The sequence below is a fragment of the Hibiscus syriacus genome, unplaced genomic scaffold (assembly GCF_006381635.1).
Source record: "Hibiscus syriacus cultivar Baekdansim isolate YM2019G1 unplaced genomic scaffold, ASM638163v2 tig00004004_pilon, whole genome shotgun sequence".
In the NCBI taxonomy this organism is placed as follows: Eukaryota; Viridiplantae; Streptophyta; class Magnoliopsida; order Malvales; family Malvaceae; genus Hibiscus; species Hibiscus syriacus.
Genome location: NW_024061991.1, coordinates 100,533 through 172,621, shown reverse-complemented (window position 1 = coordinate 172,621; position 72,089 = coordinate 100,533). Strand labels below are relative to the sequence as shown.

Sequence of the window (72,089 nt, the reverse complement as noted above, 5' to 3'; positions counted from 1 at the left end):
CTCAAACTCTTCTTATCAATCCTCAGCTTTACTTAAATATACAAATTCTTACTTCCTTTTCTTTACTATACCTCATTATTAGATCCAATATGCAACTATCCAGATCCATTGCAGATCTGGTTATCATATCCAGACAATATCTTATAATCTTATAATTCCAGTACATTTCCATCGCATATCTTGTTAGCTAACGCTAACTTTTCCGTCTTAACTGCAAATCCTTATCATATAAATCTGGCTTATACACAATGTTATTTCCTTCATTTCGAACTCATAAGCTCTGACATATACATCTTATACGCTTGTCTGATGCCTTATCCTTGAGTTCTTCTATACGTAATCCATCACGTCATTAGATCTTTTTAACATTCTTATGTGACACGTTCACCATATTCTATCTTATTCACATAATAGCAAAATACTCTACATCATTTTTCCGATTCTAACCGATGAAAATTTTCTTCATCATTCAGATATGATTTCAGCTTTCTGAAATCAACTTTTGATCTTACTAGGCATTTCCTGAGGTGTCTGCTCTTCATCCTGCCTGGCCAGGGCAAGTGAATAGCTATCACCATCAGGAATATCACCTTTCACTTACTTCGAAATTATCACGATCGGATTTCTACTGTATTAAACTATTCTTATTTTATTAGCAAGACAACGTATTCCTTACACTATCAGATCAGAAATTTTCAATCTATGTTGGCATGTACACCTTTTATGACCTTTGGACTTCGGTTATGCCGAGAATCGGCTAAACCATAGCTCTGATACCATTAAATGTAACACCCCCAACCCATATCCGACCGGATACGAGTCCGAAGTGTCACATTGACTTTTCAAACCTTGACTCTTAAGAAAAATCCCGGGAAATTTAAAACTTTATTTAAAACAAAATACAGACTTTATCAGAGTGCTCGTACTTAATGACTTATTACATGCCAACACTTTATACATAACCAAAAACATACTTTATCAAATATTTCTGATCTGATCTTTTGGTAAGGAAAACTGACCTGTTGCTCCGCATCACTCCTTACTCTTCTCGAAACCTAGTGTGAAACAATCACACGCTAAGTCGAAGACTTAGTGAGGCATAACCACTTTAATGCACTTTAAAACATATTGATACATGCATGTTCTGTTCTATCATGTTATAGCAATTCCAGGCATTTTTCATATCGTATAGAATCATATCAGATTAATCGTAGTAAATTCATACATACACATAATTCATCATTCACATGTTATCATATAATCACATACTTTTTCAATTAACACTATACACACAACATCATATAATTTCTATAGCATTTATCATACCACTAACTTTGTTCATATCTCTGGATTAGCCCATGTACATTGTGAGAACTATCGATATGTGAGTCTATAGAGGTTGTGCACTATGCTGTCACCACACTCGTATAAATGCACCGAAGTGCCCATAGAATTGCACCGAAGTGCCCGTAGAATTGCACCGTAGTGCCCTAGAATGATGTCCATAAGGACCACGTAGAATTCCTTAAGAATCATATACATATACTAATGGATCAAGTATGTGTCTTTCAAGACTTCACACAGGTTCCAAAGGATATACATATGTCCTAAAGAACCGAATAAACCCTCGACTTGGCATGCCAACTATACCCTAGCTCTCATGACACATAACATGGGCGGTATCATTTATTTCATTTCAAATATACACAAACTTGTAATTCACTTTCACATATCATGTATCACATAGCTTCTTTCATATGATCACATAGTCACGTAGTTCACTTACCCGTAGATCATTCCATATAATTCACATGTCACATGTCATGTTTTCATATAATTTCTATCATTTCTCACCCAATCACCTTTATTCATAAGACATACTTATCATATCTTGTTCACATAAGATCATATACTTCATATAATATATCGAAACACCTAGAACACTTTCACGTAGCTTATAGTCATAAGTTTTGTCTCGTATCATATACTTGTTTTCACATATATTTCCTATCAATTCTTGATACCATCCATATTCCTTTAACATACATAACATATCATGTACATTATAATAGAAATACTTATAAGTCATATCACTTAAAGCACATATACTTATAGTCACATTTCTTATATCTTAATCGTATGCCTTCTCTTAAACATATATATTCACATGTTCAGGTAATTCACCATTTCATCACATAATTGGGTATTCATATAACTCATTTCATTTCATTTCATATCTATCTATATATATATATATATCCTCAGATTATCCTAATATATCATATAGCACGCTTATATTTCGTATTCATCTAGGGCAGACTTATAAAACATATCTCACTTCTATTATTTCTATATAATCTAATCTGTTACTTAATTCAATTCTTATAGCTCTTATAATCTTCTCATATACTTCACTAATTTCTATCATTCAACCCATGTGTATAGTTTTATTTAACCTATGACTCTTTCCCATCTAGCTTATCTTATACGTTCATCTTATCATTTATGTTCAAATCCCCTAGTTGGTGTACTATTTTCACTTCATCCTATAGATCAATATTATCCAGCTTATTCACTTATCATATAATAATATAATTATATTTTACTATGATCACATAGTTTATATCTCATACTTTGCTTTCTCATGTTCACCTATATCATGTCATATGGCTCATATCTTTCTCATGCAGTCCATAGTTCATTTCACATATGTATATATATACATTATATAGCACATACTTCTCATAACATTACATTCAAAGCATGTCAACACATATATTCATGCATACATACAATTCATGTCATTCATATACGTATAATCATAATTCATGCATTCTAACATAGGAAATAGACTTGTCGCAAGTCTTGTTTCCATTTAGCACCATAAACTACTAATAGCACTCACCTGGCCTCACTAGCCAATTCCAATCTCTTATCTTTCCCTTGATCGATCTTACTTGCCAAACGTTCCGGAATTGCTTTATGCGTAGAATCTACATAATTGTACATTTCGAGACCATCATTAGGTACCTACACCTTGTAATTGGATACTAGCAACTTAAACTAACTTATTAACCCATATTCCCAATTTTCCTTTAGGGGGAATCGGTTCCCCCCCATGGGGGTATCGGTTCCCCTATGACATACTGGAAATTCTTGTTCGTTTGAAGGGTATCGGTTCCCCTGAATGGGTACCGATTCCCCTTGCCCAGAATCATATTTTCAACCCGAAAATTACTTCATTTCCTCTCAAATACTTCATATATCATCCCCTTTTCATCCTTAACTCTAGTACACATACTTAAACCAATCTATATTCATTTATTCATCTTAAACCTCAAAATTCTATCTTCCATATAAGATTCAAAAATCATATCAAATTTCCAATGTGTTTCTAATTCCAATTCTAACACTCCTACCTCTTAATTTAATCCTGACAAGTCAAATTCAACTTCACATCTATTAACTCCTTCCATATCAAAAATTCACTTAAAAACTCATTTTTCTTAATTTCTCATAACTTGTTAATCTTTGAGGTTTAAGCCCCCTAAAGCTTTCCTTAATCTTTCTTAATATCCCAAGAATCAAAACAAGCTTTAAAACGAAAGAATTAACCAACTAAAGACTCACTTACCTTATACCAAGCTTCACGGTGGAGAGGAGGAAGAAGAAGACTGAAGAATGCTCTGGACTCTTCTTCATACGTGCTTATTACCCTTAAAAAAAATTATAAAAAATCTTTCTGGTCAAATGACCATAATACCCTTAATTTCCTTTAATAATTACCAAATACCCTTCAATATATATTCAAATAATCATTGAATTCTTTCATTCTTCTACTTTAGTCACCAAATTCTGAAACTTTACAATTTGGTCACTAACCCGGTATTGCGGATGTTACAATTATTTTCAGTAAGCAAACAATCAAATTAAGTATATTAATTATATATACATTTTGATTAAACTAAGGTGATTACAATGTAATATATGTTCTAAATACTCTCAACCATTTGACAATTAACACCCAATCACTCTTGTAGTCGTTGGTGTTTTAACTCATAATCTCTAGGAACAACAATGATTCCTTTAACAATAAAAAATATATATTATATTTCAATACATTATTAATTGAGAATAAATTTGATGTCAACAATATTAATTAAAAAAAGTTGGACGTCTTAGGGAATCATTGGTTTATTGTTGTTTTGGATATCCAAAAGTAAGAGATTGGAAAAAGAAAATGAGAGGGTAATGTTTGGTGCTTTTGGAAGTAAGGCTTAAAGCAAACTTCCAAGCTTTGATGATCTCCTACCGATACACCTACTGAATCCTCTAACCTATTATGTCTTGGAAGTTTGTTGTGGATCACTCACAATATCTCAAATTGAGCTTGAATGAATAAAAATATTTTTGTGTTCGTTTATTTATTTTTAAAAGTATCTATGTTCGATTTATATTCCTTTAAAATTTTAATATCGTGTTCATGTTCGTTTAAATGTTCATAAATGGTAAAATTATAGCACTAGTCCTTTAGCTCCTTAGACTTCACATTTTGAACTCCAAAGTCCACCTTGTGTTCAATTTAGTTCATACATTCAACAATTTTTAAAATGTAAAAAAATTAAAAGGAAAATAAGAACCGGATAAATGAGTTAATAAACAAACTTCAAAGTCTTTGTGAACATAAACGAATCAAACACATCTTTATTCATGTTCGTTTGTTTATTAAATTAACATTAAAAAATTATTCATATTCGTTTGTTTAAGTTAATAAACATATATTATATGAATGGTTCACAAACGGTTTATTGTATACTATGTTCATTTACACCCCTAAATAGGTGAAAGAGATACGGCCTGATCAAATTCTAGTAGCTTATACTGCAATTGATCTTTGTTTTACGGGGACATAAATTTCCCTACATTTCTACTCTTTACAAGATCGTTTATTTTTCGTTAATTGGAATATGATTTAACGTGAGCGGACCAATGTGATGAAGTAAAACAATCCATGCAGATCAGTGGTGAGACATGACCATGGGAAACAAAACATTAATGTAATTCACGTTGCCTTCAAAGTGTGCAACATCATTCTTACATGGCGAAAGTTGATGATTTCAGCACCATTCGACCACGGCTAATTTCCATGTCTCTGATTTGAAAGTTGATGATTTCAGCACCATTCGACCACGGCTAATTTCCATGTCTCTGATTTTCCTCTTTGTTAATCATGGAATTTAACTGCACTTAATTATATCGGTCACCCAGTAACATCTACCAATTTTAAAAAGGTATAATGATAAAATTACTCTTAACGTTCGTATAAATAATCACTTTAATTCCTATTATTTTTTGGAGTATTTTAATTCCTATTTCAATTTTTTTTGTTAAACAGACTCTGTTGAATGACAACCGTCAGTTGACTAATAGTTAAATCATGTTGTTGACGTATCATTTTATATGTGTCCAATTATTGACGTGACATATGTCATATCATCATTTTTGATGACGTGACACATACCATAGCAACAACATAAGTTGATAATGTAACCCGCTCAGACCGATGCGGGTAACCCGATCAAATCTAGGTTGTCACATTAGGGCCACCGGAACGACTCATTGTAGAAATAGCGGAAAATTTAAAACTTTATAAAACATGTAACTTATAAATGATTTATCAGTATACAGAAATAAAACAGATTTTCAGACTCAAATACTAAACAAATACAATTACATGCCCCCTAATCACAAGTACCATACTTTGCAACCAACACCAGAAGAACTCCCTTACTGAATTCGATATCTCAGGTAGTAACAGATAATATTCAGTTCAGATGGAAATATTTCGGATGTCTAGGTTCAGGAGATCAGAATAGGTTATCTAGGTGTTCCCGTAAAACCAGTGAAAATATACATATCTTTTAAAACATTAGCAGTTTAAAACATTTACCCGTGCACAAAGCAGAGGAGCATGCAAAATGATAAGTCTTATCCTTGCACATAGCAAAGAGTCTGGGAAACTGTAGGCTTACCCTTGCACACGCAAAGGGACCTGGGAAACTGTAAGGCTTACCTTGCACACAACAAAGGGACCTGGGAAACTGTAAGGCTTACCCTTGCACAAAGCAAAGGGACCTGGGAACTGTAAGGCTTCCCTTGCACACAACAAAGGGACCTGGGAAACTGTAAGGGTAAGCAAAGGGACCTGGGAAACTGTAAGGCTTACCCTTGCACACAGCAAAGGAACCTGCTGTAACGGTAATTAATCCATTAAAAATATTAAAATTTTCCATATTTAGAATCATGTACAAAAATACCTTAACCAGAAACCATATCAAAATATGTGGTAAATCAGATAAAAAATAAATTGTATTCAAACATCGGGTATTGTCTCATAAAAATTCAGTACGTGATTATCAAGATCATATTTTCCAACGAAAATAGGAAACCTGATAACATATTTCAAGTAAACATATTCATAAAACCAATAGATTCCATGATGTCATAAATCATGAATAATTCATATTTTTCGGTAAAACCCGTAATCGGAAAAACATATAACACGTTGCCATGGGTTCATAAACCAGTAAATCATCATTCGGTGAAACTCGTTTAAAAACATATAAAAATCGTCATGTGTACATGTGGAACATACTAAGATATCCAAGTATTTCTCAGAGACCTTAATAGTTTATCAGAATGGATAATATGAAAATGATGTAATTGATCAGATCCCAAAAATGAGGTCCTATTGAAGGAAATCATTGCTAACTAATCTAATCTGACATTTAAGGTTGATATTTTAGAATTTCGCTATGATTCATATGCATCAGGAAAGTGTTTCAGAAACCTTTATACAAATATGTCGTTTGATCTGATTATCGAACAACTCTTAGATGAATAGATCCTGGAACTAATGTTTGTCGATTGGTCAATTCATTGTTCTTCCAGGATATTACTCTTTAATACCATAAATTATTGTCCATAGATCATCTCGGAATCATTGCTGAATAGATCTTCCAATGTCTTTATTTCATTTTCAAGCTTCCACAATATCATGAAATGCTCACATGCTTGATTTGTAGTTCATACCCAGAAGTACAATACATCATGTAAGTTCATTAGCATTCACAGACTCATCCAAATCAATATTAATCCTCAGTCCTTGGATTACTTTTCATTTAGCATTCAATCCCATTCCGGTTACTTCGGGATTTTCCAAGTAGTACAGACGTTTCTGAATTCCATATACATATTGTACTTTCGTTCAATTCAATTTGATCTTCGTGGTTGATTTCTCTAACGAATATTCATTTCTTAGTACCAGATGTGATCCAGAGTTGAGCTGAGTACTTTCAAAATTATCATCGAACCACACTTGAGAATACAAACACGAATTCAAGTAACATCTGTGCCGTTCAGTACTGACATTCCTTAAGATTGATCAACTCACTTAAGATGTGTTCCATACTTCTAAAGGTAGTCCAACACATATGCTTATTTGGATTCCTTAATTAATCCAAGACATTTACTTAGTATAGGCCATAAGGTTATTTTGGTAATTTTTGGTGTTCAGTTTTATTCCATTCATTCAGAGCTCGAGGATATCCACCATTCCTGAGCTTGGTGATATTCTTGGGTCATTTCTATTACAAGGGTATTTTGGTCATTTTACAGATCCAATATATTTCAATCATTTCCTTCCATCATTTCTTATTATTTAATTCCAATTTATCATCTATTTCAGACCCTTTGAACAATTCTGATAAAAGAGCACCCCGATAAATTGTTCTTCAGGTATTAACTCGTAACTCGGATATTTTTCGGGTCAAGTGCCTGCTCATTTTACCAAAGGAATATCAAGAATTTTCTGCACTAAGTCAGGATCTTAACAATCAAATTCGTACTTAATCAAGTTAAGTACAAATCCTCAAAGTACTTTCTCATTCAGGGTCAACTCGGACTATTTTACCTCTCAAGGGCATTTTCGTAATTTCTTAACCAGATAATTTTGATATTAGCTCTTAACGAAAAATAATTATAATTTAAAGATCATGTGGTCAATTGCTTCCTCGAACATTCTCTGATCCTGAAATTATTCCTTAACAAACTTCTAGCATCTTGCGCAAAACCCTTTTTGGCGTTAAAAACCAGTTATCCAAATTTTCTAAACAAAACTATTATTTCTTATGCACATCTGTAATTATATCGGATCAATATGTCTTTTTCAGAGTTATTAACCAACTTCCAGGGATAATTCTTATCATCCTACAATATAAGGGTATTTTTGTAATTTTACCCTACCCGAGTATTCTCATAATTTCTCATCGAAGTACCTTTAACATTTAACCTTTGATGATATAAAATTTAAGTTACAAATCCAGGTTTGATTTCTTTATCACCAATCATAAACTTATAATTTAATTATAACAATTCCTCAATCTCTTATATTAGTCATTCGATCCGTATTCAGTTACAGAATTTCTACCACATTCATGTCGAGTGTATAAATTATTCAACTCTACAAAAGTGATCAACATTATCTTATTCATGCATTTAACAATATCAACATGTTCCATAAAGCATAAAGAGGTAGTAAAGTATTACCTCGATTTCCGTACAATACTGATCGACCATAAAAATTCCATTAAAACTCCTTTGATCTTTAATTCAACATCCAATAATTCCACAGATATATATCAACATAAATTATATAAAAAACAGAGCTTAATTGCGATAAACGGATCGAATCGGGTGATAAATCAGTGAAAAAAAACTTACCGGGTTCGAATTTCGAAAAAACGGACTACGGAATCGGATTTGGAACGTCGAAAAACGTCAGGATGGGTATACTCGGTCGAAGTCAAAGGTCGTTTAATGCCCGGTCAACGCCGGTCAAAGTTTTGGTCAACGCATGAACAGTCAACATTCGACCATTTTACACAAATATCACCCTAACAGAAATTAATTACCAAATTAGCCACATTCTGTAAATATTTACTAAACTAACACCCGAATTTTATATAAATAACACACAAACATAAATTAATTACAAAATTATCACCCAGACGATGCCCACTCTCGGGGGTGGCACGTGCGGTGCATGAACAGTGATACGGTGTCGGAAAATTCCTAAACATTATTTTAAGCGATTTTGAGGAACTTACAAAGCTCGGTTCACAATTTTGAACGGCGGAGAGCTCGATTCCGAAACTTCGGAAACTTAGACGGTCTCACCCCTCCACGCGCCGGCGGCGACGGAGAAACGGAGAACACCAGTGGACTCGAAACGATGCAAGGAACACGATGGTGCGGGAGGTGTCGTAAACGGATGAGCGGATGGTCGTGAATCGACGAAAAACCAATTGAAATTGAGTTATTACCGACGATACTTCCGACTGAAATTAACAACGAACGATGACGATTCACGACGAAATGTTTGAGGAGTTTTATTCCTCGGTCGACAATGAACACGATGGTGGTTTCTGTTCGTCGATCGGAAGTCGAACGATGAATAGATCTGAGTTGAAAGTGGGTTGACGAGGGGAGGAAAATGGAGCATTTTTTCCTGCAGAATACACGGGAAATGGGTGTTATAATTCATCACAAAAGAAAAATAGTCAAATCATGAGTTTAGCTACTGAATTTCCTGCACTTCTTAAAATGGTCTGCCAACTTTGAAATTTTACAATTTAATCCACCATTTCTTTCAAAATACCAATTAAATTCACCACTTTATAATTCCTAAAATTTAGCCCCTAAATTGGGGTGTTACATATAATTAATCAAATAACGATTTTCATCTAACATGATCTATTTTGATCAAAAATTGAAATAATAAGAGTTAAAATATTCTAAAAAAGGGGATAAAGTGATTATTTATGTAAATGTTAAGACGTTATTTTATTATCATGCATTTTGAAAACAAGGGTAATCTATCTCAACATTTTCTTGAGTCATACCGAATATTGTATAGTGCATTATTACCTAAATAATGTGTATTATTAACGAGATGTCGCATGCTTGAATTGATCCAAGATTAGCAAAGTTTTTTTTTTGAAGAAATGAATTATATTTTAGATATCTTTGAAGAACATTTTCATCAACTATTATGCAAATGTGCTTAAGCCTAGTTTTTCGGGTTTTGATTTGGGGTTTAACAAAATAGAAGTCCACTTGCATTTTCATTTGGTCTATCATTAATTTTAAAATATTGAGATATCTATCTTTTTGCTCCGTAGACAAAAAAGAGGAGATGCCATGTTTTATAGACTTTCCTTGTTTAAATTAGACTTATATTATATATGGCCAATTATCATCAAGAAATTGGAACTAGGCTTTTATTAATTAAATAAAGGAGGGCGGGATTTGAGTCAAACGAGTCGACTCAGAGTCCGGCATTGAAGATCCTCCCGTGCACACAAAATCTGTTGTAGCTGTCATTTTGAAACCTAGAATGATGGTGGGGGTCAACATGTCTGTTAAAGCAAGGGAATTGAGATGAGAAAGAGAGCCCAGAAATGAGCATACTTGGGGAGTGGGAACTTTAGTGGAAACACTTGATTAGGTTCAACATCTTTAATTTTTAACAAGGCGTAAACTACTCTTTAATTCAATTAATTATGCTAAGCTGGTACGATAAAACATCTTTTGATCATTTCTATAGTAGAGACGATTAAAAAGATGAATACAAAACATAAAGGGAAAGAAAAGTTCCTAATTGTTAAAGATGGATTCCTCATGTTGGCAGTGGCAGCTACTTTTCCGATTACCATGGACCTCTCTCCTTGCTCTTGAAAACAAAATTGCTTTTATTAACTTCTCTTTTTGCAAGCACCAGTGGACCCTAATCTCCTTTCAAAGGCTTTCTGAGAATTAGAGTTAATCCCGTGGACTAAATCAGTGTTATTCCAATGGATCTTTTTGGCAACATTTTATCAGTTTGTTATTTTTTGAACAATTCCGTTAAAAATCCCTCATAACTCAATCAAGACGAATAAAAGAGTACCCAAAAACTTTCATAAATCATAGCATTATAAAACATCAAAAGTATACAATATCTGGTAACCAAGAACCAAATCAAACTAACCCCACCTAGGATCTCTCTGAAATTGCAGCAAAATAAGACCAAAACCTCTGTATCAGATATATCTTTCGAAAAGAGATAATAACTCATAATATAAATATTTAGTCGTTCAACTTTGACAATGTTTTGAGAGTTGGTTGGCATTTGAAATCAAAGAGGCCCCGGGAACTAGACTCTTTAGATACTAATATATACAGTGCGGGAATATTTTTTTTTTTTGGATAATTAAATTTTTATTAACTAAGAACAGAACCTGTTACAAAAATTAGAGTTCTGAAAACATCAGGACAAACTACATACAAAAAGAATCAAAATCAAACAATGTCCCAATGCTTACAAAGATTAGTATTTACACTATCAATGCTATTTAAATTTCTACCCCTAAGTTGAGATCCAACAATGTCCTTGATGGCTCGAAGCAATTCTTGCGCATTTTCTGGATCAATCTTGAAACAATTTCTTGTTTCTTGCTTCCCAAATAATGTAAATCAGAGCATTGCGGGCAAGCTTCATTATATGAGAATATTTTATTACAATCTAAAGGTACAGAAAAATACAAGAAATGTAAAGGTAAGTAAAGTATGTGAGAAGTGGGTTGAAAGGCTCTTATGGAGTATGAGAACGCATGGTCATGTAAACATGTACCCATCTTCACAGTTCACCCCTCGTGCACGCTATTTATCAATGGTGGCTCAGTGTGTTAGCTCACCTTCGATTATCATCATTAGCGGCATGGTGCCAAAACAGAACCTGGTAGAAAATAGTGTATAGTAAATAATCATTTCTTTTTCAATTTTCTCTCACTTTTCTTTTCATGTTGCAGTAGAAGCACGATTGGGGCAGTCGTGTCAGATAATAAGGAGAGGGTGGAATAGGGAAGAATGTGGGAGACAACCCAAAACATTTTCAAGGGCTATTACCTGTTGACATAAAGCCTTTGGAGTCCCACTGTGGACCAGACCATCCACATTAATCTCTCTTTTATATATTTATATATATACCACCATTTCATTTCCCCATCCTCCTCAACATTAGTTTCTTTCATCGCTTGCTTCAATGGCTGATGCAGGTGGTTCAGCCTCTGCTAAGAGGATGTGGTGCTCGGTTCCTGAAAGACTCCAGCTGCATATGGCCATGTTGGCCTTGCAGTTTGGTTATGCAGGGTTCCATGTGGTTTCTCGAGCTGCCCTTAACATGGGCGTCAGCAAACTCGTCTTCCCAGTTTACAGGAACATCATTGCTTTCCTTCTGCTCCTTCCGTTTTGCATATTTTCTTGAAAAGTAAATCATATAATACAAGAATAATCTCATCAATGAATTTTCATTTTGTAAGTTGAAGTGTTAAACCCCTTCATGTACTAAAACCCTAACTTGTTTTCCACAATTTCTTCTTTGTCCAGGAAGGATCGACCAGGCATTACTCAAAATTTTCTTTTACAGTTCTTCTTCCTCGCTCTTGTTGGGTACGCATGATATCCCCTACACACTAACATCAACATGGTTAGTGTGATAAAGCAAAACTAACTGGTTCTATTGCCTTTTACGTGACAGAATAACAGCAAATCAAGGTTTCTATTTGCTTGGCTTAGATAACACGTCACCGACCTTCGCATCTGCCATCCAAAACTCTGTCCCAGCCATAACCTTTCTAATGGCTGCCCTATTTGGGTAAACCCACAAATTCCCCATATTATATACTACATGAGATGATACGTAGTATTTGATGGTTTTCCATTTGTTTTTTTGTTTTTACAGGATAGAGAAAGTGAGGCTAAATCGAAGAGATGGGGTATCGAAGGTTATAGGAACGGCCTTGTGTGTGGCTGGAGCATCGGTGATAACACTATACCAAGGTCCAACCATATACAGCCCAACTCCACCGCTCAATAGACCCACACCGATGTTCGTTTCATTGGGAGATGCAAAGGGAAAGAACTGGACTCTTGGTTGTTTGTATTTGGTTGGCCATTGCTTGTCGTGGTCCGGATGGCTGGTGCTACAAGCACCGGTGCTGAAGAAGTACCCGGCTAGACTCTCGGTGACCTCCTATACCTGTTTCTTTGGCCTTATTCAGTTCCTCATCATTGCGGCAATCTTCGAGAGAGATGCCCAAGCCTGGATTTTCCGCTCTGGCGGCGAAGTCTTCACTATTCTCTACGCGGTCAGTAGTTCATCAGTCCTGTGGTCAAACCATTCGCAGAATTCTCTTCCTTGATCGGCTTACATGAAGCAAATTAATATTGTGTGGAAAATGCAGGGAGTTGTGGCATCAGGGATTGCTTTCGCTGTACAGATATGGTGCATTGACAGAGGTGGCCCTGTCTTCGTTGCTGTTTATCAACCTGTTCAGACACTGGTTGTCGCTATTATGGCTTCCATTGCTTTAGGGGAAGAGTTCTATTTGGGAGGGTAAGTGGGTCATATTTTTCTTCCTCCTCTTTCTCAACATTAATAATCTCTGCAATCCCTTTGTTTAAAGAACTCACCAATGTTCCATTGCCATACATTAATTAACATTGTTTTCCTTTTGGTAATCCACAGTATTATCGGGGCAGTTTTGATCATAGCAGGATTGTACCTAGTGCTGTATGGTAAAAGCGAAGAAAGAAAATTCGCAGCTCAAGGAAAGGTTAGAGTTGAAGAGCATGGCAACAGCAGAGCAGGCAGCCATATGAAGACATCCCTCGCTCAGCCTCTTTTGCTTCCTTCAACGGAAAATGTTTGACTCTGAAAAACCCTAAATCAGAAACTTCGTGTGTATGTTATTCTCTCTGAGTAGCAGAGAGGGGTTGAAAAAGAAGCGTTTTTGAAAGGGGATGATGATGAACACTGCCACGGCTGTGTATGGTCTATGGGGGACGTGATGCTCTTATTTTATGTTAAATTTTATGGTTTGTTTTTAAGATAAAACGATAATGCAAATTATCAAATTAATGCTTCAAATCTTCATGGTGTGTGAAGTGAAACGGACCCACGTGCGTGCTTATTTTTTTTAATTCAACAAATTTCCATCAAACCAATAATATCAACAATCTTTTCGTTTTTGCTTAGCCTTTGATTGTGAAATTCATGACAAGTTGTTATGGAAGAATGAAAGCTTATAATTATAAGAAATTGGAGGCCGACTAGATATCACCATACCTTACATTTTGGATTGTAACTAGATATTATATATTGTGTTGGAAGGGAGTGAATGAAATGGCATGCAAATGAGAAGTGACAAATATATATATATATATATATATATATATATATATATAGTATCATATCCTATTATATTTATATTCTAGATAGAGTCAATAGTGATATATAAGATTACATTTAGGTTATGAATTATCAAATGATCCTCGGTAGTTTAAAAAAATATTGTTCTTTTTAAAAATTTTGAGTCCGAGTAGTTGTATATATAGGTTATGCATGTGTTGTTAATAATTAAGAAATTTTCTGAATAGATGGTATCTTATGATTATCCCAAACTATTAAAAAAAATTACATTTAGTTTATGGAATGTAAGATTATTTTTAAGAATAAGATTTTAATACCACACTATTTAACATGTTATTAAGAATATTATATAATCTTATTTGAAAAAAATGTAATATCACAATGTTTAGTCTAGAAAATATAAGATTATTTGAAAATAAATTTTATCAAATTATCATTGTAATATAAGATTAAATTAAAAATATTTGCATTAAATTTCGTAAAACAATTTTCGTTACACCATCTAAATTTTACAAAAAGAAATTACGTCTTAACATATTTTTAATATAATTAGTATATTAAAGAATATTTAAAAAAAAACAAATATTCATAAGTAAAGATGCTGTATTTACCTTTATCATATTATATAATAGCCTTTAACTTTACTTTTTTAGTGATTAAAAATAATTATTTAAATTATGAAAAAAAATATTTGAGTACTTGGAAACCCACTCTTATATTATGATCAAGCATTCCAACAAGTGTAAATAACAATATTATTTCAACTATTAACATGTTCTTTATTAAGTAAATTTTAAGTGAATTTGAGTCCTTTAATGAGGTTTGTACCTAAGTGTCGTTCTTTGACTGTGTCGTGTTGATAAAAGAAAATAGCTTATAAGATAAACTCTTTTATAAAAAATAAAATTTAACTTTGTTTCAAATGTATATTATATTAATAAAATATTTTCAAATAAATAACATATTTAGAAAATATTAGAAAATTATAAATATTACATTACTATTTAAATATACACAATATAATTTAAATATTAAACTAATATAAAATAAAAATATTTTATAAATTTACATCTCAAATAGTTGTCTATCTAACCAACTGCATATAATAAATAAATCATCAGGAATTTTTTTTTATTATCTCAAAGATGATATTATCTTATTTGTCTAGAATTAATAAATACTAAAATATCAGTGGAAATGATATATACATACTTCCCATCATTGTAACTAAAAAAAAGTTATGGTTAGAGATGATATTTTCTTTTGATGATAATTACTCCAAATAAAATATAAAAATATTTTTTTTTGCTCTAATAATATTTTTTCTCAAACTAATAATAAAAGGTTTTAATAACGATCAAAGGAAAAGCAAAATGGCTTAATCAAGCACTACATTCCACCTCATTTGTCTTTTTTTCTTCTTCTTGCTTTGGACTGTTTAACTTACTATTTGTCGTCACCGTTTTTCGTCCGGGCACGAATTTTTACTTTTGGCGGTGAAATTGATGTGAATAAATGGTTTTGGAAATAATTTAGGAGTCGCCATCGGCCTTTTGGGTCAGTTAGGTCGAATACCTAAAAAATATCTTTTAAAAGAGTTTTTAAGAAAACATCAATTAAAAGATAAACTGATCTGCGTTTTAACCAAAAATTCGTTCTTTTTAATAATAAAAAGGGATTCGTGGTCGGTTACGTTTAGGGAATGATTAACACCCCTACAACGCCCAAAATTGGTACTTTTTAATTATAAATTGTCTCTAGTATTAAAATTAAAAATTCAAAAATATATTTAATTTATAATCCTATTATTTCAAAATTATATAAATAATATTTATTTATTTATTTAAAAATATTAGAAAAGAACTTCTAGGTGCCTTAAGACAGCTCTTTTCTTTGATATTAATAAAATGGATTTTAAATAAAATTAAATAATAATTTTTAATAATATTTAATTTTAAAATACCAGAATAGGACATCCAGTTATATTAAGACTGTCATTTTCTTCGATATTGAAAAATATTAAAATAATTTATTTTAAAAAAAAATTATAAATTATTATTTATCATATATATTTATGACTATATAATAATAATAAAAATATTTAAATATATAAACAATTAAAACAATAAAAATACAATTAGAATTATATATTTAAAAGCAGTAAAATAAATGAAAACATTTAAAATTAGTGACTAAATTATAGTAAAATTAAAATTAAAAACCTAATTCATAATTAATCAAAATTATAGGGTTTAAACATGTTATTTTCTTATTTTATTAATTTAGTGACTAAAATAAAACTATAAAATTCGGATAATAAATTAAAATAAATTTAAAAAAATAAAATCGGTATTAAAATAATAATTAATAAACCATGAGGGACTAAATTTGATATTTACCTAAATATATATATATATATTCTGATAAGGACTAAATTAAAATAAAATAAAATTAGAAGACCAAATTAAAATAATCAAAAACTACTTTCAGTGACTAAATCGTAAGGATTACAAACTATAGTGACTGCGGAAATGGTTTACCCATGATGGAAATTACACAGATACCCTCATCAAAACGGCGTCGTTTTGATGAGGGTATTTATACCCATTTAAGCCGGCCCTAAGGGCCATCCTTCTCACTTCTCTGGTTTTGCTTCTCTCTCTTTAGAGAGAGAAGCTCTCGTTTTCTCTCGCCGGAAGAGAAAATCGGCCTTCGTTTCCGGCGCCGATCGCCACCGCCGGCCACCGCTCACGGTGACCGGAATTCCTAAATTACTCTAGAGCATAGATCTCGACCTTCTAAGGCCGAATATGGCCTCCGTTTGTCCTAAAATGCTCTAGATCGTTCTAGATCTAAAATAAATCGAAGGTTTTACCTTCGGTTTTACAATGATTCCGGTGGTTCCAGACGATTTAAAGGCTTCTACGATGGTAAGATGCTCCTTTTCCTCTTCTTTCTGGTTATTGGCTTGCTGTGATTATCTCTTCCTTTCGTTTTTTCTCCTTTTTTTTCTGTTTTCTATTTTTTTGTTCTCTGTCTCTCTGTGGCTGTCTGTTCTCCTTTTCTTTCGCAGGTATGGTGGCTTTTATAGCCACCACGAGGTTCTGTTTGGACCGGTCCCGAGAGGGATGTCTAGGTGAGTCACCATAGCTATGCTGGTGACTCACCATGGAGCTCGATTTGGGCTGCCATCTGGTGTTCTGGAATCTACGGCGGCGAGGTGGCGTGGCAAAAGCAGCGTCGGCAGCGACTGGTTGGACCATCTGGCAGTGGAGGCGTCGGCAGCAGCGTCTGGAAGCTGGAGAGGCAGCTTGAGCCTTCTGGAAGCGGCGGCTGGGACTTAGATACAAACCCTAAATGGGTTTAGGGTTACATATTTGGGCTTTTGGGTTGGGCCGGATTTGGCCCGTTTGTAATAATAATTAATAATAATATTAGTAATAAATAATAAAATTAGTAATTATAATTATAATAATAATAATTATAATAATAATAATTATAATAATAATAATATTTAAATGAAAAAATGAGTATCTTCACTATTTTTAGCCAACTATTAAAAAAATACTTTTAATGTATAAAACAGCTGATGAGGCTTAATATATTAAACTGAAATATGGAATTAGGTATATTTAGTTTGAAGAAGCTTTTAAAAAGAATGAACTTTAGAGGAACTCCTTCATCCCCACCTATTAAATTATGAACTGTAAATTGAGTTTAAAGGAATGGCAGGTGAAGGGATCCCAAGATTAATGCTTCATTAAAGAGATTGACATCACTAGGGAATTTCTTTTCATTACTTAGCCTTTTGCAAAAGCAATCTCCTTTTCCTTTATTAATGATTTCAATGGAGTAAGCATCAGAGTTTATTTTTTTAGACTCTTAAAAAAAACTAATAATTCTCTCAACCGATTGCCCGTCGCCATCAAAGTTTAATTTCTAAGATGACATCAAAAGTTTATTTTTCAAAGTTTATCATCTGTTTTTAACTTTCCTTTTCGATTTGGATTTGCTTCAATCGAATATTTATCTAGCAATTTAGGGATTGGCCTTAGACAAATCTAAAAATTTTAAAAAAAAAAAATCATCACTAGCAGATATTTAAGCATATGAAATTCACACATTCGGGTGTGTTTTATTCGACATTCAGCAATTCCGCTGTTCACTCTTTGGCACAAAAGGCGTCCAATTCCAATTCATCTTTATACTTTGATTATGAATACCTCAAATATATTGTTTCAATTGTACTGAACGTATTAAAACTTTTTAAAAAAACATAAGAAATTTCATATATGAATTTAACATTAGGATTTGAAAACCTCTAACTTGAACTATTAATTTTTGGGTTTTAAAATTAAACAAACTAACTTAATTTATAAATTAAAACTTATTAATTTGAAGAAAAAAATACTAACTTAACTTATGAATTAGTACTTTTTAATTTGAAGTTTTAGGAGAGCGCCATCATAATATAGGCTTGAATTTAAGCTACGATGACTAAAAATTGAAGCTAAATAGCCAAATATTTAGGGAAGAAAATGGAGGTTCTCTCAAGGTTTCAAGAAAACAATTCTTTTCCCTTCCTCTCTTTTCATTTGCCGTGTGTTTATCCCCAATTTGCACAAAATTCACACTTTATCTTAATTAAAAAATAAAGCTTAAAATGACATGGTGACACCTAATTTGGTGACTCACCGTTTCAAAAGGAAAATGGTTTAATTATGATACAACAAAGAAATAAACTTTTCCTCACAATATAATCCTTAACTTCCAATTTCTCATAATTCATGATTTAATCTTCATCCAAAATTAAATTTGATTCCTTTTCATTTTAATTCATTCAAATTTAATCCTAATTTCGTTTGCTGAGGCTAAAATTCAAAATTAATTACCGGAAATAATTTCTCGATCATCGAAACTGAAAAACTATTAGAAGAAACATTCAGCAATTTCAAGAACTGCCCAATCCATCAAATTCTAATGATGTTCTGTCCAATTCCATAAAATCCCTTTTTAGTAATAGTAACAGACTTCACAGATACATGAAGAAAGTACGAGGTTCCTAGAAAAATGTCAGGCCCCTGTAAGAGTTTCGGTAAAAGGACTTCCAAGTGTATCAAAATGTAGTGTCTCACTCACAATATCTTCATCATAGGTGTCCATCAGAACATCTTGCAGACTTGAAGCTCATTGGCAACACTGACAGGAAAGAAACAGTTAAAAAGGAATAATATTACCACCCCCAAAGGATAATAAGAATAATGACTGACAAAAGCATCTAGCTTTTCAAAAACAACCAGAAATATCAGTTCTTTATAAGATCCTAGCTGATAATAAGCATAATGACTTCTTTATAAGATTCATTCACATATAGATTCAAAAACAACCAAAAATTAAACGACAACAGTCAAAGAAGATCACCTCAGGAATGCTTCCAGGATAATACTTGGAACCGAAGATGAAGAACCCTGAATTCTCCTTTGTCCGTTGATAAAAACACCTTCCGAACCATGGGTACTGACTACTGATGCAATGGATCAGCTTAGAACGCTAATGACTCTGAGAAGAACAAAACCATCAGCTTGGAAAATGAGCAAGTTTCCATTTCCCTTCAATAATAACAGATAACTTTAAGGAGATATTGTGGGGGGGGGGGGAATTAAACTAGAATTGATGAAATTAGAGAAAAATGATTAAGTTCTTCAATCCAAGCTTACTAATACATCAAATTTGCAGTACTATCAAGAATAGAACTTATACAAAAGACGTTATGTGCAAATTAACCGTGTTAACATCAATAATTCATCCAATAATCTGATCAGATAAAAAGCACTTCCCCAAAATTCTACAGGAAAAACTAGTTAGTACTAAGGAAACCAAATTATATCAAACATCAATCCACTCCAAGCTTAAGAATCCAATCATTTTTGCAGTAACATTAAGAATAAAGCATCTCCAAAAAGGCTAGCATATGTGAAAATTAACCATCTAAACATCAATGACTCATTCAATATTCCAAAGACTATTAGTAAAATAACAAGCAGAGTTATATCAATATTTTACAGATTCATGCATAACAAATGAAATTGCCCATCAAAATATCTATATAATCACCAAATTTTCAACAAAATTTGCCTAAAATTACTTAAATCTGTCGTCATGAAGAGGGAAACACGTCTTTCACAGCCAATGCAGCGGACAAGTAGTTAAGAGTGTTCCACAAAGTTTCCTTCTCTCTTCTTAACCTGGCCGCCGTATCTTCCAACTCCAGCAAAGCCTGTTGCTCTCTCGGCGCCCCCTCGAACGTACTCCCTACGAAAAACGAAAACGGAGTCGGGAAAAGGCTCCTCCTCAAATCATGCGCTTCCTTTTCCGGTTTTCCATTAAGCCTGTTCGATAATCGAATCACGTCTTTCATACAACTCTCCACTTCATTCGCTAATCCTTCCAAATCTTCGTCACCGGAGGGTCTGTCTTCGAGCCAGTTCACTTCGGCGACGAGGTACGGTTTCGTACGGACGATGCCAGTGACACGGAACCGTTCCTGGCCTTTACATATGAGGAAAAAGCGGTCATCGACGAGACGTTCGTGTTTGACGATCTCCCCGATACAACCGACTTCGGCGGTGCCGGATTCGGGGTCGGAATAGATTACACCGAAGCGGAGATCGGTGTGAAGGAGCGTGTGCATCATAATGCGGTAGCGGAACTCGAAGATCTGGAGAGGGAGAACGGATCCGGGGAAGAGAACTAAGGGGAGAGGAAAAAGTGGCAGCTCAACGACGTCGTCTGATTTAGCAGGATCGGCGCTGTGTTTCTCCGGAAAAGAGGATGCCGAGCACCGGAGAGAGCTGAGCCTTTGGAATCGGCGCGATTGAGGGAGTGAACATGGCTTGTAAAAGGGGTTCGAATAGGCGGCGTTGGGGCTTATCGAAGGTTGGTGAGTGACGGAAGAAGAAGAAGGGGAAGGGATGAAATGGAGGAGAGCCATTGAAGAAAGACCTGAAAGTGCTTGATGTTTAGCCCAAGTGAAAATCAATAAACTAAAGGAGTAGTAGACCAGAAAGAACTCTAATCTACGTGGGACTTTGCTTATCCATATATATTTGTATCACGTGTGTGGGTGGCCTGCATCGTATTATGAATCACTGCGAAAAGGTGGTGGATCATGCAAGGAAGGTTTCAGCTGTTGATAATGAGGTAAATTTTAACAGCCAAATGGGCCACGATGTGGCTAATTGAGGATTTGGCTCAGGTGGACTCGGTTTTGGGCTCAAGAGATAGTGAGAATATGGTGGATTTAATAGTCCAAAACTCTTCTACTATTTTCCCACTAAAGTCTTAAGTGGTTCTTCCATTGATTTGGTTCCAAACGGTGCAGAGGAATTAAACTACCCTGGCAGCGTTCCTAAATTTTTTTCGTCAGAGGATTTGGCTTCTTTGCGCCCAAGAAAAGTTCCTTTGAATAGTTCTGGGTTATTTAGTTCGAAGTCAAGAAGAATCATGTGATGCCAAATCAGGAAATGGGTGGACGATCCTCTCTCCTTGCCGGAATTACAGCATGCACGATCGGAAGGGAACTGTTCAAAGGAAAAAATGGAAGCTGAAGCAGTCTGGAAGGTACGTAATTTATTGGGATTTTCTTTTAAGGGTGGGAAGGAGGCTGTCACGGGAAAGGTCTGTGAGCTCGAATTGGAGCTTTGCAGAAGCTGCTGATGTGTAGTTGGTTCTTGGTTTTTGTTTATCCTTTGATGATGAGTTTATCTATAATCACATGGAATATTAGAGGTTTGAGGAAAAAGGAGAAAGTAAGGGCGTTGAGGGGTGTCATTTAAAAACACAAGGCTAATTTTGTTTTCATCCACGAAACTAAAAGATATTATTTGAGTCTTAATTTGATTCGGAAAAGGGACAATGTTGATTTTTTTGTTTCACCGTCGGTTGGAACTTCAGGGGTCTTCTAAGTATGTGGGACTCTAATTTTTTCAAGGTATCTGAACAGTTGGTTTTTTCTCGTTTTATGGTGTTAATCGTCTGTTTTCATTCCAGCAATTTCTGTTGTGGTATGGTTAATCTTTATGGTCCTGCAGTTGATTCTGATAAGAGTTTGTTTGTAGAGGAATTACTTGATTTTCTCAAGTCAATACTGATTCCTTGGTGTATCGGGGGCGATTTCAACATGATTCTCGAGCTTGAAGAAAATTGGGTTTTTCTATAAACATTGGAATAGTGGAGTTATTTAGGAATTTTGTTTTTGAGGCTAGTTTAATTAATCTTCCCATGCAAGGGGTTAGATTCACTTGGAGCAATAATAGGGATCCGCCGACCTTTGTTCGATTAGATAGGTTCCTGATACATCAGATTTTGAGAGTATCTTTCCGGATATCTCGCAGAGGTTGTTGGATAAATCTTTATCAGATCATAATGCAGTTCTTCTAGCAGTTTCTCACTGCAATTAGGGACCTAAACCCTTCAGAATTTTTAACTAATGGTTGGAAGAAGATGGCTTTGTAGATACAGTGATGGAAGCTTTTGCAAGAGTCAAAAAGTCAAGTCTGAGGCTGAAAATTGGAGGGTTATTGAAAAGTTCAAAACTTTCAATTTAGAACTGGTTAGATAAGTCTAAGGAGGGGAACAAGAAATCAACTTCTGAGTTGGAGAAGGAAATTACTAGTTTGGAGAATTGTATCCAAAATTCATCAGGCGTGTCTAGCCTACACCAAAGGTTAGCGTCTTTGAAGTCCCTGCTTTGGGTTGAATATCGCAAAGAAGAAAGAGCTTGGTTCCAAAAATTTAGACTTTGGTGGTTCAGTGAAGGTGACCGGAATACCCGGTTTTTCCATCTAACGGCTTCTGCTAGAAGAATGAAGAATGCTATTAATTGTTTGAAGAAAGATGATGTGCTTATTACAGATCCGGCGGCGATCAAGCAACATGTTTTTGAATTCTTTCGATCTGGATTTTGAAAAAATAAATGAGGTCCAGGCTACATTACTTGAAAGTTCTTTTACGGAGCAGGAAGTGTGGGAAGCCTTACTTGCTTCGAACGGTAATAAGGCGCTAGGGCCAGATGGTTTTAATTTGGGCAGAGAGTGGGAACAGGGCACTAATCATTCCTTCGATACTCTTATTCCGAAGATTGCGAACCCAGAACAGCTTGGTGATTTCAGACCTATAATTCTCGTGGGAAGTCTATACAAAATTCTTTCGAAAGTGCTTACTAAGAGATTAAAGCCTTGTATTGATCAGATCATCGGAGACTCTCAATTCGCTTTTATAGCGGGTCACCAAATCCTCTATTGTTCCCTGGTAGCAAATGAGACCATTGATTATGTTTCAAAAGCTGGTATTAGTGGAATTGCCTTTAAGATCGATTTTCATAAGGCATACTACACAGTCAACTGGGAATTTTTGTTACAAATTATGAGGAAATGTGGTTTTGGAGAAATATGGTGCAGGTGGATTCATAAGTGTATTTCGTCGGCAAAGATATCAATTCTGGTGAACGGAGCCCCAACTGAGGGTTTCTCCATCTCGAGGGGTCTGAGGCAGGGATGCTCTCTTTCTCCGCTCTTATTCAACATTGTCGGTGAAGCGTTAAATCTCATGTTGATCAAAGCAACCAATCTGGCCATCTGGGTCTTTTCTTAGGTTTTTCAGTTAGCCGTGGGGAAGGAAGTATGGTGGTCTCCCATCTTCAATTTGTGGATGACCTCCTTATTTTCTGTGGGGCTTCGGAGATGCAAGTGAGAGTTTTCGAATTAGCCTTGGGTCTGAAGCTTAATCTTAAAAAGAGTAAAATTTTAGGTGTGCTCCAAAGGTGGGCTGAATCTGTTGGGTGTGTAATGGAATGCTTTCCCACTAAGTACTTGGGACTACCTCTGGGGGCTAGCAGGAACTCTGCTTCTTTGTGGGATCCGGTCATCTGTAATGTTTCGGGCAGACTAGAGGGATGGAAGTCCAAATTCCTTTCTTATGGAGGTCGGTTAACACTTATTAAATCAGTTCTGACTAGTCTTCCTGTCTACTATCTATCTCTTTTCAGGTTGCCAGTTTCGGTCTCGAATAAATTAAACACTTATAATCAATTTTTTGTGCGGAGGTGATGCAACAAGGTCCAAAATTCATTGGGTTCGGTGGGATTCTCTCTGCAGACCAAACTATGAAGGTGACCTTGGTATAACTAATGTGGATGTTATGAATAGAGCATTGTTAAGCAAGTGGATTTGACGCTATGGGAATGATCGAGGAAGTATGCGGCGTCGAATGATTCAAGTCTCTGGGCAGCAATAAAGGTATCCTGCCTCCCCTTTCACCAAATCGTAATTTTTCCTGGATTTGGAATTCCATCCTTAAATCTTTTTGTTGTGAAGGCAGTTTTAGTATTTGTTTGAGATCAAATTTGTCCCTACAAGTGGATGATGGTAAGAATATTTCTTTTTGGGACGATTTGCCCATTGAAAATAGCATTTCCTAGAATTTTCGCTTTGACATTAAAAAAGAGGGGTGTATTGCAGACTTTAGAGTTAAAAATGATTCGGGTTGGGTTTGGAACATACCTCTGAGAAGAGGTCTTTTTGATCGAGAAAGACTGACTGGGTGCTTTGGCTTGGTTCAAGTGATGGAGCTTTTTTGGTGAAGTCCCTTAAGAAAATTTTTGTAGGTCCACTGCCAGCAAAGGATTTCTGGAGAAGTTTTGTATGGATCGGCTTGTTTCCACCAAAGGCTGAGTTGTTCATTTGGCTTGTTATGCAAAACCGAGTTCCGGTGAAAGTGGAACTTATGAAGAGATGGGTGCGTCCATATTGAACAATTTGTGTCCATTCTGCCGATGCTACCTGGAGGATGTTGAACACCTTTTCTTTTCCTGTTGGTTTAGTTGGAGGATTTGGATAAGTTATTATAATATTGTGGGACTGTCAGTTTTGGACAGGGATCCCAAGACCTTTTTGGAATCACGGGGAGAGTCAGGATCAGCTTCAGTGAGTAAGGTATGTTTTTACTTTCCCTATGCGATTATTTGGTCTTTGTGGTTATTTAGAAATGACTTGGTTTTCAATAGTAAATCGATGGGTTTGAACCAGCTGTCTTTTCTAGTTAGTTTTCGCATAGCTTCATTGTTAAAGGCCAAATTTCCTGGCTGTAATATTGACTTGGATTCCATTGTGGCTGACCCGTTCCTGGCTACTAATGGTATGCTAAAATCAAAAAGTAAGCTTTTACATGTCAAATGGTCCCCGCCACCGGTAGGTTTCGTTAAATTGAATGTTGATGGGGCTGTTTCTACTTGTGGATCCAAGGCTGGGATTGAGGGGTTATTATTTAATTCGGACGGTGGAGTGTTGTTTAGCTTTTCCGAATCTTGCAATGTCTGTTCCCTTGCTTTGGTTGAACTTTGTGCCATCAAGGCTGGAATGGCCAAATTCCTGAAATCTAATTGGTTTGGGAACCATAGACTGATTGTTGAATCCGACTGCTGTTCTGTTGTGGACTGGATTTCCTATATGGCCAATCCCCCTGCTAATATTTCAAGTGTAGTGATGGAGTTGCAGGATTTAATAAAGAAAAATGGCATGCTCGTTCGCTGGATTCCTCGGTGCTGCTGCAATACAAGGGCCGATTCCCTTGCCAATGAAGGTGTTGGATAGTGTTGTGTTGCCTGAAGGGTAGTTTTTCGATCTTTTTTGAATCTTGTTGTATGTTTTGTTAAGGTGGTTAATTTGTTTGATGTGTGAACAGGGTCTGTTTTGTTAATAAAGCTTTTTTGGGCACTCTTTTCCCCTGCATAGGTTGAGAGGGATTTTTAATGAGGCCCTTTTTTCTTTAAAAAAATGAAACACAATTCAGTAATAAATGAAAATTTGTGGGGATGAGAATTTATTAGGCTTCTTCAGAGTGGTCAAGGAAAATATTGTTTTCTATAGAAATTTTGAGTTAAAACAGTTATATTTATAAAATGAATACATATTATCTATAATTATTTTTTTAACAGATATTTTATAATTATCAAATTATTAAAGAAAATAGTGGGGATGACTTAAAGTTGTTTTTGTGTAAAAAGACGGTGGGTTTATTGCGGAGTTGGGAAGGCAGAGTAGGTTTATTTTATTGATATACCTCGAAGGGTTAAAATTGTGTTAAGCGAGTATTGTTTTTGTGCATACAAGAAAGGATGGGAGAGCAACATCGAGCTGTGTGGCATAGCCACAGTCTTCTCTTTTAAGGAAAACAATAATGTCATTGAGACTGCTGCTGCTGCCCACTTGATAAAAAGAACTTGACAACAACCCTTTTTTGTCCTCAACAATATATAGAATCTTCTTTCCTAAACAAATAAAAGATTTTGAACTTTGAACCCACTTTCTTTTTTTCCTTTCAAACTCCATATGCCTACCCGAGGCTAATAATACCATGGCTCCCTAAATTTAATTAATTTTGGAATTTGCATGACTCGTCAAGAAAATTTAAAAAAATAATTTGATGTTGAAAATGTCTAATACGTTGAAAGACATGCAGCAGCTCCTCCACATGAAAAATCCTTTTGTTTGGACCGTGTCGCTTATGGCATGGAAAGGCACAAAATGAATACAGTTAGGTTTGAAGCAAGGATAAGAGACATTAATCACTGTGAAACATCAATTCATGTGAAGAGAAAAACTACAAAAGAAATTTTCTTCTCGTCATCATGATAATTTCATAGATTTTGGTTATGCCAAAGTGTGAAAAAGTGTAGGCATGGAAAATTGAATTTAAAATAATTCATGCTTCAAAACTTCATTTATAAAATAGAATATTATTTTCTTTAGATATTTTAAATTTGAGTAACTATATCTAAAAGATATGTGTTTTGTTACTAAAAATAACTATAAACATAAACTACCTTATAATCCCAATAAGTTATTTAATTAAAATAATAAATTGTTAATTTGATTATTCTAAAATGATTTGAAATTTTAAAACATTAATTTGGCTTAATCCAAAGCCAACCAATGCGTAAAAATAGTATATAATATATTTTCCCACTCATTTAAATCATTGATTTGACCTAACAACACGTCTAGGGAAGATTGGTTAAAATCCAAAACGCTGGACACCAATTGGCAATCGCAACGAATCATCCAAGAAAATAACCCTTCACTTCGACTTTCGAGTTCAACAGTCACACTGATCACTAGAATATAAAAAAAAGACGAACAGCGATAAAGGTAAACACGTTCACGTCAACGACTTAAGGGACATTGTAATCCCCACATGTTTCACCCATGCAAAAGAAGTTGTAGTATAATCCATGGAACAAATATACCCTTCTCTCTTCCAAATCTTTTGATCAACTAAACCCCATATTCGCTGCACCTCTACAACAACAACGTAGATTGCATGGAAATTTGCGCATATCAATCTTTGCATTCCTTATTTATGAATTAAACTACCAGGATTAATTAGTTTAAGGTTTGGATGAATATTTTGGACGTCTGCTTGTTTAAATATTTAAAATCAAGAATTTTCCATGCGAAATTAATTTCCCTCGAAAATTACATTATTTACTAGTGGTTTAAATTATTTTTCAGAATAAATCTAGAGTGAATATAATGTAATATTTGTTTGAAGGACTCTCAATTTTTTTACAATCAACATTTATATTTCTACATACATTATGTTTGAACCCGAGATTATATAAGTTAACACTAAATCTATTGATCACTTGATTCGTATGATTTGTATTAATGGCCCAAATTAATTCCAATAATATGGAGTTAATTAAATCCGTAACCAGGGAGAGCAGGGCAGGGCAGCAGCACCCACGTGAACCATCCGCAGCCTGGGACCCCTTGTAGATCCTCCGTATCCAAACTGGACCCCACAGCCATTCCCTTCCTTTCCAAAAGGCCGAATGTAATGGAACGGGAAGGGTGGTTTCAGTCTCTTTTCCCACACGTGTATACCCGTTCCTCACACGTGATAGGCCACGTGTCTTTCCAGATGGGCACAAGCTCTTCGCCTCACGCCACCCTTTTGACCTACAAATTTCGAACCTGTATCTCATATACTCGACACCAAAAAGAACGACAACAATAAAAGCTAACCCTTTTTTTATTTTTGCTTCAAATTCCCTGTTTCTTTCTCAACCCCCAACGTGGAAAAAAAAGAGATAAAAAGAACAGTAGTAGAGGAATCTGCGCATGTTGTATTGATAGTTGAAACTAAATCTTTAAAGTGTAATCCTCAGCTTACATTAACGCTGCCACCAAAGATATTATTCCTTCTTTTCATTGTTTTCCTCTCATATATTCCCCTCCCTTTTTAATTACCACCTTTGTTTTTCCTTTCCACTTTCTCTATATATTCGAAGGAAAAAAAACCCATTGTTGAGGCAGAAAAAAGAAGCATTGTTCTTTGCTATGGCAACTAAGCTTATCTTAGCCTTTGCTATCTGTAGATTGATTGTCACTGTGGGATTGACCCTCAAGCCCACAGAGCTTCTCCACCTGGGTTTCGACGGTCAACTCAGCTTTGACCCCGCCGACGTTGATTCCGCTTCTAAAGACTTTGGGTTACTGACCCGGGTCGAGCCACTCGCGGTCTTGCATCCATCTTCCGCTCTGGAAGTGGCTCGCCTGGTCAAAGCAGCCTACGGGTCGGACCAGGGGTTCACGGTGTCGGCTAGGGGACACGGGCATTCGATAAACGGGCAGGCTCAGACCCCGAACGGGGTTGTGGTTCAGATGAGTGGGAATGGGGTTGGACCTCGGCCGAAGGTTCGGGCTGGAGACATGTATGTGGACGTATGGGGTGGGGAACTTTGGATAGATGTATTGAGGAGTACCTTAGAGTATGGATTGGCACCAAAATCATGGACCGATTACTTGTACCTTTCCGTTGGAGGGACTTTGTCGAATGCTGGAATTAGCGGCCAAGCTTTTAATCATGGTCCACAAATTAACAATGTCTACGAGCTTGACGTCGTTACAGGTTCATTACCTTTTTTTTTTTTAACTTTGCATGCTGTTTTTATCCTAAAGTTTTTGTTAAAAAAAGTTATATGTAATCATTATGATTTTCCAGGTCAAAATATCTTCTGTTATCGCATTTTTCCAAGTCTTTCGCGTGTTGGTTTCGTATTACTTAAGGACTTAAATGTTTTGGTCATCAAATACTGTTGAGTGTTGACTGTTAAGATAGTTTTGTGGCGTTAGGTGGAGAAGCTTACTATTTTAATATTTAAACTGTATTTGACCCACATATATGTACTCGTGGTAAACAGGAAAAGGTGAGCTCATTACATGCTCAGAAGAACAAAACTCAGAGCTGTTTCATGCTGTTCTTGGCGGTTTAGGACAGTTTGGAATTATCACACGAGCTAGAATATCTCTTGAACCAGTTCCGCAAAGGGTAAACATTTCCCAGTCTAATTAAGTATCTTTTTATAAACATTCACTTGTTTAAAGAAAATGGGGTTTTGTGTTCATCTTAAATGATAATACAAGTGTAATTCTGAATTTCTGATTGTGGGATGGGATCGTGGGAATAGTATTAGTTTTAGATGAGATGAGACAAAACTAAAAGAACAAAAAGAACATGCCTTGTAGCTTTCCAAACATAAGTTGTAAAAACAAATAGTATTTCATGGTTCATAATTTGTAATGATTTTTTTTATTTCAATTATGTCGTTCCTGACACTAACTTGATTTTTCAATGGCAACTGTAGATGAGGTGGATAAGGGTATTGTATTCCAATTTTTCTGCATTCACAAGGGACCAAGAGTATCTGATATCATTGAATGGCAGCCAAAAATTCGACTATGTTGAAGGTTTCGTCATTGTAGACGAAGGCCTCATCAACAACTGGAGGTCTTCATTTTTCTCCCCTCGGAACCCTGTCAAAATCTCCTCCCTTGGATCTAACAACGGTGGCGTTTTGTATTGCTTGGAAGTCACCAAGAACTATTATGAATCTACTGCTGGTTCTGTTGATCAGGTATATACCACCTTTCACCATAATTTTATTAATGGATAAATATCACCAATTCTATTTTGTATTCATAATTAACAAAACAAAATCATGGTCCACTCACCAAATTATTCCCAACTAATTAATCTCTATTCCCGGAGTTGATTATTATAATCGAACTTATACTGACAAAAGCAACTGTTTGGTTTGGTAGTAGCATTTTTTATTTAAATATTTATATATTCCTTTTGTTGCGTATATTCTAATAATCTGACAGCAATTTGATTTATAAAATGCAGGAGGTAGAGGCTTTGTTGAAGAAACTAAATTTTATACCCGCATCAGTGTTCACAACCGATTTGCCTTATGTAGATTTCTTGGACCGGGTCCACAAGTCCGAGTTGAAGCTCCGGTCCAAGGGTTTGTGGGAGGTTCCACACCCATGGCTAAACCTTTTTGTACCCAAATCAAAGATTGATGATTTCAATAGAGGGGTCTTCAAGGGTATTTTGGGAAATAAAAGGGCCAGTGGGCCTATTCTCATCTACCCAATGAACAAAAACAAGTAAGCTTTAGCTTCCCACAATCCATTTCTCAACTATTACTATCATTTTGCTTATGTCGTTTTTTCACCCCCAAAAACCATTGCCATGCATGAAACATGCATATATTTAACATCCATCTTTTACATCGTCAGACATGTTGGTCTCACCCTTTTGTATTTCTAACATGATTTTTACATCTGATGCATGCTGGGAATGAATTATTCTACATCATGTATGCATGCTGTTGTTTATTGATGTGTTCCATGTGTATACAAAGTTCCACATATATGTTTAAAATAACGAGGTTAAACAGAATGTTAAAGTGTCGGCAATACACTATTTTCGGAGTTTCCCGCGTAAGAAAAGAAGCCAAAATAGACTGTGTTGAAGACAAAAAAAAAGATTGTCGATGTGAAGGAGCCAATTTTACCATTGGTGTCTTTTGTATACAATAGTGTGGAATAGGAAGACGGAGAGAGAGACAGGGGTGGTGAAAAAATATCAGTTAGTATCTTAAGCAATTGGATCCATGGTGGTCCTGGTACAGGATGATGACACGTAGCAGTGCATCAGAAACGGAAAACACGTGGGGCAACATGCAGATGCTCCCATCTCGATTGCATGTTTTTAGAGGCCAGCTAGGATTGATAACACTTTTATGTCTCTTGTTGACTGTTTTCTACAACCCAACAAGTCTACGGTAATGATCACCCGAGTGGGAAGATTCTGGTTGTCAGGAGATCTTCTCCTGAGGTCCTACTGATGGCAACTATCCATGTCGTGTTATAAAATAATTCTGTAATTTTTTTTGAATGAATAAATATTATTTTATAATTATTTTAGATTATTAAAAAATGTTTTTATATATAATGTAAGATTTGCTGTGACGGTTAGTTGATACGTTGTTGTTATGTTATATGGTTTGCAGATGGGACGAAAGGAGCTCGGCGGTGACGCCAGACGAGGAAGTGTTTTACCTGGTGGCATTTCTAAGATCAGCCTTGGATAACGGTGAGGATAGCCAGAGCTTGGAGTACCTGAGCAATCAGAACCATCAGATTTTGAGATTCTGTGATAATGATGGGATAAAGGTGAAGCAGTATTTACCAGATTACACTACACAAGAGGAGTGGAGGGAGCACTTTGGCAGTAAGTGGGATGGGTTCCATAAAATGAAAATGAAATACGACCCGAGGCACATTTTGGCATCGGGCCAACAGATTTTCACACCCACTTTCCTCACCTCTTCGAAAACGGATTCATGGTGATGGCCACCACTGACATACGACAACAAAACAAAGCTTAGAAACAGACATTATTTAGCGTACTGACTTAGGAACACTCTACTCCATGTACATACAAAAGGGCATACATCAAAGATTAGAGGGAAGTAAGGGATTTTTGTTTTGACGGAGGGGAGAGGCCTAAGGGGCACGTGTGATGTTATTGTTGTAGCAGTGCTCGTGATTTGACGATGAAATCTCCACACCCCGAACTGATTTGCCTACTGGATCTTGTCCGAAACTTCTTAGCTCAGCGGGTTCCAGTTCCACCCTGCGTGGATTGGGGATTTGCCGTTTTTACGCTATAAATAATGAAGAACTAGATTTGTAAAAAGATGCAGTTTTCAGATGATACAGACTACAGAGTAGTAGTAGTAGTAGTAGTATACATATATGCAAGAATCTTTGTTTTGGGTTAATCCCATGTTTTCTTTTGTTTTTTTAGAGTAAATTATTATATATGACCCCTTAAATATTGCTCATTTTATTTTAATCATCATTCTTTTGAGTAAAATTATTGTCAATCAAGCTATTTTTCGTTAACATCTAACGGAGACAGTGATATAGTTGTTAACAAAATTGAAATAATTACACATTTAATCCTCATTGCTTATACATTATATCAATTTAATTTTAATTTTAAATTAATTCAATACATTTAATTGTTAAACATACTCAGTTGTCCCTCATCTCTGCTCTTTCTAAGGTCGTATATTCTTTGTTTTGTCATTTTCTTCTGATCTGTTATATGAACCATCAAAAATGGTGGATACGAGGTCGTTTCTTCCTATCTCTACCTCTTATGGCTCCAATCTTCCTAAGCCTCTTGTAAATCGGTAACAGAAAATGAAAATTGTTCATTGGCTTCGTCGACCACCATCAAACTCTAATTCCAACCATCAATACATGTAAAATTGTAAATTTGAATGGATTTACTATGCTTCAAGGATACTAAATTCAAGGTTGTTATGCCATCCATTCCAAGTTACAAAATATTATTAAATTTCTATTTTTACAAAAAAAAAAAAACTAGATTGAAGAACAGATGAAACCCATAAAAAATCTATCAAAACAAATTAAATTATGCTAAAATCTCATTAAAAATAAGATGATTTAATTTTTCAAAAACTTTGATTATAATGAAATTACATTCATTGATAAAGATACAAAACTATAGAATTTCATTACACGATAACTAATTCTAATTCATTCTTCATCATCTACCTTCGATCTCTCCTATCAACACCATAACTGAAACAACTTTCATTTTTTTATATCAAGTCTAGGTACAAAAATAATTAAAAATAAAATTAGGGAATATCCCCAAGGTATGATGTAGGGAACTAGGGATCATCATTATTATACACATTGCAAGGATTGACAACAAGAAGTTGTTCATCCTTTGCAAATGCTATACATAACTTGTACCATTAATTAAAATATATATTAGTTTTTGAATTTGATATATTATAAAATAAAATGAATAAATAATATTTAAGTTTAGCTACGACTGAAATTAATTATATTTATTTTATGAAAATATATTAATTATAACATAAATTTAAAAGATTGTAAGAATATATTTATAATATCTATTACAATATCAATAATAATAATAATAAATATAGTAAAGTTTAACGACTTCATGCAAATTTTAAAAGTTCGGTGATTAAAATATAAGTACCCTAATAGTTCAAGGATCACCAGTATAGTTTACACTAAAACTTAACGGCCAAAACTGAATTCAACTGTTGAAATAATAAAAATATTAGAGCAAAATTAACAGTCCGTTTGGTTTCAAGAAATATATGTTATTTTCATTTTCTTAGAAAGTAGAAAACGTTGAAAAAATACGTTTGGTGGTAAAATTAAAAAAATATTTTAAAAAATAAAAGTAAAAATAAGTTAAAAACATATAAATATAATTTTCAGTGTTTTCTTATAAAATTATTTTCAAAATTTAAAAAATAAAAAATTATGGGTTTCACGATTTAACTTATAAAGCAAATAAAACATCTATGTTTATCTCTGCAATTAATCAAAAGAACATCAATGTTTTGCAAAATCTAGGCTTTAATGGCATAATCGACTCTAAAACCTTCAAAGCTTGCGTTCCTCTTATCACTCACAACTTGTACTTTCATGATTTTTCTACAACATTGATGTTTATATTTGTTTTGCTAAAATTTATAATATAATTGGAGAATCTTTATACAATTCTTACTTTAAGGTAATGCTTTTCTCAAAAAAAAAATTATATGTTTTAAGCGTTACAATCATACTAGACTTAAACAATAATCAAAATTTATGTAAAATTGTTCTTTGCATCGGAAGCGATTACTATCTTTCAGGGTCACTAACACTTGAGTTTAAAAGAATTGAATTATTTTCTGCCTATTAATTGTTCTTTGCATCGAATGGAATTAAAATATGTGTATAATTGTTTTTTAATTTAATTATACGAGTTAAGTTTCTAATAATATCTTTCAATTTAATTCACATTTTATTTTGCTTTAGTATAACTTCAACTCCTAATAAAAGTATATTTCTTTAATTTTTTAACTTTTTCTTTTACTATTTAAATATCAATTATCTTAAAGCTCATAAATTGCAAGTTAACTGTTGATCTGATATATTTATATTTACCAGGTAAATAACTAACTTCATGTGAAATTTATTATTATTCTTATGCAATTTTTTGTATGTTAATTCTTGTAACTTGTATATTATATTCGTTATTGATTTTTGAATTAAGCTATATTCAATTATAGATTGATTTCTGTTTAGATGTCTATTAGTATATTTTTGTGCTTGGGCAATAACACAGATAGTAAGTTTCAATTATTATTTTTTATGAAGAAAAAGATTGTTTATTGCCCAAACACAAAAATATATTTTTATTAACCAAAAATGTTTATATTTTTTTGTTTTTGAATTAATCACTGGTATCTGATTTATTGATCGACTAATCCAGATCGGGTATTGCAGAGGCGAGGACGACCCTCCCAACCTAGTTTGCTCCATTCGCAAACGCCAGGATTCGAACCCCTGACATTGCTTAAGGGACCTAGTGTCTCATCCCAATAGAACAACTGGTTGTTGGTAACTTTTATTTTTATTAGCCAAACATGTTTTCTACTTGGAAAACTGAAAATAAAAATTGTTTTATGAAAATAGAAACAGAAAATATTTTCTAGAACTAAATATACCCTAAGTTTCCAGTATTAAGCTTCAAAAACTTAAGCGAGCCTAATTAGTTTCAAATCAAAACCCGAAAAGAAAACTGAACAACCTGATTAATTTGATCTGTAATTTCTCACTGCTTCAATCCTCAGTTTGATCTGTAACACCTTCCTTCACCATAGTGCTGCAAGCTAAAGATGGATGAGAGTCTTATGGAGACTTTGCAAACTCCTCTTGATACATTTCTTCTATCATAGGCTTCCATAGTCGAACTAGAGCCTTTATAAACCAGTTTGACACCTTAATTCACAATAATCAAACCCATAACTTGGTACAAAATAAACATCAACTGAACTTATGCAAATGATAAAACTTTGTTAGGTCTGTTTTCCATACCAAAATTAGCTTCTTCTAGTATGTTGGATAACTGTTGAACACCATTCAACAAATGTCACATAAATTTGGATGTGACTTAATCACTTATACATGCTTGCTTACAGGTGAAGGAAGTGTTCGAATAGCCAAGCTTGCCTTTGGCTTGGGGTTGGGGTCATCCCATGCTGTTGTAGAGACAGTCCGGTCTGTCTAGAATCTTGATCAAATATGCTTAGTTGCAATAATCCGCGGTTTATTCTCGGCAAATTAAGCGAGAGCTTTCTTCTAATGACAATTATTTGAAATATTATGGCATCTTTTAGATTACCAAAATTTTTGGACATTGCTTCAAGTGCCAAAGCGGTATAAGACCTTGCTGCTCCTATACCAGCAAGTGATTCAGATGATGAAACTACTTCTTCCATTTGCTAGTGGTATTTCTCGTATCTGACTTCAACCTAGAAATGTACCAATAATGAAGTTATAATTTAGGACCAAGTTCAAACATAATTAGCAAGGTGAAGTTATATAAAAAGGATTATGATCAACCTCATCCAGTAATCCAATAAGTTTGAAAGTCTTATTTGAAGCTCATGCTTTTCAGACAATACTATCTCGTTACTGCAGAATTCTGCTTTTAGTTAAGAGGAAAGTCTTGAACCACCTGCTATATCACCTAGATATGACTTCCCAACAAGGTTTTCCTCAATATTTTTGCAGCCAACATTAAGAAGTTCATCTAGAAGGGACTGAGTTGGCCTTAGATACCTTGAATTCGTGATAGCACGGGCAAAAGATCCGGCCCTATGTGGTCGGTGTAATGCGGTGGAAGATGAAGCAAGTGTGTAACCTGTGAAAGGGTAGTCACAACTTGCATTTTTTGCCACGGAAAACAAGTAACTGGAACTTGCAAAATTAGAATTCAAGGATGAACCAAGCATGTGAGAACCGAGTGACAGTGAGAGCCTTTGATTTTGGTGGTTCGAATTCGACTCGTTCGCTGCTCCAAGAAGATCCATCAGGTTTCTAGTCTGGCTAACCTCGGATTCCTCAGTGACAACGGGAGATGGAAGAAGGTCCATTGATCTTGACATTCTTTCACCAAGAGATTGAATGCTGGGAAACAAGCCAGGGGACTGAGGAAATATGTTGTGGTTGACTCTCAAAGTAGAGCCATAAGCATCAAATTGTTAGCCTACGAATTGGTTTTGACTAGTAATAGAATCTGAGACAATGAAATGCTGTAACACACTGTTGGATCCCGGGAAACCATAGTTACTGTAATGGAAGCTAAAGGTTTTAAAGTTTTGAGATTATTTAAGGACCTTTGACATATTTAAACCAAAAATTAACTATGAAGCCTTATTGAAGTGGATGTACCCTATGAAAGAAGAGCGAGTCACTGAGTCGACTAAAATTATTGAGCCATACATACAGAGAGTAAAACCAAAGACAAATTACCATTCCACGTTGTGATAAGCATTAAAAAGCGAATATATAAGTAGCTGAGAATTAAACATGGCACCTGAAGTAATGGCTGACACAACTGAAATGAATAATATGTACTGAGCTTTGCGCAATTGCACCTAAGATCACTAAAAGATCACAGAATCAGTAAACTAATGGGCCATTTGCAATTAATTGAAGGGCTGATTACGATAGTAGAACTCGGTTGTCATTAATAAGCAATCAACAAAGCATCCATCTGAAGGTGGAAAAGTGCAAATATACCTTTGTTGATAGTAGTAAGTAGTAACAAAGGGTAAGATGCTCATGCTTTTAAAGGAAACGAATGACTTTTTATCTTACTTTTCTCGGGAAAAACAAAGTAGCCAAAAGCTAGAAGAGCTACATACATAGATCTCTGCTAGTTCATAAAAAAGGCAAAGATAATTAGGTGAGAAGAAATGATGAAGATGACAGGGAAAGAATGGTCCCCAACTCCTTCCCTGACTATAAAACAACAACCAAAAGCGTGTAAGAGCTTTAGTATGTTAAATTCTTGCGTTGCTGCTGCTGCTTTGTATTGCTGTAATAATTCTTCAAAAAGTAGGAGAAAAAGTGGTCCATCTTTTGCACACTTTCAGTTTTAAGAATGTATGCTTGCGAGTCTGGAGAACATAGGGAATGTGTAGCTCTTTTTTGCTGCTAGTTGTTATAATAAGTGATGCATGGGAATGTTGAAAGGACAGTTATACGATAACATCTGTGATTACCGTTATACGTTATATGTAACATTCGAAATTGTAATATCATAATCACAATCCTAATTTAATACTATGTTTATTCAACAATTCTCTGCAGATATGACAGAATTGAAATCGATATTTATTTGTCAATAACACTTGTATAAAATATATTTCCAAATCTCACTGCGTTCTTTCCAGTTTATGTACTAGTTATTTTCTAATCACATGTTTTTCCACAATAGCATACATCAACATCACACTTGAGCTTACTTTTGTACAAGTCTTTATTCATCAGAATACAGAAGCTAAGCTATATATCAATTTTCCTCGTCATATCTTTTACAGAATGTATATACCTACTAAAACAATATACTTGTATGTTACAAATGCGTATATCATATACCCATATCTATGAATATTCTATCATGACAATGCATAGTCTTTCTCATCTATTCAAACATAGAACACTCAAGAATCCACCCCAAAGTAACATCTCAAGAGTTGCTTTCTCTGTTTAAGGTTTGTCATCGTATCGTGTGACGTGTGACGTGTCTCCTAACAATTAGGTGTTCCCACCCAAAAAGGTTGAGGTGGAGATTATTCATCAAACTACAAAATCATGCAATATATGGGGATTGCTAAACTTGTCTTGTTGATTTCCTGCTTCCATGAAATGGAAGTCCACTGTCTCTGCCCCCACTGAAGAAGCCACCCTGTGATTGCCTCTCATGTCGGTCTCCCCCGATATGGTAAATACGTTATTTTTATGATTTTGTAAACCAAGAACTAGTGAAACTTGAGTGCCGGCCATGAAACCACTCAATTCCGTTAGGTCATACATGGCATCACCAGCTATAAGGGCAACATGGCCGTGCTGGCCGGATGGGATTACTGTATCTGGATAAGGGTTATTACTCTCCATGTTACTCATCCGGTCGACCTTTAATTTCATCCCGGTAGATGGACCTGTATTCCTATAGCAATATTTTGGAACATTGATCTTGAGATAGGCTTATTCAGCTCCACATCAGTGATATGATCAGCTTTCAGGTGTTGAACTTGTCCTGGTTGAACATTACAAGTATGAGCAACTTTGGATGTAATACTCTCTTGCAATTCTTCTTCCCTATCCTCAGATGCTGAAGAATTTTCGCCTGCTGCTTTGGCTGCATTTTCTGAGGAAGATCTGAAATTTGAGTCCATTTCACTGAACTCTTCTTTGTACATCTCCTCAATCATTGGCTTCCAAAGTCGCACCCGCCCATTGATGAACCAGTTTGTGACCTGCTCCAAACCAACAATCAGCAACTCTCTAGATAAATGGAAAGAAAAAAAAGAATAAATGAACAAAATATTCAACATCACAACTAATTGAGCTGCTAACTAGTATGTACTTTTTCATTTTTAGCAGTACGGTTAGTCCAAAAGTAGATACCAAACTTAACCATACATGTTCATGATACAAGAAGCAAACTTGGCTAATAATAATTTACAGGTCTGATTATTAGATTTTTCATCTCTGTACCTGGTTTCTGGTCAGACCTGTCTGTTTTGCAAGCATTATTTTCTCTGAAACATTAGGGTACCTGGTCAAAGACGTTCAGAAAGTTAATGAACTGTATTTTCTTGGCATTAGCACAAGAAAATAAGGACCCAAGCACATACGGATGGAGAAAATGTTCAAAAAGCCAAGCACGCAGGACCGAAACAGAGCTTTCAGGAAGCCCTCTTTGAGGCCTCCAAGCATTTCGCATCACATCAAGTTGCTGAAATGCCCTTTGTTGTCTGAGCTGATGATCCACATAGCGTAGACGTGGTATTGCTGTTCCTTGACTGTTTGATGAATTATCATTCTCTCCAAGGCTTTTTTGGGTCAATTGAATTTGGCCCCTGATTGCATCACGCAAATTGCGGAAGTGGCGGGAAATTGACTGTAGGGCAAGTGTAGTGTATGGTTTAGCTGCCCCACAGCCAGCTACCACATCGAAAGAAGACACCACAAATTTCATTTGTTGGTAATATTGTTTGTATCTTCTATCAACCTATAACAAGAACAAGAGCATGATTATAAACAATCTTCAAAGCAACTCAGTTAAAACGCTTACATGATAGTTTCAAAACTGTGACAACGGCAGTCACCAAGAAAAGTGAAAGTGAAATCAAACAAGCACAAAAATGGAAGCTCGTGCTAACCTCATCCAGCATGCACAAGAGCTTTGTCTTCTTGTTCTGCAAATCTTGTCGTTTTGTAGGTGATATCTCAGAAGGCGTGTTAACTGATTCCCCAGGTTTGGATGACGTCCTATTGGATGATTTTGCTTGAGAGGTCACATTCTTATCTAAATGAGGCTGTTTCAAAGCTTGTTGTACATTAATCACTTCGCTAAACAACTCTTGAGCCACCTTGAGATATTTGGAGTTCAAAATTGTACTTCCAAAGCCTGGCTGAAATTGACATATATCAGAATACAACTGTTTATGATTTATTGAGCCCTGAAGGTTAGAAAAAGCATTTGTTCCAAATGCATCATTGTTGTCTCCAAGATAGCCACATTGCAGGTCATAGGAAGTTTTCAACCCCTTACTAGTTTTGCTTTCATCATTAGCACATGAAATTCTCGCGTTTCCTGAAATTGGAAGATGACCACTAAAGAATGAAGAACAAGCCTGGTATGGAAACTGCAATGAAGGTAAAGAAACGTCGGATGGCATCTGCGAGCTAAGACTAAGAGACAGTCCCTGGGATTGAGTACTCTGATTCCCTGCAACAGGGTTGCATATTGAATTGCTCGTTGTAATGTTTAACTGTCCATCAACGGATCGCAATGCATCACCTGAAGGTGGAATGAATGACATTTCATTTCTACCATCCATAGTGGGAATTTGAACACAGTTCTTTATCAACAACGAAGTCCCAGACAACATCTCTGAGAATTCTCCCATAGAAGAGGCTTAGCTTGGATATGTTGTTGAGAGGGTGGGAAGATGATACAAGGTAAGAGATTGGCTTTTAGTCCCCACTACAAGTAGTTGATAAATTGTCCTTTGGACAGCTAAAACTCGGATGATAAGTCGCCCTAATTAGCTTCCTTATATTCAACTGCAAAGGAATGATAAAGCATGACCAGTCTCCACAAATTAAATGATTGCTAAAAATAGCCACCTTATAATGAAACAGCGATCAACTAACAGATCCTGAACAAACAAATAACATAGTAAAATATATCAGAGTTCTTTCAAAGTCCATTTTTAATCAACGAATTCAAAGAAATGTTCTTAGTTCATGTAATCTCTGTCAAAGAAGTTAAGGTTCCATGGCATGGAAATGCAGCAACAATTTTATCAACATTCTAAAGCGTTTTAGAGATTAGACAAAACCCATTTTGAGAAATCCTCAACAGGACAAAACCCAAATCTGTACCAACCCATTTGCATTGCATCCAGACACTTCTCCCTCCAAACAGAATGAAAAGCTAAGAAAAACAATTTAATATCAACAAAAGAAAAGAATTAGAACCTGAGGCTAAACATAAATACCCTTCATTAAAATCAACAAGGACGTACACCAAACAAACATATAAATTTAAGCTCCAGACTTAATCTTTTTAAGAAGATCATCCCCTAGTTAAATCCATTTTTAGATACTACTATTTTCTATTATCAATTCCATTATAGAAACAACAAAATCATGTGCAGGCCTAAATTCATATTTCTTCACAGGAAAAAGAAGCAGATAATCATGGATAACAAAAGGTGAACCATAATCATTTAAGAGCAGTGAATCCAGGTTTTAAAGGGGGAAAAGGTACAAGTGTATAACTTTTTCGTTTTGGCTTTTCAATTTCATCAATTATCAGTCTATCACATCATCACTCAGTACCCACTGGTACTCAAAACAGAAACATCACATTCAAACACAAAAAGAAAGAGAGAAAAAAAAGTCAGAATAAAGAAAATGATCCAAATACCCAAAAGAACCATAGAAACCACTAAAACAGAAGCTTTGAAGCCATCTCCTTTTCAGCAGCAGCATGCACTAAGGGTACTAAAGATCAAACTCCAAAGATAAAAGCAACTTCTTTCAACGTACAACAGTCATCTATCAATTCAACCATTACAAGTCATAGGAAAAAAAAGCAAAGGAAGAAGAAAATGAGGAGCATAAATTATGATGAAAAAGATAGAAAGAAGGTTAAAGTGAAATACCTGAAAACCCCCCACAGAGAAGCTGCGCCTCAAGGGAGGAGCAAAAAGAAAGAAGCTTTTGGAAACAATGAGACAAAAGTCACAAAACACAATCCCAAGAGATATAATCCCAAATGTAACCAGCCTTCCCTATCATTTGAACATTGACACGAACCCAAGAAATATTATTAAATAATTCCTCCACCCAATACAAATAAACATAAAAAAGAAACATTGACGACAACAACTGCAATATTTTATTCTAAGAAACGATTACGATGATGACAATAAGGAAGAAGACTATTATGAACAAACAGTTCCCTAATTTTGTCAATCCCAATTATCTCACGTGTAATAAAGAGGAAAATGGACAGAAAGTAAAGGTGGGTTTTTTATTATTTTCTGTGACGAGAATTTAGAAAGTAGTTTCAAGGAAAAATGAACAAAATAAGGTGGGTGTTCATTGCTTAAGAGAGTTCAAAAGCTAACTACCAGTTGGTAGACCAATTACCCGCCCTTAAAACCTTCTTTTAACGTTATCAGATTTGTTGAATTATATGGTTTGGATTCTTCCATTATTAAATTAAAAAACAAGCAAAACATAAATGAATTGAGAATGTGATTCGATGGACTAAAAATATTGTGGGAAGGAGAGGGCAAGTGTTAGCTGTATTCTGTAGTAGGTGAGAGAGACAAACTCACACGTTACTACCACGCGTATGCTTCTATACGCTAGCTAGCTGCGGCAATTGCCTAACGAACTCTTTTGGTATAATTTTTTGAAGTCTTTTTTAAATATAATTTTAGAAACTTCCTTCAAATTCTATTTTTATTATTTTATATATTTAGTCGGTGAATAATTGTTAATGTAATCAAAGAAAATAATTTCAGTGACCGAAAATGCTTTATAATATACGATTTTAACCAATTTTTTTTTGAATTTGCGAAAATGATCAACAAATTCGCAACGCGAACTCTAATTTCGCAACTCAGTTTTCAAATTCGCAATGCGAATATGTAAATCGCAACGCGAATCTGTAAATCGCAACACAGAAGTCAAATTCGCAATGCGATTTCCAAATTCGCAACGTGATTTCCAAATTCGCGTTACGATTTACAAATTCGTAACACTGAATTTCAAATTCGCAACTCGATTTTCGAATTCGCAACACGAGTTTTAATTTCGCAACAAGTTTTATTTTCGTAACACAAATATTTTGGGTATATAACTACGCAGCAGCAACAACTCATAACCTAAATCCCTAAATCGCAACTCATTCCATCTCCATCTATCACTATCTCCGGCGACATCCGTTCCTATATCCAACGACATCCTTCCCCATCTCTAATTTTTTTTACATAATTTTATTTCTATATAATTTTACAATGATTTCTCTCCCAAATTATCAACTATCAACTTAATAAAGGTATGTTCTTCTCTAAGTTAGTGATGATATGTAGTTTATAGCTCGTTTGTTTAGTAAATTAATTTATAATTTGTAGAATGAAATCATCTAATGTTGATCATGTTTGGATAGATTTGTGTTTTGGAGGGTCATGGGAGAATGTTCATGGTGTTTTACGATATATGCATTTACCCATGAATCTTCAACTAAAACTGTCATTAAAAAAATTAACTTATGAAACTCTAATGTTACGTGTTGCAAAGAAATTGAATTTAGAGCCTCTAAGTGGATTTATGTTATCTTATCATAGAAAATGTAAAGTTTATTTGTTAACCGACAATGAAGATGTTGAACGATTCGTTGCTTACATTAGTGTTTCGCAAGAAGATGATGTTACATTGTATGTTGTTGAATCTAGAAGTAGTGAAATTGGGTCAATAGCGGGTAGTAATCAACTAAGTTCTTCAACCCCAGTTTATGATGCTCACAATGTACAACATTATTATCAACCTCAAAATTTAATGGTTCCGCCATAATTTCATCACTAAGAAAATTTTGTTTCACCACATTTCCAATACCAAACACAATCTCAAAACCCACAACCTTTTCCTAATCCAAATCCCAATCAACTTTCAGCACCAAATTTCGATTTTCGTATTGACCAGTTAGACGATGATGAGCTAACAGAAAAAATTATGAGTACTAGTCAGTATTCGAAATTTGATCTTGGTCAATACCCGGACTTTGATCTTGGTCAATACTCAGATTTTGATGATGTTTCAAAAGAAGAAACAGACCCTGAGTGTAATGATTTTGATATTGGTCAATACCCGAATTTTGATGATGAAACAGCCGCTGCCGAGAAAGACGTTGTTGATGATAATGAGGAGGAAGTTACGACTGTGAATGAACATGTTGAACATTCATTCTGTAATTCATATAACCCTGAAGAAGAAGTCCCCAAAGAACATAAAAAGAAGAAAATGCCACGGGAGTATAACTGGGATATGCCAGAATTACTTCAGATACCGGAAGAAGAGTTGGTAAAGATAGCAGTTGATTGTTACACAAAAGTTATTCGTATAAAGAAAAATGATTATTTTGATACAAATGAAGACTTGAAGATAGCTTTGTATACGAAATGTGTGGAAGATGGCTATCAACTAAAAGTTAACAAATCAAGCAAAGATCGTTTCGAAACAAGGAGTATGATTGACAAAAACTGTACGTGGCGTATGATTGCAAAGAGGATAGAAGATTGTGAAATGTTTCAAGTTAGGAATTTTATTGATAAACATACATGTTCAAGAACCCAAGTTTTTCCTTACTATAGACAGGCAAACAAAAAGGTGTTGGTGGTTTTCTGGCTGAGTTAATGTTTTTGAATGGAAGGGTATATCGGGGACATGAAATTATGACTGACATGAATGCTCAGTTCAAGAATAGTATCTCATATTCTCAAGCTTGGAGAGCCAAATGTTATGCCTTGGAATTGTTGAGGGGGTCACCAGAAGCATCGTTTGCCAATTGTCGGCTTATTGTCACAATTTAAAGCTGAAAAATCCTGGGTCGGTAACTCATATCAAATCATATAGAGATGGATGCTTTGAGTTGTTGTTTATTGCCATTGGTGATGCGGTTAGTAAATCAATATAATTTTGTTGACTCAATTTTGTTAGTTACATGCATTTCACATTTAAATGATTATATTTCTTGTGTATATTATTTTGTAGGTTCGTTCATTTATTACTTGCATGTGCCCAGTTATTATAGTTGACGAAACACATTTGAAAGGTCGATACCTTGGAGTAAACTTATTAGCAGTAGCTATGGATGCTAACAATGGGATACTACCAATAGCTTACGGGGTTGGCAAATCTGAAACCTCTGTTTTATGGACATGGTTTATGGGGTATCTTAGGGATTGTATAGGCCTATTAGCAATCTGATAATCATATCCGATAGGGCAAACTCAATTGACAACGCTGCTAGAAGGTGTTTCCCAGATGCTTTTCATGGACTTTGTGGTGTTTATTTGTACAGAAATCTAAAATCAATGTCTGCTGGTATAAAAAATCACAAATAGACATACTGGAAGGCTGTAAAAGCTTATCGGGAAGTGGATTTTAATAAGCATATAAATGTTTTAAGACGTGTTTTGCCTCAATGTGCTCAAACACTAGAGGATGTCGGGTTTGAAAGATGGTCAATAGTATATCAACTTGGAGCAAGATATGGTTTCATGACGTCTAATAGTGCAGAATCAATCAACGCTCTAAGTTGTCATTCCTGAAAATTATCCATTACTATGTTAATGGAGTTTTTTCGAGCCTCTAATCAACAGTGATACTACAAGAAAAGAAACCATGCAGGTATTATTTCTTTAAATTCGTAACTTATCATATTTAATATATATTTTACTAAGTATTATTTATTTAAATTTACAGAAACATTGGAACGTCGTGTTACACCATGGACTAAAAAAAGATTACGAAACGTGTTGTGAAGTCAACGTCATGGAGAGTTGAACCATGTTCAAACAACTTGTTTGAAGTATTGGATAATAACTTAAATGAGCTTGTCGATCTAAATGCAAAGACGTGTAGTTGTATGAAATGGCAAACATCTGGTTATCCGTATGGCCATGTTATTAAAGTTGCTCTTCATCTAAACCAAGATGATTCAAGCGCATACGCTATGGATTGCTACACTACAGAAGTATATCGACAGACTTATGCCGAGATTGTCTACCCTATTCCACATCCTTCTGAGTGAGACATACCAGATGACTTACAAACAATTTTGCCACCAGTCATGGACAACAGGCTACCTGGACGACAAAAAAATCACGACTATATACCGTCTAAGGGTGAAGAGAAGAGGATATCAACATGTAGTCGGTGCAAGGAAAGTGGTCATACAAGGTTGACCTGTGGATCACCAGTGCCATCACAATCATCTTTTCCTCTACCAAAATATGGATCATCATCAAAATCCAAAGCTCATATGGTGTCAAGCAAAAGGAAATCAAAATCTCAATCACAACCAGCTTCACCTTTTGGGACTTATTAACTTAGGTGATTTTTAAATGTAAACGTTGTATTATGTGTATTTTATGTGTGAATACATACATTTTCAGTTAGACATGCATTAGTAACTTGAGTTTGAACATTGCTATGATATGTTCAGTTGTTATCACTTATCAGATTGTTGTCTTTTATCTTTTTCAGTTATATTTTATGTAGTCAAATATGCAACGTGAAAATCAAATTCACAATGCAAAAATCGCAATGCGAATTTGACTTTCGCGTTGTGAATTTGAGTTTCGAAACAATCGCAACGCGAATTTTACTTTCGCGTTGCAAAAGTGTACCTTCAACATGTCTTTTTCACCTTCAACATAATGCAGATTGAAAATTAAACAACAAATCAATTAAACATTGTTGTGGGTACATTATTTGAACATTGTTATGGGTACATTATTTGGAAAATAATATTCCGGACTTCGTTAGAAATAACCCTTTTTCTTCGGATTAATTTCGTTGTTGTGGGTACATTATTTGAACATTGTTAAATATAAATTTGTTGTGTATGTATGTTTTGGTTTGATTATATTGTATGTATATTTTCATTCAGATGGGATGGGCTGTGCATAACAAAACAATCTATCTCTTCCATATGATTATTCCCACCATGTGACAAGTGTGACAACCCCTGTAACATCCCAAACTAGGGGTTAGTGGCTAAATTGTAAAGTTTAAGAATTTGATGAATTAAGTAGAAGAATGGAATAATTCGATGATTTATTTGGAAATAATTCCTAAAAGTTATTAGTAATTATTAAAGTAGATGAAGGGCAAAATGGTCATTGAACAAAGATAATATTAAATATTAATAAATGGGTATTATAATATATGAGAGGTATGATTGAAGAGATAAGTTTTAGACTTATCTTCTTCATCTTCATCTTCTTTCAAACGTGAAGAGCCAAGCTTGCAAAGGTGAGTTTCTTTGTTAGTTGGTTATTTGCTAAATTTATGGTTGGGTTTTGATCATTAGATAATAACTAAGCTTAAGGAAAGCTTAAGTTATCTTAAGATTGAAAGATAAAGAAGTTATGAAAGATTAAAGAAAATGAGTTTTTAAAGGAAATTCTGGAAAAGAGTTAATAAGAGATTTTTAAGATGGAATTTAACTTGTCATCAATAAGAATAAGAGATTTATGAAGTTAGAAAAGATTTATAACAAATTTGAAAGTTTAGTAAGATTCTTAATTTTAAGAATCTTGATGAAATATGGAAGATAAATATGATTTATATGGGCATAAGTTGGTTTCAATAATGATAGTTGAGTTTAAAGTCATAATAGGGTATCAAAATAGAAGAATTAAGGGAAGAGTTGATGATTTACGTGTTAAAATGTCAATTATGGGCAATGTGCATCGATGCACATTCATTGTGCACCGATGCATCGATGATAAATACCAGAAATTGTTTAAGATGCATCGATGCACATGCAGTGCATCGATGCATGAATTTAAATAGAAAACATCGAATAGGATTTATGCATCGATGCATAAGGAGTGCATCGATGCATCCCCATTAAATAAAAACATCGAATGCATTTTATGCACCGATACACAAGTAGTGCATCGATGCATACATTCATTGAAAGAGGAAATGGGCTTTTCTCTTAGCCTAAGAAGTGACAGTTTAGAATATATCAATTGGAATATTGATATGAATCTGTGTATTGTTATGTAGAGATAGAAAGTGATCCGTTTCGGGACAATTGAGGAATCAGAATCGAATCAAAGCAAAGCTAAGGTGAGTGCAATTTATTTTGTACTTATTTTATTAAATTAACATTGGCTTGTGATGAGCCAGTGATGGAGTTACTATGGTAAGAAGTAACTTCTAAATTGTTATGTGATTACCATGTATGCATTAATACATAGAAATAGATGGATGCTATGTTATATGATTTATATGCTTAAGTGAAAATGCAACATATGATATATATTATTTGACATGACATGCATGGTTACATGAAAGAAAGCTATGTGACTACATGTATATGTGAAAGAAGCTATAAGCTTATATGCACATGTGATATATGTGATATGAATTATATGAAATGATTTACGTAAATACATGTATATATAATACATGTGATATGATATGAGATATATGGTTACACATACATGTGGTATGTGACAGAAGAGAAAGAACAAGTGATACGAAATGTATAAATAAATGCCCATAGTATATGATACGAGAGCTATAGGTATAGTTGGCATGCCAAGAGTCGAGGGTTTACCTATGTTGAAAGGAACATATGGATAGTTGCCGAGGATCTTTATGACCTCTGGATAGTTACCGGGGTTCTTTATAACCTCTGGACAGGTCCTTCGGGACGAATACTGAACGAATGTTCGGTGCCCCATGAGGGAATTTATACGAGCTGTGGTGACAACATTAGTGCACAACCTCAATGTACTCACATACCTCTATTCTCAATAATATACATGGGCAATGAAATTGACAGACAAATGAAAGTGAAAGTGATAAAAGAAGGTAAGTTGCATGTGTGCATGACCTGATTGTATATTGTTATCATACAATAGATTCATGCATATTGATATGTCATGATTCAATGATATGAATGCACATACATGAATTATATGATGTTATGTGTGTTTCTGGGTATAGTGATATATGTGTTATATGATGAGTATATGGTAAGTGGAAAGGATTATTGATAGTGTTTGCATATGTATGTCTTTTATTTATATGAAATGATATATGGTTATATTATATGTTTTTTATGCCTCACTAAGTCTATGACTTAGCGTGTAAGTGATTTACACGTAGGTACCAAGAAACGAGAAGTGAAAGAATAGAAGTGGCAAAGACAGTATCACTACTAAAAGATCAGATCAGAAGTATTTGACAAAGTATGTATTTGGTTATGTATAAAGTGTTGGCATGTAATAAGTCATTAAGTACGAGCACTCTGATCAAGTATGTATTTGTTTTAAATAAAGTTTTAAATTTCCCGGGATTTTTCTTAAGAGTCAAGATTTGAAAAGTCAATGTGACACGTCGGACTCGTATCCGGGTCGGGTACGGGTTGGGGGTGTTACAACCCCATCAACTCACAACTCAGCTTTGAACTCAATTAATATTGTCTTTTAGCTTGATGGTTCATAAAGCATGTTACTTGAACAGTATGAATCAATTATGCAATTTCCATGTTCAATTTAACACTGCATTTCAAATTCATTTCATATGTAATTGGAGTTTGAATTTTAATATAAATTTCGGCTCCAATATAAATATTAGCCCGAGCCTTTGTTTCATCCAAACAACAACTTACTCAATGGAATAACTTAGTCAATATGCATGTTATCATTGATTATTCCTAATTTCCATTGTTTTTTTTTCAACTTTAAACGTGAGGGAAATCCTGACCATCGTAATTTTTGGTTAACAAACAAAAAGATTGGATATCCGAAGAATGCCTTTCGGATACTATCCATTTCAGTCAGCTCACTGAGGTAGGTTAACCCTAAACCGAAACTATCTTAGCCAATCATACTTGATGTAGAAGCAGCTGCAGATTTAAAATCTCAATGGTGATGCATTTGGTTCTCAAATAGTTAAAGTGTCATAAACGTTTCGGACGTATGATTTGGGTGGTATACGGGAAATGCAACAAATGGTAACTAAAAATATCGATAATTGAGGGCTACAACTTGTAATAATAACAAAAATAATTGAAGGGTACATGTTTATAAACTATCGATACTTTGCTAAATTAATAATGTAAACGGTAAAATTCTACCGGTGCAATGGTAATAGGCGTACATGACAAGCGTCTCAACTTGTCATTTACGGCTATTTTCATTATACCGGATAACTTTTATCCGTTTACATTATTAATTGTACCGGTACTTATGTTTTACGTGTTTATCTTCCATTATTTTAACATTATTATTAAAATATCTAGCGTTTAATTCTCGAGAATTTTTTGATGCATTTTGTTGCATTACCCGTGTACCACCCAAATCATAAGTCCGAAATGCTTCTGATGCTTTAAATGTTTGAGAACCAAATGGATCACCTTCGAGATTTTAAATATGCAGTTGCTTCTACGTCAGCTATGTTTCTCTCAGACTGTTTCGGTTAACGGTTACCCTATCTTCATGAGCTGAATGAAATGGATAATATTCGGAAGGCATTTGTTTTACATAATTTTATTTCTATATAATTTTTCAATGATTTCTCTCCCAATTTATTAATTATCAACTTAATAAAGGTATGTTCTTCTCTAAGTTAGTGATGATATGTAGTTTATAGCTCGTTTGTTTAGTAAATTAATTTACAATTTGTAGAATGAAATCATCTAATGTTGATCATGTTTGGATAGATTTGTGTTTTGGAGGGTCATGGGAGAATGTTCATATGGTGCCAAGCAAAAGGAAATCAAAATCGTAATCAAAATCAAAATCCCTATCACAACCGGCTTCACCTTTTGGGACTTATTAACTTAGGTGATTTTTAAATGCAAACGTTGTATTATGTGTATTTTATGTGTGAATGCATACATTTCAGTTAGACATTCATTAGTAACTTGAGTTTGAACATTGCTATGATCTGTTCAGTTGTTATCACTTATCAGATTTTTTGTTGCGATTGTTGCGAAAGTCAAATTCGCGTTACGATTGTTGCAAAAGTCAAATTCGAAATTCGAAATCGTAACACGAATTAGACTTTCGCGTTGCGAAAGTGTACATTCAACAGGTCTTTTTTGCCTTCAACTTAATGCATATTGAAATAAAATTATTTACACATCAATTAAACAAATCAACTTTTACAAATCAATTAAACAAGCAAAAAATATTTTTTATTTCCTCATCAATTAAACAAATCAACTTTTACAAATACATCAATTTCACGCAGACAATTGTTTATGCACAAATACATCAATTTCACGCAGCTCACTTCAGGATCAGGATTAAACTGTAGAAACCAAACATTTGCTCAAACAACACTTTCTACACATCTAAAACCAACAAATAGCAAATTATCTAGGTACTTAACCAAACATTTTCAAACCAACAAAGAGTATATATGTTAACAACACTTGCTCAAACTTACCAATTTGTGTTGTTTATGCACACTTTCAGTACGCGGATGCAGGTAGACAGCGTCTCGCATATATCGCTCTAGCCATAAAATGCCGAAACCACAAGCCTACTGCACCTCTATCTCTATCTGTGGGAGGTAGAAACTGTTTACTTCATGTCGTCAAACGTTCCAAGCATATGCATACGAGAGGACCACAATCCACTCTGGCTCCCTGCGTTTGTTGTGGCGCAGTCTCGTCTCTGATCATTGTAACTTTGAACTTCTTTGGCTTCTTGTTTCCAGAATTAGTCCAATAATCAATCGCATCCAAATATTTAGCCAAATGAGCGCTCAATCCCTTATAAATAATATCTCTCAAATCAGACAATAGTATGTAATTCAACATGCTGTCATATACCATTGTCTTCAGGGATGAGAGCTGATGCTCGACGAGAAGCCAATAACGACGTTCCAAAACAGGGATAAACACCTGCAATTATAAATAATAATTCAATTGCGCACATCAAATTTTTATTTATGAACACCTTTAAAATATTCAAAAATAAATACTAACATTATCGACCTCCCACCACGCAGGATAAAGTTTAGCTTTTCCATTACCCAACACATATGAAGTGTCTATCTGATCCTTCAAGTGAGCTACGTGAAAAGACGTCGGCATAATAGTCCATCGCGTATTTTTTATTTTCTTCAATTTCCTTATTATCAGAAGACGTGACACCCATGTATCAATATGTTGTTTTATAAAAAAATACATATATTAGTGAATTTCATAAATTTAAAAAAAATTAATCAAAATGCAATATAAGAAGAATATAAGACTTACCCCCGTCGAAATAGCCATTGTCATCAACCCCTAATAACACACCCCACCAAGACCGATCAATAAACAAATGCATATCATCGTCGAGTTTACATATATACATGACTATCATTGGCTATTATTTGGTCAAAGATAAAATTATATATTATGTGTCATATAAGGATAACTTTAAAAGAAACACCGAGTGCTAAGACAATTACTATATACATGACTATCATTGGCTATTAAATTTATGTAATTTAGATTCTAACTATTAAATTTATTGAATTTTAGTTGGATTTATATTGTTGTTGTAATATTTAGAAGTTTATGAGTTTGATTATAGGTTTTGAGTCATTTAGGTAAGGATGACTATTCAGATAGTAGATCAAGATATTTATCAACTCCAATTTGAATTTTAAAAATATTATCTATTGTTGACTTGAAACGAATACAAATAGACACCCTCAAATATTTATTAATTTAATTTGAATTATATCTGTGTATTTATAATTCTAAATTTGATTACAGATTACAAAGTGGACAACATGGCTTCTAAAGAGACCCGAACTTCCATCCTCTCTGTCACAGTGCGTTCTACTAAGTTTCATGCGCCTTTTTCTTTTTTTCTTTCTTTCTTCATTATATTTTAATTGTCAAACGCCTCGTGCGCTAATGAGAGATTTGCTGTTGTTACCATTGTCATTGTGCCTTACCCACCAACTCGTATTTGTCATGTGAATTCGGACCCAAACGAGGCTCAATATCGAGCCTACCTAAGACTCGTTGAATCCAGATCCAAACTTTTTATAAAGCCCAATCACGATCAACTTAGCGAGTCAAAACATGATTCAATAAGAACAACTCTGAACCATATTTGAGTCAAAGCATAACCATTTAGAATCCAAGTCTAGTTTCGATCCGATTTGACATGTTGACTAGACTCAATTTGATCAGTTTAAATGATTTAAACTCGACTCGATTTGACAAACTCGACCTATTTGATTCAGTTTAATAGACCTGACCCAATTATACTCGAATCAAATCGACCTTGTTTGAGTCGAATTAAGTTGAGATATTTAATTGGGTCATTGACAACTAACTATTGATCATTCACTTATTGACATTGGTTGATGATTTTGATAGTCGTGTTGACTTTGACTCATTAAGTTGATGTCATATATGGACCGAAAAAGTAAAGTATTTTTATAGAATTAATAGATTTTAGGAAGAAAGAAGGATTGAGAATTTCATATTTTCATTCAAAATATTCACAATTGTTTTGATTACATTTCAGGCATATATATTCTCAACATTTACATTGTCACACTCAAGTTAAGGGCTAAATGTTATTGATTTAAGTAAATTTAATAGACTAAATTGCAAGTTTTAGAAACTTGCAGCTCAGGTTGAAATCTTATGAAGTTTAGGGACTTAACCCTAAAATCTCTCATTTTATGTTAAGTGAGAAAAATAAATCATTCTTTTCCCCCATCACCTGGAAAATTTCCTAAAACTGCTAACCTTCCCCTTCACTCATTGTTGCCCATTTCCAGTCACTCTTCTCCAGCCAACGGTGGTGACCGGTTCTGGCATCACCTCCCGAGCATAACCCTACTAATAAATTGTCGAAAACTATCGCTGATCGTCGTGAATAGCGTTTGAAATTCGTCGGAAAAACCCAAATCAGTCACCGTGTATTTCTTCATTTTTCGGCTGATCTCGACGATGGTTCATCTCATCGCCTCCCTCGTTGAATTCCCGGTGTTCTTCCGACCAAAACCTGGTCAGGTCGTCGCTCACCGTCGTTGCATTCGTCGTTCGCCGTTGAGGGTAATCGATTTATTTTTTTATTCAATTGTTTTACACTATTATAGCTGATTATTAAGGTTGATTTGGATCGATTATGGTGAATGTTGAACCAGGGATAATCGGTCGATCGAAATAACCCTTGTCGCTGCCGCACGCGCCACCACTCACTGGCCCATGAAGTTTTTAGAACTGTTCCAGTCAGACTGAATTGGTTTGAACCGGGTCTGGTTGACTCGTACGAGTTAACCCGGACGGTGTCAACTCGTTTGATTCAACTTGTCTGAGAAAACTCGTTGACTTTGACTGTTGATCGTTGACTTTGACACAAAAAATCAACTTTTTCGAAAAAGGTCCTATTGTATGTTTCCAATGTCCTAAGTCCGAATCCGAAGTCTGTTTTGACAAATTCGCACCCGATAAGCCGTTTTTCAATGTTTTGTCTTTATATTCAAATTAGTTTCTCATTTAAGTTCAGTTTCTGACGTAAATTCGGTTGCTTTGTATCAGAGGATTTAAAGTTCGAGGGTGATCGAATGGAGTTTAAATGGTTGATCGATATGGCATGAAAACCGATGTAATACTCTACTACCTTTTGCATGTTTTTTGGAACTCAATGATATATGGTAATTGCATGAATATAAATGATTGATCCATTAGATGTATTTAATTATCATTGGACTCAGACGTAAATTGGATTAAGGATAGAACACGGTATAAGACTCAGACGGCTCGATAAAGAGAAATTGGAAGATCAATCAGAAATAATTATAGTTCAATGATTCAATAATAAATGATTTGGTTTCAAGATCCTTAAATTTTGATAAATTACTTTAAAGGTTAAATATTGGGATTGTTTGGATAATAAATTACTAAAAATATCCTTATGGGGTAAAATTACAAAAATACCCTTGTACTGTAAATTACCAAGACTTTTTCGGATGGTGAAAAGATAACCCAGAAAAAACATATTGGACCAATTATCATAAATAATGCATATGTTTGAATTAAAAATAATTACCAAAATATCCTCAAGCTATGAAATAACTGTAATAACCTGCAATGATCAAATGAGCAAAATACCCTGAACGCTAAAGGAACTAGAATGCATTCAAACCTAATTTATCAAAAATATGTCATGGATAGATTTGAATGAAATGACGATGATACACTTAAAGTGTAAAAAAAAAACACAATGGATGGCTATGATAATGGAGACGACCTAAAAACTCATATCTTGATACACTTGAACCTTGGAATCATTGGTTTAAATTTTGAATATGTATTGGAATACCCTGAAATATAAAATGACCCAAGGAATGACTAAGTACTGTAATAACTAAATACCCTCTAGCTCTGAAATGAATAAATCAACCTTGCATACCAAATGACCTGGAAATTCTATTTTCTAAGATAACACTCGGAGGCTACATTATCGAATGTAATTTACACGTCTCAATTTCATAAAATAACTAAATTATATGACTAAGTTGAATGGATTGGAAGAAATGTATGTATCTGAATTTCAGAAATGATTGAATTACTATGGAAACTCCGAAGTGATCGGAATAGACTTAACTACCAAATGACCTAAGTACCTTCAAAGACCTATAATTAAGTGAATGGCTCAGACAAGTCTGGAAATATTGATGAACTTATATGTAGTACCGCCCTAAAGGGTTTTAAACCCCAGATCAAGCACATCGACAATTATTGATATCGTTGCAATACAAAAAAGAAATAAATACCACCAGAATACCTATTTGTCTCCTCAAGAACTGATCAAGGATGATTATGATAGTGATCAGGTCAACTAGTGCAGTTTATAATAAGAAGTGAATAATAATGAAGTATCACAATCTGAATGATTGACAAGTATTGCAGTGTTGGGATCGTTGGTTCAATTGGACTCAAAATTATGATAATTCAATACATAATCCTGAATACCCCCTGATCGTTTAAGTAATAGAATCACTCTCTGTAAATCTGAATCTAGAATTGTTATGATATAAAGGTTCATGAACACCTTCCTAATGTACATGAATCATAACGGGATTTTAAAGTATCAACTTTAAATGTCTGATAGATCCGTTAGTAATGAATCCTTTTTAATAGGACCTCAATTCTGGAATCCAATCAAATTTCATAAGTTTCATGTGTTCCTCATTACTATTATGTGCCTCTGAAAAATACTTGGATCCTCTAATGTGTTCCCCATGTACTACATGACTGTTTTATATATTTTGAAATGTGTTTTACCGAAATTTATTGATTTACTGGTTTATGAACTATGGCTTCCTATTTTCTTTGGTAAACTACTTGAATTGTTTTATTGGGACATTATCTGGGTAGGTTGAAGGTTTAGCTCTGATCAAGCTGGTAAATCCTTACGGACCTAAGGTGACCCTAAGGTAGGCTCTAAGGCCCCGAGAAACTTTCTTGAGTAGGCTCTCAGGCCCCAAGGCACTCCCTTGGGTTAATTATGGGACTATATATGGTGTACAGGTGGAGGGAAATTATATGGTTTATTTCATTGTCACGTTTACGAGATTTTATTGGATCACAATCCAGATATTACGGTTTACTGTTAAAACTGATTTCTATGGATTTTATATGGGTATAATTCTGGAGTATAGAGGTTCAGCCCTGATCCGACTGGTAAATCCTCGCAGACCTAAGGTAATCATTGGGTAGGCTCCGAGATCTTTCTTTGGGTATGCCCTGCGGTCCCAAAATCCTTCTTGGATAGGCACCATGGCCTTGAGTAACCTTCTTGGGTAGGCTCTCGGGCCTCAAGGCATTCTTTTAGGGTGGCTCCCTTTGTTGTGTTCTTAGGGTAAGCCCTTGTGGATGCAGTTCTGGGGAACTGGATAACGGTGTTTGGTTGGAGGGTTATACTATGGTTTTAAAAACATGTTTTAAATTGTTATTGTTTTAAAAAGATTCATATCTTTTTACTGGTTTTAGTTGGGACACACTAGACATCCTATTTTAATATATTGAAAACATGGTTCTCTGAATGTTTCCTATGAACTGAGAACTTTATGACTTTACTCGATGAACTACAGTGGGATCCCAGCTCATCCTGAAAACCTTTATAAAATCCTTTAATCATCAAGAATCAAAGATTGATTTCAGGTTGAAAGAATCAAATCAATGTATCTATCGACATCAGTAAATGAGTTCCACTGGCGGTTACTTGTAGAATATGTGCATGTGATTAGGGAACATGTAGATTGTATTTTATTTTATATAAGTATGAAATATGTTTTTTAATATTATTAAATTTTACTTTGTATTTATAAATTATGTTATGATTTTATGTTTTAACAAAAAATTTAATTTTTTCTAGAATTTTTACGGGTGAATCATTTCGGTGACTCTAATATGTCTCTTAGATCAAATCGGATAACCATCGATGTGGGGTTACATACATCCGTACTATTTATTAACACGTGTCCATCTTTGTCTTCATATCTAACAGCCAGGTACAGTAGCTGTCATTCTGCTGTCACGTGTGGGTTTTGTGGAGCATCTCCCTGGTGGCTTGTTGCTCCATTTAATCCTTGGTCAGAAACGTAACCGTTTCCACTAATCCTTTCTCCAATTCCCAATTGCGTCTGCCCTAATTTCATTCGATCCTCAATCCCTAATTTGCTCGATCCAATCCCCTTTTCTCCTGGTAACATGACAGTTGACTTCCTATATGACCTTTTGATTTAATCTATTCATTCAATTTAGTCAATATTTTTACAGTTGTTAATGTAAATTGTAATCATGTATTTATGGTTTTTTTTAGGTATTTCAGACTTCAAATACCGAATCCAAGTCAATTGTCGATATTATGAAGACTATTGCTTCTGATCCATAATTTTGTAATAATTAAATAGGTATGTGTCTTCCTTGTATAGAATATTTTTTTTGTATAAGATTTTGTTCAAAAATTTGCATCATTATATCCATACAACCATACTAATAATAGGATTGAGTAACAAATTGAGAAATCGATACGAATGAATAAAACGATTCGGTTCGGTTTGGATTTATCTCTAAACGGTTTAGTTTGGGCGATTAAAAATGAAACTATAATTGATTCAGTTCAATTCGAATTTTCATATAAAACCCTTTGACCCGTATTGAACCGAATATCCGATTACCCTACCCAATTCCCATAAGGCATAACCCAATATTAATAGAAAGTAAACTGTTGGGGCATTTAATCTTGTTCAAGTTAGAAAAAGAAAAGGTACGTAATTTAATTTGTTTTTTTAACATAAAGTGTGGGGACTTTTTGGGAATCTACTGACACAGGTTAATTTTCAATTAAGTGGATCCCACGTTGTCTGCCCGCTTTCAGCTGGATGAACTGTGTAAAGTGGCTCTCGTTTCAATCTGCTGACTCTGCTCTTTGACTCTGAGATGGGATCCCACGCTGTATGTTCTCTGTCTATGAAAAAACCGATTTACCGAACGAATCGAAAAAATCAATTTTACATAATTCGATTTTTAATTATTCGGTTTTGATTTCGGTTTAAATTTTAGAAAATCGTTTATTTCGATTCGATTTAATTTTTAGTAAAAAAACGAATCGAACCGAACCGAATACACCTCTACCAATTAAGGATGAATCAAAGGGAGAGCGAGTGAGATCCTCAAAATTTTAAAATTCTTATATTATTTATATTTATATAGGATATGTTTCATTCACAAGTATCAGAATTCAAATTTATAATATTGCTTAAGAGATCTAATATCATATCTCATTAGGTCAATTAATTATTGATTTATTTATATTCATATTAATAATTTATTTTTCCTCTAAAATTTTATAAGTTAATTGTTAGTAAAATTTTAGAAGTTAAATTCTCTTAATATAAATTTTACTACCATATTTCAAAAAGCAAATCAATATGAATTTAGTAATGATGGGCTAATAATAAGCACATTACGATAACTTGATGCACCATGATGGGCTATTTTCAGTACCCTCAAAAGTCGGACTGGAAATGATTTACTAATGGCCGAAGCCCAAGGCACAACATTGTTCTAAACCTTACTTTTACTTCTCTTTTTGTAAATTTTCCAATCGGGAAAAGCTTGGCCCTTTCTTTCCCAGGAAAACAATAGAATTACGATGTCGAAAGCGGTTAGCGGTTAACAGGCGGGAATAACACTACCATTTGACTGTAGCATTTCAAGCCGCTTTGTTTCAATATTTTCCAATTCATGGTAATTTCTCTTCTTGACATACCCAAGGCTTTGGTTAAGGAAATTTTCATTGATTTATTTTCTTAGTTTTTGGGTTTTTGTTTCTTTATTAATTGAGCTTAGCATTGGGTTCACAAGATGGTTATTAAGTTTTAAATTTGATGGTTGAAATTTGAGATTAATTTGGGTTGATAAATTTCAGTGTGAAACATTCCTTTCAGTTGCTACTGTAGATTTCTCTTTTTAGTTTCATATTTACTTGTTCAGGAAATGGAATGTAGATTAGTATTTATAATTATGCTTAAGCAAACATATCCCTCATGTAGTTACTTTAGCAGTGGTCATTGATTGTAATCTTTAATCATATAGCAATGGGCTTTTTAGCTGGTATTACGGATTAAAGACCAGTGATAAAATTTGAACAATGTTGAGCCAGAAACACATGATCTTACTGGTACTATGAATTTAATATGACAGAGAATGTATTTTTTTAATCTTTGCAACAACTTTTTATGTGGATGTAACGATTTGGGATGGAGATATTCCTCGATTAACATGATGAGACATCTGCCGCTATGAAATTTGGTTGTGTGCGCCTAATATATGCATGAACTTTCTGTTCTGCTGTTTATTATCCGGGGAAATGCCAGCTCTCCATGTTATTTCTTGCCTATTATGTTTACATTATTTGAATGGGTGGGATTGCATAGTTATTCTATTTTGAAATTTTCGCTTTTTACTCTACCATGCTGATAGAATTTCGTATGTTGTCTGAACAGGCAGCTGCCATGATTCTGAATGGATTCACCTTTCCCTCCAGGTCTGTTTCAGTGAGTTCAAGGCTTCCTAAGCCTGTGCGGTGTCGCTCTAGTTTTGCAAGTAAATTTTCGCTTTTACTCTACCATGCTGATAGAATTTCGTATGTTGTCTGAACAGGCAGCTGCCATGATTCTGAATGGATTCACCTTTCCCTCCAGGTCTGTTTCAGTGAGTTCAAGGCTTCCTAAGCCTGTGCGGTCGCTCTATTTTTGCAAGTAGCAGCAACAGTAAATCTTCTGGGTTTATTTGGATTTAAAATCCTTGTCAGCTGGAGGTATATGTCTTGGCGTACCCTTTTGCCTTTTAAAGACGCCATTTGGTGTGCAATAGGTTAATATCAAACATCATTTGTAGATTGGTTTGAAGTAGGACTGTGCATTATTTGGTTAAAATGAAAAAAGAGGGGGAGGACCGGATTTTCTAATTTGGTTGGTTTGAAAACAGAAAATAAATTGTTTTGGTTTCAAAGCCAAACTGAATTACAATCATGTTTTAAGTTTGGTCTTGTATTTTTCTGGAAAAAAATTAAGTCAAAAGGCAATTTAAATGGGTAATATAATGGTTTATATTTATATAAGTTTCTTCATGTATTAATATATTTTATCAAAATAATAAATTCAATTTTAGGATCCCCATTGAAAAGTTAAATCATTAACCTCTCCTACCTCTAAGGCTCTAACTCTTAACTTTTGTTCTCCATTTATTCTATCTTCACTCAAACTGAAGTTCATTGTATTTGTCAGTTCAATTCCATTGAGTTTTCTTCATTCATAGTTGATTCTTTGCAATTGCAACCATGAGCAGGATCTAATTAACGAGGTTCATTGTCTACATTGCATTCTCTGAAGTTTAGGAATGGTTTTTATTTTGTTTCCATGTTTTACTGTACATTGTTAGAAGATCAAAACTCAAACTTATAAGAATCCAAACCAATTCAAAATTTTCAATTTGCTTTAGTTTCCATTCTGTGGTTCTGGATGATGAATGTCTCAATTCCCCACAAAAGTTCATTTTTCTTTTGTAGTGTGCCTTTTTTGCACCTTTCTGCTGCATCATCTCCAGTTGAGTGGGGATCAAGGTAGTCTCCACAAGCTTTACCATCATACCAAGGCATCGCAGATCTAATTTTGTGCCTCGAGCATCAAAGGATGTTCCTTACAGTTTTCGTTTTCCTCCAATGACTAAGAAGCCCAGATGGTGGTGGAGGTCTTTAGCATGCCTACCCTATTTAATGCCTCTTCATGAGACATGGATGTATGCTGAGACAGCGTATCATCTACACCCTTTCTTGGAAGACTTAGAATTTTGACCCTATCCTTTCCTCGGAGCCATAGGAAGTTTGCCGAGCTGGTTCCTGATGGCATATTTCTTTGTTGCGTATCTGGGATAGTTAGGAGGAAAGAATGGCCTCACTTTTTCAGATTTCATGTGGTGATGGGCATGTTATTGGAGATTGCCTTGCAGGTGATCGGGACTGTGAGCCGGTGGATGCCACTTGCAATCTATTGGGGTAAGTTCGGATGCACTTTTGGACAGCTGTGGCATTTGCTTACCTCTTACCGTTGTGGAGTGCATAAGATGTGCACTTGCTGGTATGTACGCTGACATTCCATTTGTATGCGATGCTGCATATCCAAATTCCATATGATTAAGTGAAAACTGTAGCTGAAGCTGTTCTGAATTCGAATTATGGCGGTGTTATAATTTGTACGGAGAAACATTTCAACCATGTATGAATGCTTTAAGTGGAACATTGCCTTGTGGCAACTTCTGTGATATGGGAATCATCAAGTTATTCATACGGGGTATTCATCCTAGCACATTGTGGTCCATTTTTCCTTCCTTTTTTTAAATGATGATGGTGTTAAGGTTGTTTTGCTTTTGGTTATCATTAGTGCTATACTGATTACCTTTTCCTATAATGATCATCCTTTGGGATTAATGTTACTGCAATCGATGTTTTTCGGTAGAAGCAACATGCAACTGCCACAAAGATGTGTCTCCAAAAGCAAATCACCAGCAGATCGTGTAATGCCACTACCAGTGGAAACTTTTAGTACTACCAGTAATATATATAGTAATATATATATATTTAATGATGAGAATAATTTTTTAAATATTTATCAAATTGAACGATATTGCTCTTAAAATAATTATTTCTTTGAATAGTTTGAGGAAGGTAATATTTGTTCATAACTTCTTGAACCTATTGACAACGCACACATATTTTGTAGATATGTTACTTCGAATCTAGGACTTTTATGGAGATCGACATTCTCTTTTACCATTGAGATTTCTTGATGAGTTCAAGATGAAAATTTATAAATGATTTTATTTCATATTAATTAATATTTAAATAATATTATACATATCTAAACAGTGTTTTAATATGTCTTTTACTTTATTTATTATCATCCTTATATTCCATTTTCTATTTTTCTTTATTTGTTTAGGAGGGTGTCGCGGACCTTTGACCAAGTGATGTCACTCCGATTTTATCGTGATCTTTGTTGTGTTTTCCATCATCCTCTCTTCTTCCTTTTTTTATCTCTTTCATTTTTAGTTATGCACATTGACTTTTTTTATGTTATTTAGTTAATAAATCTTTCCATGCAATTTTAGTAGTAGAAGGATTGGTTCATTTCCTATAAACAGCAAAAATAATCGATTCTTTTCTTAGGAACAACAAAAAATCGATCTCTTTCTTCGAAAATTGATCTTTTGACTAATAAAAATCATATTCTTTTAGAAATGATCGATCTCATATGACATAAATGCTTAATATCTTTGTAAATAACAGCTACATTACATCCCAAAACAGCTCTTAACACTAATAACCATAGAAATATAAACTTTGGGCCATGAAAACGTCATTTTTTTTTTTTTATCAAAATCTGCAACCCTGCGTTTGGTTCATGAATGTAAGATTAACGGAATGAATAGGATACCGATGGGAATAAAATTATTGGGAATGTTGCATTGTTGTGTTGGTTCGTTTAGCAGGAATGTAAGATTACAGTTTGGTTATAGGAATAAAGATTATTGAAATGTATTTTACCAATTGTCCTTATTATATATTTGTTTTTTAACAAGTTGAATTCTACTATAATTTTACTATACTTAATTTATATTTTTCTTTAAAAATTTTAAATTCATAAAATTTATATAACTTTTTACAAATTGAAAAGATAAATAGGTTTAATGAATGGTAAAATTTTATTTTAACCCTGAACTTCATATAAATTCTAATTATGGACTTTTTTAAAATTTAAAATAGTTTAAGGATAAATTTGTTTTTTTATCTCGTAGAATTTTTTTTATTCAACGACAGAAGAATGATATTTTTGAAAAAAAAATTAAGGCATTTTAGTAAAAAAACGTCAGTAACAATACCTAAGGGAAGTGGGTAATCACATTCCCGATAATATACCCCAAAATACCACTGTTGGGAATAACTTATTGCTGGGGTTGGGAATGTTTTCCAACCAAACGGGAATGACATTCCATCCCCCCGTAATCTAAATATGACCTGAACCAAACGCCCCCTTAGTGGATCCTTCTTTCTTCAGCATTTTAGTGCTAAACCACGAAATCAGAAGATAAAACGGTTTGATCTTGGGTCCATTTTTACACCATCTAGTACACAGCTACACTTGTAAGTTTGAATTACTTGTTCCATTAAAACAAAAGCAAAACCTACTTTGTTATTATGATTTTAATTGATTCCATGTAACCTACTAAGCTTACAGTGATGTTTATGGGAGCCTCACTTATCACACTGGTGATTCGAGATGATGCAATTGTAACCTAATACTCTTTGGATGAATTTAGGCCTCAATTATTTGGATTTTTATTATGTGTAGGTGGGAATGCCATTTGCATCATCTTCTGTCTTTCTGTGCCTTTACATTCCACCAAAAAGCAAATAAAACACTTGAACTAAAAGAAAAAGAGATAATTAGGTTCAACTCATCTTTAACATTCTGAGGTCATATCCTCAATCACATCCCACCCATTGAAATTAGGGCAAAACATAATATAAAAGAGGGGACGGTTTTCAACTGTTGATGAACGTAAATGGATAACGATTGAAGTGATTTTACGAATCAAATAAATGTAGCAGAGAAGGCTGCTTTTAGCTGGCCTGTCGGCTGCTTCTAGCACGGAAAGACTTTCCACCATAGAAAACAAAATATAAGGTCACCAATGCCTGTGAAAAATATCATTCAAATAATCAATGAAAAACTTTTCAAAACTACTGCCTCTTCCATTAAACAAAAAGCATGGAAAATGACACCGTTTTCTTCCAACCCATCGCTTTCATGCTTATGTTTCGGGTTTTGATTAGTTGGGGTTTCGGAGTATATTAGAAGTTTAGGGTATATTACGTTCTATTTACCCACTTTTCTTGCATGTCTTTCTTGGTGGAATCTTCATTAATGTTTTCATGCACAAAAAGCAACAACAAAATTCTACTTCTAGCTTTAGGTGTCAAGTATTGCTTCATTTATGAGTCAAAGGAGGATCTTAAAATAACAATAATAAGGGTAAACTATGCAAATAGTCTCTATGTCTTCGGTCTGATCTACCTTGGTCACTAATTTAAAAATTAAGGAGGAAATGATCCCTAATGTTACCGATCCGTTCAATTTTAGTCCCATAGCCGTTAACTCCCGTTCAATTTAGTCCCTCAATCATGTTAAGGACTTGATTAACAATGGGGTTAACAAAAATTATAACAGAGAGACTTAAATCGGATGGACCGATAATATTAAGACCATTTACCCATAATTTTTAAATTGTGACCAAAGTTGGTCAGACCCTAAACAAAAGGGAATATTCACATAGTTTACCCTAATAATATAATTTAATTTTCTAAGCATAATGTTTGGTGGAAATAAATATAACGAACAATGTTAGAATATATAAGTTCCGTCGTTCAACAAAAAAAAAAAAAAAAGCTTAAAGGGTTTTGTAAGTGCTTGAAATCGAATTCAAACTGTTTTAAAAATAATATCTCAAATGAATAATTGATAAAAGCATTTTTATTAAGTCTTGTTGACTACAATATTATACTTAATAATAAGTGTTTAAATTGTATTTTTTTATAAATGTTTACATGTTTAAATTTTTTACGTATTAAAATAGATATTTAATATTTATTTTATTAAAATTTTAAGATCAAATTATCAATGTCCATAAAGAAAACTTGTCATCTGATGAACATATGACACATGACATAATTTTTAACTTTTTATTAAAATATAAATATAAAATCTTTAATTTTCATTTTTAACTATAATACAGATTCGTTAACGATAACGAACCAGTGAGTGACGGTTTGGGAACAACCGAGAAGGGTTTGAAAGCATTTAAAGATTTACCGACAACGATGAACCAATGAGAATTAAGGATTTAGAATTTCAATGTTTTTTAGAATATAGAAATTTTAAGGTTATTTAGAAAATTAAGGATATTTTTTAAATAGAGGAAATAAAAAATCAAGCCATGTATTTTTTGAGACAGTTATATATATATAGTTAACCTTAAAATAGTAATGAAATATAATTTAGACGTTAATTTTTGGATTAAAACTAAAATTATATTTTTTAATAAGAAAACCAAAGAACCGACAATTAATTTAGCATTGCTAAGTAAGATTGGCATCTCAAACTAAATATCCAAGGGGAACATGCCAGCCCACATCTTTGAGCTAAAGGGTCAACTTTAAGCGATTAATTGGTCCGTGCGATTAAGCTTTGTTTTTTAGCATTAATGAATTATAATTAGAGTAAATTGAACTATGTGTTCCCAAATTACAATTCTCATTCTAATTAATGTTTAAACTTTTAAGCATTCTAATTCCATCCCTATATTATGACTCTCATTATTAGTCCTCAAATTTTTTAACATTTCAATTTCATCCCCTAGCTATATAACTCTCTTCTAAATTAATCCTTAAACTTTTGAACATTCTATGTTTATCCAAAAACATCAATATATATCATTGTTAAAAACTGTATAAGTTTTTAATTTTCATGTAAAATATAGATGAACATAATGTAATAATGATGCGACTAAATGATGTTTAACATTGGGTTTAAATAAAATAATAATTTAATTTTGAAACGTAAAAGAATTATAAACAAATCGAGAGAGTAAAAATAAAAACCAAAGAAACTTTTAACACTTATAAATAATGTTTTTGGGCAACATTAATATTGTTTTATGTCACATCATAATATTACATAATACACATCAATATTTACATGCCAATAACTTTTTTAACGATTTTTTACACAAACACAATTACAATATATTGATAGTTTGAAGAAAAATTGAAATGTTTAAAGTTTGAGGACTAATTTAAAATTAAGATTATAGTTTAGTGATTAAATTAGAATGTTTAAAAGTCATTCTCGTCCTCAAATCTAAGGTGTGCACAAAAAGGAAATAACACTGAATTTTTATTAATTATTTCAACGTGTCTGACAGTAGGAGTTTTTTGAAACCTACCACTGATAATTTGTTTAATTTTTAACTTTTTACTCTCTATACTATAATTTATTTTCAGATTGATTTCTCTCATTAAATATTAATCTGTTATTAATATATTATCTATTATTAATTTCTATTGAATTTGATGTTGCTGACTAATCAGATTAACTTGAGAAATATTAATCTTATTAATTGTTGTATTAAAATTAATGTTCAAGACATGTTCAAAACAAATTTGTTAAATGACACATATTAATAATAACATGATCTTGGAATAAGCTGAGAGGATAGCAGACTTACAATAGTTTTGAAGATGTATTTTGTATACCTAGACCAACTTCGTAGTTCTTTGTTAGATTCATTTTCTTACCGTACAATTTTCAATAGCCTTTTATTTAGCATATTATGCTTTTATGTAGGATATGATATAGCTATATGAGATTTTATGACACTATCAACACTGAGATGCTTACCTAATGATTTTTTCCACCAATGGCAAGATGATTTTAGAAATGATTTTGGAACCCAATGTATATATCATGACTTAGACCACCAATACATTATACATGAATCATCTAATTAGTTCTGACTTCAGCTAGCATTCACAATCACATTTGACATCATCAATACTCTTCACTTCAGAAATTACCCAATGATAATTCTTCACTGTAATAACTGTGTTTTATTTTTTAATTTTAAAACTCTATTCCAACATACAATTCACTAGTAGTGACATCGAATTAAATTGACCCAAATTTGACATTTCAAAGATTTAGACACGTCAAATATGTCTATGTAATGTGGGTCAACTGGTCTTATTACACTATATTTTACATTATATACGTTATCATCGTTGGAGCCATTGATTCCTCGTTTACATAAAAAAATGGGTTACAATTCAATGAGAAATCAGTCTCATCAATATCTGCGATAAGCTCTATAAATAGTTCTTCAATAAATACATCAACATCTGATCTACATAGGACATCTTCCTCAACAACTTCTGCAAATGTTTAAACAATAATGAATCAATGAGGGGTTTTAATTATAACCCTAGCTTGAAACTATATCCAAAATTGAATTCATTGGAAGTAACAAAAGATTGTCTCCTCATAGAAGATGATAACATACCAACACGTGAATTATACATGAAATATTGTGTGAATGACATTCATCAAACAAGTTATACATGTAATGTTATGTTGATGCCATGACAACGTACAAATTATATGTCGAAAGATGTAAAAGATGAATTCCTCCACATTAAACTTGATGAGATCTGTATACATTAATTTATGTTAAAGACAATAAATATTGTGTGAATGACATGTCATCAAACAAGTTATACATGTCCCAATAACTAACAATCAATAAAATTTTATGAACCCACATATCATACCTACCTTTCTAGGTATTACACATTATCCTACGAATGAATAGTTACGTGATTATCAAACATTCAGAGTATATAATATACTCCCTCTCAGATAAATAAGACTCTTCAATCTCTTATTTTCCTCCCCTCATACTCAACTTCTAATCCTCAAATGGACCTCAATTAATCTATGACTTTTTCATTGAAATTAGAAAATATAAACCACCAATCATTTGTAAAATATTTTATTTACCATTACATGAACTACCGTCTCACTTGTACATCAATGACATTTATTTAAATCATTTCATATTCAAATTAATTATTTAAATTAAGTTGAATAAATTCAAATTATTATTTTTTATAATTAAATCTATTCAAATTAATAAAATCAAAATCAACTATACAATTAATCTTGATGTGGGCAAGATTTTACGATGTTGCTTTATTTGAATAAAATGGATATGATGAACAAGCAACAATGGTATTAGCAATCGTTTGCCACTATTCTTCACCCAAAAGAGAGAGAGAGAGAGAGAGAGAGAGAGCGAGAGGCGTACAAAGAACAAAAGATATCATAATGAATGACTGTTTCAAGGAAGAAGCAGACAACAAACAAGTGAAGTAAATTAATAAATAAATAATAATAAACGAGGCCACATGAGAGGCGTACAAAGACAAAAGATATCATAATGAATGACTGTTTCAAGGAAGAAGAGACAACAAACAAGTGAGAGGCGTACAAAGACAAAAGATATCTAATGAATGACTGTTTCAAGGAAGAAGCAGACAACAAACAAGTGAAGTAAATTAATAAATAATAAATAATAAACGAGGCCACATACTAAACACTTGGTGTCATATTTTATATTTGAACCCCATATTCTTTTACATCATCTTCCCTTTGGTGCCAATAACACTAAATAACAATTTACTAATGAAAGAAAGAGAATATGAAACAACCAACCATGAATTTTCAACATAAAATTTTAGTATTAAACATCACATCTGCTGAGGCCATGATGGGTTGGTTAAGATGATGGATATGAAAAGGGTTGGTGAAGCTTTCATGATCACTTGTTTCAAACCCTCGGTTTCATACGCCCCAGTTGAGAAAATGGAGGATCTCATTGAGAGAGTCGAGTCTTTGACTCAGTTCCATCATCTGAGCCCTTAGGACCGAGTTTTCAGCCTCGATGTTCAAATAGTGTTGGGTGGTGAAGGTGATGGTTGTGAGGATCTGATTATTTTCCTTGGCTAACTGTGTCACTTGGGCCGTCAGATCATCCAAGTGCTTTTGTTTCCTCATCCTGGACCTCCTTGCTGATTCTCTGTTGGATTCCATTCTTTTCTTTTCTTTGATCCATCAACTGATGCAAGTCTTCTTCAGATCCCGAAGGCACCATGAAACCTGAGGAATTGAGTTTCCACTTGACGAATCCATATTTTATATATTTACACCAAAATCACAGCTGAAAACTTGAAGAAAAAAATAGGATAAATTGTAGAGAGTTATTTGATTTATATTGATAATAGTATAATAATATTATATGAAAGAGAAGGGTTTTAGGGAGAGATTATTTATGAGAAAACATAGAACCAGTAGAGGAAAACAACTGAGAAAGATTGAACGAGATGGGTCCTGCGTCTAAGGAGGAATTTATCAAAACCCCGAACGGAGTATTTCACTCACAACCGGAGACATGAATCTCAAACATCAAGATTTACACCATAAGAGCAAATCTAAGAATAAAACAGTGATAACCAGCACCGGCAGAGCTTCAGCTCTACAAAGGGAGAAGGAAACGAAGAAGAAAGAATAAAAGGTTAGATTTCTATAAGGGGAAGAGAGGAAAACTGGAAGAGGTTTGTAAGTGAAATGAAGGAATTTATAGAAGAAAATATGGTGGAAAATAAATTAATTAAAATAAAAAGGTGAGAAAGCATTGGAATCTCCTTCATGAGGTTGATTAGGCAGTGGGGTGGAGACGAATTTTCCACATACGTCCCATTCCAGCTGGTCGCCATTACACTCACTATACAAATTATTTAATCATGCCTATTTCAGGCTTTTTGTTTTTTTTTTCTCTACTGTTTCTTGCACTGTACACTTGAGCAGTTCACCCTTCTTCTTAAGGTCAAAATATGGAAAAAGTTGAGATTCAGAGTCCCCTTTGCAGGTAACTGCACCCCGTTTCAGTGCGTTTAAAGCGCCTTTTCTAAGAATTTCACCGCAAAAGCCATTTGGATAACAATCCAGTTTGAATGACACAGCTGCTTTTTACCGCGCGGCACCTCTACTTGCAGACTGGTAATTTTTGTTCCGAAAACATCGATTATTACCCTATACATTAACGTTAAAAAAATTAAACAGAATCGTGTTAACACCATGTGTTTTTATTAAGATTTAGGTTTTAAAATTTATAATTTCCTTTAATAGAAGACAATAATTTTATTAAAAATAAAAACAATTAAATTACAATTAAGGTTTATAACCGTAAACTAAACACATCTTTAATACAAAAAAAAATTAGTCATTTAAGATCACGATACGATCATACAAAGAAAAGTTAAAAATCTAATCAAATAAATTCGAACAAAAATATATATGAATAGATATGACCGCACCATTAAATGAACCAAAAAAGGGATCAAGCTATTAAAAGAACACTGACAAACCCAAATCAAAGTCAAACAACATGAAAAAATTATCCACGAACGTAAACCACGTATCCAAATTTAATCTAATGGTCCAAAACAAGGAAGATCAACATGATAAAATAAGTATCATCTTGATCAGTCATGACAACGTCAAATCTAACCCTGAAAAAAAGTAAACGAAAACAACGACCAAATAACAAAAAAAAAACGTGTCATAAAAGCAAAAAAAATCATATCATAAAGACAAAAAAAACATGTCATAACGGTATAATTATTAAAAATTAAAAACAAGAAAAAAAATATATGTTATAATAGAATAAATAAAAACAATGAATACTAACGGTCGGGGATTAATCCTAAGATTGATGTCACCGTCGATCACAAAGATGAAGAAGAAAATATATTAACGATGGTCAAATAATAGAGAGACAATTAATTTATAACTTTTTAATAGTATGAGGTGATTATAAGATAGTATCTCTTCAGGATTTTTCTTAATTATTGATAATAGACACCCTGAGAACGCAGCTGCTCGAACTTATGACCAGGGCCAATTCTGACTATTTTTTGCCAGGGGAGAAATAAAATAAATAGGCCCCGAATTTTAAAAAAATATAAAAAAATTATATAGTATAAAATTGATATTAATTTTTTTTATTAAAATAAACAAATAATAATTAATTATCATCTCAAAAATGGCAAAAAAATATTAAAGCACACTAAAATTTATAGAAAACATTGTCTTCGAGCGTTTTTTGATATAAAATCATAGTGTCAACATTAATATTTTCCAACATATTTTTTTCATTACATAACATAGCTAGCTCATTTAATATTTCTTGTGAAATTGTTAACCTCAAATAATTTTTTAACAATTTTAGCTTAGAAAAGCTTCTCTTAATTTATTATGAGAAAAAAATAATCTCTAACTTATGAGAAAAAATAATCTTTAACATAGAAAAACACTTTCATTTCAGAAAAAAAATCCAACTGCATCAACATCCGACAAATTATTATTAGAAAAAATAATCATAAAATTATTACGATCATTCTCTTAATTTATTATCATTTAGTGACTTCAACCTTATAAAATCAATTAAAAATCCAAAACAAGTTTCAAAAATCTTTAACTAACGTTTTTGCTTTTAATTTAAAAAGGTAAAACTAAAAAATGGTTAATAAAAGTTGAAAAAAAATGAACAGTTATAATAAATTTCCAAAAAAATTATAATCAATTTGAATTCTGCAAAGAAATGAACAGTTATAATAAATTTTCAAAATGAAATGAACGGTTATTCGTACAATAATTAACGTTTTTTTATTTTAAATTAAAAAAGT

The 72,089-nt window shown here is 33.8% G+C and overlaps 4 protein-coding genes and 2 pseudogenes across 4 annotated transcripts; 4 read left to right on the top strand and 2 right to left on the bottom strand.

Annotated features, from left to right (window-relative positions):
* Positions 1 to 12,106: 12,106 nt before the first annotated feature.
* On the top strand, positions 12,107 to 14,020 carry LOC120185860 (annotated as a pseudogene).
* Positions 14,021 to 20,196: 6,176 nt separating this feature from the next.
* Positions 20,197 to 21,357, bottom strand: LOC120185851 (lon protease 2-like). Its single transcript, XM_039189956.1, has one exon. The coding sequence runs from the start codon at positions 21,300 to 21,302 to the stop codon at positions 20,469 to 20,471; it is 834 nt and encodes a 277-aa protein (XP_039045887.1). The 5' UTR covers positions 21,303 to 21,357; the 3' UTR covers positions 20,197 to 20,468.
* A 515-nt stretch (positions 21,358 to 21,872) lies between these two features.
* On the top strand, positions 21,873 to 23,962 carry LOC120185370. Its single transcript, XM_039189613.1, has 4 exons — positions 21,873 to 21,931; positions 22,361 to 22,517; positions 22,918 to 23,247; positions 23,330 to 23,962. Exons 1-4 carry the CDS (start codon positions 21,873 to 21,875, stop codon positions 23,960 to 23,962), a joined length of 1,179 nt encoding a protein of 392 aa, XP_039045544.1.
* A 4,662-nt stretch (positions 23,963 to 28,624) lies between these two features.
* On the top strand, positions 28,625 to 32,164 carry LOC120185841 (cytokinin dehydrogenase 5-like). The gene is made up of 5 exons (XM_039189950.1): positions 28,625 to 29,281; positions 29,574 to 29,701; positions 30,018 to 30,287; positions 30,560 to 30,825; positions 31,734 to 32,164. The coding sequence occupies exons 1-5, from the start codon at positions 28,711 to 28,713 to the stop codon at positions 32,071 to 32,073; spliced, it is 1,575 nt and encodes a 524-aa protein (XP_039045881.1). The 5' UTR covers positions 28,625 to 28,710; the 3' UTR covers positions 32,074 to 32,164.
* Positions 32,165 to 38,137: 5,973 nt separating this feature from the next.
* LOC120185831 (BEL1-like homeodomain protein 3) lies at positions 38,138 to 42,550 on the bottom strand. Its single transcript, XM_039189941.1, is given in 6 exon segments — positions 38,138 to 38,807; positions 38,810 to 39,119; positions 39,361 to 39,421; positions 39,501 to 39,877; positions 40,029 to 41,030; positions 42,042 to 42,550. Coding segments are annotated over 5 exon segments (1,866 nt in total). The 5' UTR covers positions 40,779 to 41,030; positions 42,042 to 42,550; the 3' UTR covers positions 38,138 to 38,439.
* A 17,751-nt stretch (positions 42,551 to 60,301) lies between these two features.
* Positions 60,302 to 62,037, top strand: LOC120185751 (annotated as a pseudogene).
* Positions 62,038 to 72,089: the final 10,052 nt, after the last annotated feature.

Coding starts and splice junctions, on each gene's coding strand:
- LOC120185370 (XM_039189613.1), top strand. CDS start 21,873: ATGCACGATCGGAAGGGAACTGTTCAAAGGAAAAAATGGAAGCTGAAG. Junction 21,932..22,360: donor AAGCTGAAGCAGTCTGGAAG/GTACGTAATTTA, acceptor TTTTCATTCCAG/CAATTTCTGTTGTGGTATGG. Junction 22,518..22,917: donor TCGAGCTTGAAGAAAATTGG/GTTTTTCTATAA, acceptor CTTTCAATTTAG/AACTGGTTAGATAAGTCTAA.
- LOC120185851 (XM_039189956.1), bottom strand. CDS start 21,302: ATGGCTCTCCTCCATTTCATCCCTTCCCCTTCTTCTTCTTCCGTCACT.
- LOC120185841 (XM_039189950.1), top strand. CDS start 28,711: ATGGCAACTAAGCTTATCTTAGCCTTTGCTATCTGTAGATTGATTGTC. Junction 29,702..30,017: donor TTGAACCAGTTCCGCAAAGG/GTAAACATTTCC, acceptor TGGCAACTGTAG/ATGAGGTGGATAAGGGTATT. Junction 30,826..31,733: donor TACCCAATGAACAAAAACAA/GTAAGCTTTAGC, acceptor TATGGTTTGCAG/ATGGGACGAAAGGAGCTCGG.